Source organism: Patiria miniata, unplaced genomic scaffold, assembly GCF_015706575.1.
Source record: "Patiria miniata isolate m_02_andy unplaced genomic scaffold, ASM1570657v1 HiC_scaffold_3, whole genome shotgun sequence".
NCBI lineage: Eukaryota > Metazoa > Echinodermata > Asteroidea > Valvatida > Asterinidae > Patiria > Patiria miniata.
Window position 1 is genome coordinate 42,457,870 of NW_024037069.1, and position 61,544 is coordinate 42,519,413.

The 61,544-nt window shown below is 38.5% G+C and overlaps 2 protein-coding genes across 2 annotated transcripts; one reads left to right on the forward strand and one right to left on the reverse strand.

Moving 5' to 3' along the window:
• Window positions 1–2,374: 2,374 nt before the first annotated feature.
• LOC119736366 lies at window positions 2,375–5,614 on the reverse strand. Its single transcript, XM_038210379.1, has 4 exons — window positions 5,001–5,614; window positions 4,609–4,701; window positions 4,275–4,412; window positions 2,375–3,494 (listed from the first exon to the last, which is right to left on the reverse strand). The coding sequence occupies exons 1-4, from the start codon at window positions 5,212–5,214 to the stop codon at window positions 3,283–3,285; spliced, it is 657 nt and encodes a 218-aa protein (XP_038066307.1). The 5' UTR covers window positions 5,215–5,614; the 3' UTR covers window positions 2,375–3,282.
• A 34-nt stretch (window positions 5,615–5,648) lies between these two features.
• On the forward strand, window positions 5,649–53,111 carry LOC119736365 (E3 ubiquitin-protein ligase SMURF2-like). The gene is made up of 17 exons (XM_038210377.1): window positions 5,649–5,823; window positions 6,574–6,678; window positions 19,057–19,095; window positions 22,095–22,203; window positions 23,304–23,437; window positions 29,635–29,812; window positions 32,790–32,873; window positions 36,276–36,499; window positions 38,119–38,365; window positions 38,935–39,085; window positions 41,465–41,683; window positions 42,830–43,008; window positions 44,672–44,809; window positions 46,305–46,425; window positions 48,554–48,755; window positions 49,789–49,873; window positions 52,411–53,111. The coding sequence occupies exons 2-17, from the start codon at window positions 6,627–6,629 to the stop codon at window positions 52,508–52,510; spliced, it is 2,262 nt and encodes a 753-aa protein (XP_038066305.1). The 5' UTR covers window positions 5,649–5,823; window positions 6,574–6,626; the 3' UTR covers window positions 52,511–53,111.
• The last annotated feature ends 8,433 nt before the right edge of the window (window positions 53,112–61,544 follow it).

The window sequence follows — 61,544 nt, forward strand, 5'->3', positions numbered from 1 at the left end:
CCCATGCCTCAAAATTGGAAAATGAATACAGATGTATAAACATAAAATTGTCATTATTGAAGGAAATGTAAGTTTTCTCCTTTCGAGTACATGACATTAATCAACTTCCTTTCCAGCTGGTTTAATTTGGGCAAGACAACTGGTGTTCATGCATGTAACTGAAGAAATAGACATCCACAGATTTTCATTTTCAGATATTTGGTAAATAAACAATCGAGCTTTAAAGAAATTGTCTTTGCACATGTTATGTTGTTGGCAATTTTCAGTTGGAATGTTAGCCCAACATCTGAGAGATGTTTTTGCCCCAATCTCTCAGCCACCATCAATCCCATTCGGTGGTAGCTCCTCACAAAGTATGTTAATAGTGCATTTTGTTTACAATTTTCTGATAATGCATTTAATCATTTAATGTTTTGAAGATCAATTAAACCATATTTCATCAGATCAAATTCTGTTTCACATTTTGTGTTGTACAAACCCCCCCCCCAAAAAAAAAACCCACACACACAAAAACACACACAGTTGTGAATTTCTATACGCCCAAGGACAACACTTTGTGTTTCCCTTTGTCCCTGTAATATATCACACTCTCCCATAGACTAAGCACATAGCTGTAAGATCGAGGACCGTTTTTAACAAAAGACCCCACGCTTGAGGACAGGAAGGATATTTTTTGTCTCCCTTTGTGTGTCTGTCCTCTATCGTAAAGCCATTCATGTACACCATTACTTGTTCCGTAGTTGTGGGGACTACACGCGGGTTGTCCAATGGTACTACGGAAGCCGAAGACGCTGTGGGGACAGCGGAAAGTTCTCTTAACTCGGTCCTAACAAAAAACTTCCCCATAACGCGGTGACAGCCCGCCCAAACAGTCATGTTATGTTGTGGGGACTACACGCGGGTGTCCAATGGTACTATGGGGACCGAAGATGCTGTGGGGACAGCTGAAAGTCCTCTTAACTCGGTCTTAACAAAAATCTTCCCCATTATGCGGTGACGGCCCGCCCACACAGTCGTGTTATCCTATACAGGGCGAGTCAAAAAAGCGAAACCCAAATGTCGGGACTATTGTTTTAGTGAAGTTCTGCATGTAGCACTTTCAAAATCCAGGATATGAAAGCCCAATTCATAAACTTTATGAAAGCCCTATTCATAAGCTCTCTTATAGTACAAGAATCATTCAAATCACTCATGTACTTTTCAAGTTATGGAATTTTTAAACACAACCACCGTTTCAAAGTTCTGTCCACAGATCACACAAAAAAAATTTGCGTTGTTTTAGCAGAATGAAAACCACTCACACACATCCCTTAGTATGTGATTTGTTTTCGTTTTGCTTAAAGAACACTTACCTTCTTGTGATCTGTGGACAGAGCTTTAAAACAGTAGTGTTTAAAATTCCGCAACTTCAAAAGCACATGAGTGATTTGAATGATTCTTGTACTTAAAAGAAAGCTTATGAATTGGGCTTTTACATCCGAGACTTTGAAAGTGCTACATGCAGAACTTCACTAAAACAATAGTCCTGACATTTTGGTTTCGTGTGTTTTTTTTAACTCACCCAGTACTATGTGTTAATCTAGGACCTCATATTGTTCCCTTCTTTTGTTCATATTGTTTGTACTCTTTAACTTTTTTCTCAACATGTCCATAAGGTTTGCACACAAAAACATCCCGAGGACTTGGTTCAGGTCCTCAGGGTTATTGTTATCGCACACGCCCTATTGTCCCCAGTCGTAAAGGATAACAAGATCACCAGTGTTATCCTATACTTATGAGGAGTGAGGACCTATTGTTCCCTTCTTTTGTTCCTATTGTTTGTACTTTTTCACATGTCCCATAAGGTTTGTATACGAAAACCTCCCGAGGATTTGGCCTAGGTCCTCGGGGTTATTGTTATCGCACAGGACCTATTGTCCCCAGTCCTCGGTCGTAAAGCAAAACAAATCACAAATGTAAATCCTTGTCACTGATTAAATTACACTAACTCAAATTTTACTTTTCAAGAATGAATTAACCCTAACCCCCAGTACTTCCTCAGGACTACCCTGCTAAATCCAACAGAGTCCAACCGGACTTTCCTGTTCAATCCACTGTGCCTCATTTTCAGTTGTCTGCTGAATCCAACGGAGTCCAACTTGGCGTTATAATGCAGTTCAGTTGCCTGCTGAATCCAACATTTTGCATGAGAAATGTACACAAAAACAAGGGGTTTACTGCTCAATCCAACAGGCTCCATCGGGTATGTTACATAGTTGGATCCTGTTGGATTCAGCAGGGTAAGGTTAACATTGTGAGCAAAATGAATATTTCGTTTGTCCAAACTTCAGTTTACCCCGACAGTCACATAATTATTATAAAACACAGAGAAACATTTTTTAAAAATATGATGGAAATGTATTATTTCTAAAACACGTTCGGATGTTTTGTATACATGCATATGCAACTAACTTTGTGTCGTACAAGCGTAGTCCATTTCACCTAGAGCAATATATAAATCTAAATTCAATCTCGGGATTTATTTACATATTTCAATGATAAGGGCAGATGTTTTGGTAATTAGCGAGCTTGATTTTGTATTTGATGTCCAACAGAACGGAACAAAACAGATGGTATGAATGGTAATTATGCAATTGTAAAATAAGATGAGTTTATGCTGAATATTGCTGGAAATATTTATGATACATGCCAAATTTGCATATGTACCAGTTTCCAGTCTTCAAGAGTAATACCACCCTTGATTTTGTTAGGTTATAGTAAAAAAAAATTAAAAATTAAAAAAAGACTTTTCAGTCTTAAAATAAGTACAGAAATAAAAACATGTCTTTAAAATTAAAAACTTTACAAATTAAAAATTTGGAGTGTACGAACACCACATTTTCATAAATCAAATCTAATGTTATTTGGCACTTTTAATTTTAAATATCAAAAAATATGTGTTTTTTTATGATAATTACTTCAATTATGCATTGGCAGGTGATTTTTCTTTCTGCATACATTTGCTGGAAATACATGCACTTTGTGAGTCCATATTTACAGCAGTGGTAGTAGTAGAAAAATGACTAATGAAAATAGGAAAATACAGACTGGCTGAATTTCCAACAAAATTTGGATATTCAGCATAGCTTGATGTTTGAAGGGAAGGGTCAAAGTTCAAGCAAAGCATGCTGGGATACCTACTCAGTAGGGCATGTGAAATCCAGGGAAACACGGAGGGAACCAGATTTTGCATAATTTAAAATGTAGCTTAGTCCAAAAAAAAGTATAAAAGCACTCTCGTGATCACATCATAGCATCCAAATGCCTCCGTGCCAACCACACGTACCCACAGCTGTTAAAAAGAGCCAGGGCCGAACCCAGCCATGTGATCGCAAAGGACCAACCGAACGAGACGTATTCATAGGGGGATTCCCCTTGTTGCTGACTCGGCCAATCGGAGAGGAGCTGAGCCCCGCGCAGCGAGAAGATGATCAGGCCGGCTGCCCCTGCAAGCCCTGAAAGACAGAAACGTGAAATGTGTGTTAAAGTCGCGCTTAAAAAGTGAGGAATGAATTTCTGCCAAATAATTAACTGATATGCCTGATAACTTAATGAACGTTAATGATAACTTAATGATATTCAAGATTTTAACCAGTCACATGACTTAGACATTCAGTGAAATCATTCAATGCATCGGCAATTAAATGCCCCAGTATGAACAATTTAATGCCTATACTTAATTTAAAGGGAAAATACAACATTTGCAAACATCAAAAAAAAACTACCAAATCACTTTGAAATACCTTGCTGGACTGTTAGTGAATGACAGTGTAAAGCATCCTGTAAAATCATGGCACCTGGTATACTGTCATTGTCAAGAAAAGTGGTATTTTTGTATCAATTTCCAACGCTGATCGGCCGATCAGCGTTGGAAACAACTGGCTCTTTTTTCAAATACTGGCCCCAATTGACCATCGCACTTGTTTGCAATCGATTACAAACCTATGAACGGGTACAAGCCAGCTAGACTGGTTCCCTGACCTTACAATTCCCCAATGTATGTAAACTGCTCTGTTTCTTCTTATATGGAGTCAGGGAACCAGACTACAGGAAAGTGATCGTTTTTCTTGGTTTTTATAGCATTTTCGAAACCAAAACCTCAAAAAAGTCAGTGTAACTATATTTGCTATATATTTCCAACCCCCCAATTCCATCCATTTCTGAAAATTACAGCAAAAGCAAATGATGTATATTCCCTTTAAGGAATTTAAGAGGTTACATTGTGATGAAATTACCTGCAACTATGAATACAAACGCTGTACTGATGTACATCATTTTGGATCTTTTCCTGAGGCAAACCATCGCTAACGCTTCCGCCAAGAAGACCAGAGCCACACCCACACAGACCAGGATCAAAAATGGCAGCAACAAATCTGAAAATAAAAGTTGAAAGGGTGGAAAAAGCTTTAACATCCAACGGCTTCTTATTTATTAAATTAAAAAAAACACACACATTTTTCCTAAAACTAAAATGGAATAAAATATGCATATTGTCTGGCCAACTTTTTTCTGAAGTTATTATGTTTATTGAATATATTTTATGCCGAAAATTGTGTTTTACTATATTACCGTTTCCATGGACTGGGTAGGCGTACTGGGACAAAGGGTCGTCACTCTCTACTTGTACTCTGGAAAGGTAATTTATGTTGTGGCATCGTTTTCCTGGAGGAGGAAAAATGTTAGTTTATTAGAATTTGGAAAAATATGCTGATATTTTGTGACTTGTCTTATAATCAGTTTGCACTTCAAAATGTATCAAAAAAAGATCACATGGCTTATTAAAAATTGTCACATACATGACATATATGGATCAATGAAATATTAACTAAATTTATTTCACAACAAAATCCAAACAACAAACTATTATCAAGTATTATCAAACTAATTGAGATCATAACACAAGGAAATATTGCAGTAAACTTCAACATCCATTTTTGTATTCCTCCGTGATCGCATCTCACCATCATCAGGCAGCGCGTCCGGCCGGTAGCACACCCGCCACACCCCCGCGCTAGCCAGTCTGACGTTGGTGGAGTTCCCACCGTCCGTGGTGCCACTGCCGAGACGATAGATGAGCCAGTAATCGGAGACTAGACCCATGGCAGTGGCCAGGAAGGCCACCAGCCCGACGAAACACAAGACCAGCAGGATTTTGGTGTGAGGATGCCACGGCATGATGATTCTCGCAAGCCTGGTGTTTATTTCCTGATTCTTTTTCCCACTGGCACACCAAGATTCGCATGAAAGTTTTAAATGCTGTCAATGATATCGCAAGTCGATGTTTTCACAGCAAGGTCACCGATTCTTACGTGTTTAAAATATCAATGTGTCGTGTGCCATTTCGCCGAAATGACCAATTAATTAATCTCGTCAGTCTGCAGGTGTCCAACAGGTATGCGCGCGCCACAAATACTTGTACCACATTTAGCTATTACTTTCACTATGCGGACATGGTACTGTAGGGCTTTGTGACTTGTCTGGTGCGTCACTGTGCGTGTAAGGTGGGCGGCCGTCATTGTCATGTGAAAATTTCTGCTGTTGAATCGTCGGTTGAAGCTTTTGTTGGAAGGTAGTCATGCGTGTCTTTGGATTTTTGGGGTTAGGTTAATTGAGCTATAGGTGAATCGTGGTAGACATGTTCTAAGCAGTTGAGGAAGGCGGGCCCTTAGATTTCGAAATCAAGATCTCATTCAACCTGCAAATTTTCTATCGCTTTTTCTTCAGCACGGCAGCATAACTACATGTACGAGTACAGTAACCAATGTGTTAATCACTAAAATATAGGTAAGGGCCTAAAATGTCATGAACATTTGCCGAATCTCATCAGTCTAGTACGAAATGTGTCTCGCGCCCTCTTGCGTCTTACTTTCTGCTATGCTGGCGGTTTATTTTGTTCGTTTAAAGATAGTTTTTATTGAATATCATTCCTAAAGTGGGAAAGGTAGGTCGTGGTGGGAGACAGGGATCAAAAGTTGAGAAAAAGATAATAGTTCATTTTCAGCACTGAAGGAGAAAAATTGTCCCCCCCCCCGGGCCCACGATTGACCTGACAAGGGAACTTCCCAAATTCACTGGTATCCGTCTGTTACTTGCACATTTTTACGAAGAATTCCGATTATCAGCGGATTTCCAAAAAAGACAATGACGTAAAACCAGCCAGGAACTTTCATCCAACAGTTGATGTGACAGTCACTTCACGCTGTGCAGAAATACGAACGGATATTTTTAAACAAAAGAAAAATTGTGACATTGAATAATAATATTCATGTTCTTATCAATGTGTAATTTGGCGGCGATCAGTGCAAATTTAATCTTAACGAGTGGGAAGAGAATTTGACACGAACTACACGATCGAAATAAAATACTCAACCAGCTATGTGAACCCGAGGACGATCACGTCCCGTATATTTTACGTACGTTCGAACGTACGCATTGGACCGTACGTATTATGTGTGCACAGTTCAGGACCACACAAACGAATTGTATGTGAAGTATAGGACCAACAAGATGTTGAATACCAAGATTTTACTGTAGAGTACGTGGCAGAAAATAACTCCAGTGGTCCAAGAAAATCGCAAATTTCTACAATGCCACATCCATCAACTCGTCGGGAAGGTCCCACAAAGATACGACTTACGGGTAAGTGAAACTGATGGTGATTTCTTGCGTTGTTTCTCTACGAAAATTATCCGATGATGAGCATGCACACGAACCGTACACTTGCTGTGTAGCTCAGCTGTGCATGTGCATCCCATGGCATGCTGTACACATGTACAACTAGCCAAAAACATTCCTCCATGCTGTACATAAGTTCATTTTACATTAATTTAATTTAATTTATGATTTTTTTTTATCAAAGTCAGAATTTTAACATTTAACAACAAAAAAGCGTATATGTAGATTTGTTTGAACATGATGAAATGGAAATTGGAATATGGATTGTCGTGATTGTCTGACAGTTTTATTACATTCTGAAAAAGGTAATTTGAATAAGTTCATTAACGGACCTGCCGATGTAGCCTAACACTTCTAATCCCTCTGTCATTAACATTGCCAATATGGGTTTGTGAAATTTTGGGACTGTGATGTTGTCGAGTTTGTTGAATATCGTGAGTTACAATTAGGTTGTGTTGCTTAAGCTATATATTCTTAATGTATACCTTTTTGTGTGCAGTCGACACATGTAAGTCATTACATTCTTTCCACTGTCAATGACGTATTTGGCTGTGCAAAAAGTACAAGTACATGAATAAGTGATTCTTGGCTTAATCATATTTCTGGAGTCATGATTAAAAATTAAAAGCCTGCCTGGGAAAAGTGGATTTATATTTAATAATAATAATATGCAGACTTTTGCAGTTAAATTTGTATGATTCCTTCTTTGCATACTTAATAGAAAGCGATATTTGTTTGATAAAAATAACAATTAATATAAAACTGGGAAAGAATTAGTATCCAGACGCCACTTCAGCGGTTATGTACAAAGTCTATGGAGAGTCAAGAAATTTTTCTAAGTATTTCCTAACAAAATTGTAAATGTTTCTCAGTCTCAGATTCATGTCTTTTCAACTTTTTTGCAATGACTGACCTTTATTGAGATGATATATGAAGGAAAAAAGTGGCGTCAGGACAGGTTGCAACATTCTTTCCTAGAACTGATTCAATTGATAAGAACAAAAATAAAGGTGATGTAGTGGTTCTCCCCTTTTGCTTCTCGCAGACTAATACTACAATAACAATACTACCTGACTACAAAGACTGAACTTTGTACTCTAAAGTCTAAATAACAAAATCAAAGTTGTTTACCTAAGTTATGATTATTATCAGAATTTGTTTATAAGAGGTCCAATTTCTCAAATATTGATTGATAGATCAGGCCAAAAATATAATAGTTCTGCTTCCGGTTTCCCTACCTACCCTATTCTGACAGCCCCTACCCTAATTGTTTTTTATGGAAAAAATGAGGAAAAATCACCCAAAACCATCAATTAAGTACCTTTTACCCTTGACTACCCTTGAGTTTTTGTACACTACGGTAAGTTTTATTGTCTCAGATTTTGCGCGTTCCGCGTCCATATCATGTAATTGGACAATATTTCATAAGCTGCGTCGACTTGATTCTAACGCGATTCTACCGCGATAGGTCAATTCAACAGGAACCATTAGAAACTTACATGTAATTCATTATTGGAAACAAAGGAAACAATAAAACATCATTTGATTTAGAACACTATGATAGAAATAATGGGATTTATACTTTTTAGTTCTGTGTTCGGACAAATTTCATTTCGATCAAAATTTAAAACAGGTATTAATTTGGATGTTGGAATTGCTGCATGACTTTTATTAACTTACAATAAAACAGCCGTGATCCTGTATTTGTTGCATAAAGTTGAAAAACGTCGAGATTCAAGAAAAAGTACTTCAAAATTGCTTTTAAGTTTTCAACTGGTTTTAGATTTCCACCTTAGTGCCACTTATTTTTGTGATTTGGAAAATGTCTGTAGAAATCGGTGCACAGCATTCTTAGCGTTGCCCCATATGTTTTGATTTTGTAAAAAAAACAAATTTTCATATAATTTCACATTTTGATTAGAAACTGAGCACCAATTTTCATGAAAAGCGAGACTAAAGAACACTACAGCTTTCGTTGTCTACCCAGGAAATGAAATCCAGTATCACCTCAAAAAGACTACAAGCACACACCAAAAAAAAAAAAGTATGATGCAAGAAAAGTACTTCAAAATTGCTTTTAAGTTTTCAACTAGTTTTAGATTTCCACCTTAGTGCTACTTATTTTTGTAATTTGAAGTATGTCTGTAGAAATCGGTGCACAGCGTTCTTAGCGTTGTCCCATATGTTTTGATTTTGTAAAAAAACAACCACATTCTCATACAATTTCACTTTTTGAGTAGAAACTGAGCACCAATGTGCATGAAAAGCGAGACTAAACGACACTACAGCTTTCGTAGTCTACCCAGGAAATGAAATCCGCAGTTTCAACTCAAAAAGACCACAAGCACACACCAAAAACAAGCTGTGATCTTGTATTTATTACAAAAGTTGAAAAAAAAGTCAAAACATCGTAATGCAAGAAAAAGTACTTCAAAATTGCTTTTAAGTTTTCAACGGGTCTTAGATTTCCACCCTACCAGTAGTGCTACTTATTTTTGTAATTTGGAAAATGTCTGTAGAAATCGGTGCACAGCATTGTTAGTGTTGCCCCATATGTTTTGATTTTGTAAAAAAACCAAATTCTCATACAATTTTACATTTTGAGTAGAAACTGAGCACCAATGTGCATGAAAAGTGAGACTAAACGACACTACAGCTTTCGTAGTCTACCCAGGAAATGAAATCCAGTATCAACTCAGAAAGACCACAAGCACACACCAAAAAAAAGCTGCGATCCTGTATTTTTTACATGAAGTTGACAAAAGTCAAAACATTGTGATGCAAGAAAAAGTACTTAAAAATTGCTTTTAATTTCTCAACCGGTTTTAGATTTCCACCCTTGTGCTACTTATTTTTGTAATTTGAAGTATGTCTGTAGACATCCGTGCACAGCTTTGTTAGCGTTGCCCCATATGTTTTGATTTTGTTAAAACAAATTCTCATAGAATTTCACATTTTGATTAGAAACTGAGCACCAGTGTTCATGAAAAGTGAGACAAACGACACTACAGCTTTCGTAGTCCACCCAGGAAATGAAATCCAGTATCAACTCTAAAAGACCACAAGCGCACCAAAAAAAAAGAAAAAAAGAAGGGGAAAAAAAGGTCATTAAAAAATAGTGAGGTATCACATTCCTAATGAGATCCTTATTGGCAGCGCTGGGCTTCCGCATTCACTCGGCTGCAGCCCACAGACAAAGGGGAAACGGGAGCGCCAAAAAATTAAGACAGCTGGCCAATTAGTGTCTGGTGGGTAATCTCTGGTGACTGCGCTGTAGAATATCAGGCCCATGGGGTCAAGGATCCAGACCAGACAGTTGGAAGTGTGAGTGTGATGGGTGGTGGCACTTAGGTCTCTGTTTAAAGGGAATGTACATCATCGGCGTTTGCTGTAATATTTAGAAATTTGAACTATTTGAAGGGTTAGTATAATATATCAAGTATTGTTACACTGACATATGTTTGAGGTTTTGTGTTCGAAAATGCTGGAGAAACCAAGAAAAACAAAAATGTTCAAGTAGTCTGGTTCTCTGACTCCAATAAAGATGAAATTGTTCATTTTATAGATGCCGGAAAATTGTAAGGTAAGGGAACCAGTCTAGCTGGCCTGCACCCGTTCATGAACATGTAACCAATAGCAAACAAATTTTTGACTGAAAAAAAAATGGTAAATTTGGAGCAGTAGCTGAAAAATAGTTAAGTTTTTTCCAACGGTGGTCGGCCGACAATTTATATACAAAAATACCTCTTTTCTTGAAAATAACTTCACACCAGGTGCCATAAATAATTTTACAAGATGCTTTAGACTGTCATTTACCGGTACCAACATCCTAGTAAGGTATTTTGTAAAAATGTGGTAGTTTTGTTTTCTGATGTTTGCAAATGTTGTATTCCCTTTAAAGTGACTAGTAGCAGGGTGTGTGCATATATATGTGTGTAAAAATTGACAGTGAGGCTAGCAAAAATTGGAGATACAGTGGTTTATGTGTGCACCAAGGCTGTGTCCTTCCCGTGTAGTAAGCTTTATTGATTTATTGCCTACACTATTACATGTATAGTCTTGAGAGGAAAACAATTGCAGATAAATGTAGCAAAAGCTTGGAATTGTAGATCTACACATGTATGCAAGTTAAGCTACAGTACATGTTCTCTGCACACTAAATTAAATGTTTGTAACATACCGGTACTTGTATACATGTGGCCAGTACATGTACGATGTACGGTACATCAACTCTACACCCATACAGTGTATGCATACAATACGTGTACATAATTTTGTAATTAATGCACCGGTACTACATGTATGTAATATGTATGCATACATACTTCTGTATTAAATCCTCTAGGACACAGTACTCATTCAGGGCTATACATGTGCATTAGCATGAAATCCCAAAGGGCTCATTAAGAGGATTGTTACTGCTATGTGTCATTAGTTTTAAGATCATGTTCTTTGGGCCATATGTGCGCACTGGCTCAGTGTACAAAATCATGTGAATCACAATGTACATGATCTGATACACCGTGCCCTCTGGAGACATGCACACAATAGGGGACAAAAGATTGTATACGTCTCCACAGGGCAATTTATAGATGATACGTCTCCACAAGGTTTTCACAAATAGATATATATGGATTTTACTCAAAAACTAGGAATTTCCAAGGTGGGTTGATCTGTCGCAAGTGAAAGAGTTTTAGAAAAGGGAAGTCCGAATTTCAGCCAAGGAAATTAATTCTGGAGAAAATAAGAGCATGTTCATGTACTGGTGGGTCTAGAACTAGATGCTGAAGTATTGAAACAGGAAACGTTGTTTGGAGTAGAAATAACAATTATGAAAAAGTTGAATTGGTTTGGTAGAACTTAAAAGAAAAAATGATGTGCGCATACTTTGATAAAATTTCCTGTGTTTTGTTTTAATATGCAGGACCTACCGGTACATGTACATGCACATGTCCATGTGTATGTTGATACATGTAGGTAATATTTACTCAATGAACAACATTTGCTTTTGCTGTAATTTTCAGAAATGGACGGATTTGGGGGTTAGTATTTTATAACAAATATTGTTGCACTGACCTGTTTGAAGTTTTGTGTTCATGGATGCTGGCAAAACTAAGAAAAAGAATGCTGTTGTTGTAGTCTGGTTCCCTGACCCTATTTCGGACGAAGTGAGCAATTTATAGACGTCAAGGACTCAGGGTATTGTCAGGTCAGGGAACCAGACTAGCTGCCAGCTAGCACCCATTCACAGATGTGTAACCAATTGCAAACAAAATGTGGACTGTTCTGTACATTTGGTGAATTTTTGAATTGGGGGCAGTATTTAAAAACAGTCAGTTTTTTTTCCAACGATAGTCGGCCGACCATCATTGGAAGTTGACGCAAAAAGTCCACTTTTCTTGAGAATGAAAGCATACCAGGTGCCATGATCTCACAGGATGCCTGAGACTGTTATTCACTTACAGTTAAAAAGTGAGGTAGGCCCTACTTTTAAAAAAAAATGGTAGTTTTGTTTTTTAAATGTTTGAAAATGTTGTACATTAATTACCTTTAACACATGTACACACACTCGTACTGGAATTTTATCCTTGTGGAGACATTCCTTTGTTCTCTTTAGTCTTGTACTAAAGTTTTCGAGTTTTAAAGTTCACTTTCAAAATGCTCTTATTTTTAACCAGAATTAATTTCCTTGGCTGAAATTCGGACTTAATATCCCTTTTCTAAAACTCTACGGTACCATTTGTGACAGATCAACATACCTTGGAAATTCCTAGTAAGTAGTATGTGAGTAAAATCAATATATCTATTTCATGAAAACCTTGTGGAGACGTATTCATCTATAGAAATTGCCCTGTGGAGACGTAATCTTTTATTCCCTATTGTGTGCACGTCTCCAGAGGGCACAGTGTACCGTTATCAGATCACACTTTTTGGTTAATAAACTCAATCATGAATACACACACACCCACTCCAGAACAAAGCAAATTATGTGACCAATAAACCTACATTTTTCTCCCCATCAAATGTACCACATCACTTCACCCCAGTCAAAAAAAAACCACCCAACAAATACCGAGTAGAGTAGTCATTAGACATGATGAATGAATTGAATGGATAGATTTCTTTTCCTCGTTATCTGTGAGTGTGACTGAGCCCAGACATTCTTTCGGCCTCGCTGGGCAGGGTTTCTTTGGAAATGGCTGGTGATTCACCCCCACCAGTCCTTGATCATGGAGACAGATGGTATCCTACCCTAGCGCCAGACACCAGACACGGGCGATAGTGTTTAGCTCACTGACCACCAAGCCATCACCCGACCGACCGACTGAATCTGCTGGAGCAGACACTACCAAGCAGCTAAAGTGATCAATTAATGTTGCTAGCCTGTATTTCTTGATACTTGTCACACAGAGGGACGGTACATTGCGAAATGGATTGGAAGCGGTCCGAAATGGGCAGATATAAATTGATGCGACGTTCTGATTTTTTTTTTTTTTGGAGAGTTTATTATACTGATGCTGCGTTTGGGATGGAATTGTTACAAAGTCAGCACTGAAGTGATTGATGGACGAAAGTATTTGCCGAGATGAATCACGGAGACGATCTCATTTTGTGTTCCATTTTCTACATTTTTTTGTGGTGGGGAGAAAACATATCACTAAGTTTTAACCGCATGCAATGTCATATTTTCCAAGACTTATGACCAGCTACCAATTATTCTTATTCAAATATAATTTACTAATCATAATATTATTAATGGAGATTTTTAAAGGATTCAGTCCATAAATTAGGGGTCCATATTGTGACATTTTTGTGTCTCTGTTACACCTGACCAGTGTAATGTGCCAAACAGGTTTTGTTAAATTTGACTTCAAACTAGTTTTTATTTGTTGGCAGTACTTTGGCAGGTACTTTGCTTTACATAATCACCCTTGGAAATAGAAGGCAATAAGGAATGTGTCCTGAATTTACAAAATCCTTTATGATGTACATGTAACAGGCACACACACAAAAATTGGAACTCACATGACCCAAAAGCGCAACTTACTGTACATACCGTATTGTTGCTGTTGCTTCAAGGCATTTTTCTGTATTAATCTCTGGAAGTGAAAACTGAACATTTAAGTAAAATTCATACATACCTAAGACCATTCACGCATTCCTATTGGTCGAGAGCCCGTCACGTGGCCGGTCTTAAACAGATGTTAAAGACATGGCTAGCTGGTCTTAAACACTTTTCCAGTGTCACATGAAATTTTGGACTTTCATGAAATCCGGTGCCTTTTACATGTACGTTTCATTGGTTGAACGTTCAAATTCCCCAAGTATGCATTATGTGCAATACTACCAGTGAATCATTATTTCATAGTCCGATATTCACACTACACCAGCCAAGCTGCTTTTTGCGGGACATCGCGCAGTACGCGCGACCATGGAGGTGGAATGCGTGACGCGCACGCAATTGTGGAGGGGCATTCCATATTATAGTCAGAGGGGTGTTTCGAAAACCATGAAGTAAAATTGCTGAACAAAATGGTTAACAACGTCTACTTTTTGATTTTTGGACCGAAAAGATTGTTTGTTTTTTTACCAAAAAGGTATTTATGAATGGGAATAAATATGTGTTCCGTCGGTATTAAACACTCTGTATAAAACCGGTGGGAGTCTGGATGGGTGATAATTACCCTCGGCTTCGCCTCGGGTAATTATCACCCATCCAGACTCACACGGGTTTTAAACAGAGAGTTATAATACCTCCGCAACACACATTTATTCCCTTAAGAAAAATGTTAAATTTTAGTAATTCGTGAAATCTTAACTTTCAACACAGATTATGTTAGTCCCATTATGTATAATCTGTCCACATCAAGACATGTACAAAATGTATCACAAGTCTTAACCTGATGTGCATGCATACACGTACATAAAATATGGAGCTAAAACATGTCATGTACATGTACATGTAGCAATCATACAGTGTGTGTATACAAAAATGTACATACATGTATATGCAATCACATACTGTACATGAAAAAGGTTGAGTGCATTAATGTTTGTATTGTGTGCAATGAGTGTTTACATTTGTATTAAATGGGTGAGGAACATGTACTCGTGCACAGTCTTATGTTAAGTTACATACATCTTCCATGTCCATGTCCATATGGCTGTGTGCCTGGTACATAAGCATACATGTATATGTACATTGTACATGTACACGTACATGTACATGTACATGACTGAATTTCCAAATGCAGGGTCACTGGCCAATTTCCAAGGCCTGCCTTTGTTGCACAGCATGATGGCATGTGTTGTACTGCAAGTTTGCAACCCCCTCTGTGCATGGGATCTGCGCTAGTACAAGTTCATACATGTATACATGTACATTGTATAGTATACAGTACAAACCTCCATTGTCCTCACTTCTGCTTTTGTCATACATTTGTTGATTCATACAATCCTTTGTGAGTTTTAACATCTAAGAAAATAGAATACTGTTTATATTTTTCTACACTGTAGGTACATTCATACAAACTTTCTGACCACAACACAGTTTGCGTATTGTCTTTGGTTTGCAGCCCCACATGCTTGTTTCCTTTCGTAGTGAAACTGTAACTTGACAAACGAGACACAATTATATCGCAATACCAAGCGATTGTTCTACCGTGGGAAAATTTCGATGCTCATAATGTCGACTTCCATGTGGTGCAAATTTCCGGAGAGCACGTTCCTTTATTATTATTTTTCTCCAGTCCAGGAGTGAGTTTATGCTATTGTATTATGATACAGCTCAATGGGCTTACCATGGGTTTACCACTCCATTGCCATGTGGTTTGACTATTACCGTGAACTTCCGCAAGAAAAAAAAAAGGTCGCCTCATCGGGATAAATAGTGGGACTGTTGGTAACCCTCAGGCGATTATTAAAGCAATTTTTGTTTCCTGTCCACAAAGATCTGAATTGTTGGGATGTTGTGAACGGAAACACATTAGAAATTACAAAGGAGTTTTTCCTGGGGCAAAATTGGCATGCATTGTTTATGAACATGCATACATACGGTTCGTCAACAACTGCAAATTTACATGAATGATATGTAGTTACCGGTACATGTAGCACATTAGCCCCATAAATGTGGCCAATTTACTGGACTACCTCCGTAAATACAAGGCCACACTTCCACCATGTGCAAAAACATGTTGAACTTTGTCAAATTTTGATTTTCACATTTAGGCTTAGTTTGTAGTTTATTTTTGCATTAGAAGCATACTCGCCCTCATTTTAGGCTAATCAGAAAGTGCTGCCTTTTTTCAGATGTCTAATTTTCGTGAAATTTTCAGATTCGTTTGCACACGATTGCGTATCAAAATTTCAACATGAAATTTCACGAAAATTAGACATCTGAAAAAGGCAGCACTTTCTGATTTAAAGCCAATACAGAGGGTGAGTATGCTTCTAAAGCAAAAATAAACTACAAACTAAGCCTAAATGTGAAAATCAAAATTTGACAAAGTTTGACATGTTTTTGTACATGGTGGAAGTGTGGCCTTTATTTACGGAGGTAGTCCAGTAAATTGGCCACATTTATGGGGCTAGTAGCATGTGCATTGTATGTGGTAGAGTTCCTAAAATTTAGTTTGGAAATAAAACAAGCAAATATATGCACTCTATTTATCCATTTTCTTACATGCTGGAAAGTGGGAAATGTACAAGTGGGCATTTCAAGCATTATGGAAGAACGAGCTCACCCTTTTAAACCTGAAAATGTATTTTGCAAATCTTATACACGTCATCTAGTAATGGTCAAGGAGATTACAGACTAGGAGGTTTGGATCATTTCTCTGAATCATTCATTAGACATGTACTGGTATCATGGTTGATTGCCTAGCTGTCAGCGTCACTGACATTACATTTTCTTCCATAACAATGGAATTGCCCAAATGATTCTTGAACATAATGGAGTAGTTTGTATTTACATGTAAAGGGTTTTTTTTGGGGGGGGGGGGATCCCTCATATATATACAATGTACATGCAATACATGTAATACAAAAACCATTACTTGTTATTTCAATCCATGGTGCCAATACTATGCATGCTTTGTGTACGTAGTAATAGTGAGCTACAAACATGTCACTATGTACACAAATGTACATTGTATACACAAATGTACACAAATGTACGTGCCTTTACACATGTAGACATGGTCCATTATCACTTGCGTTGCGCTTTTACATATAATACCTCGTGTTTACTGTCTTACCCACCCGACAGACATGCATTTTAGGTAAAAACATATTTACCAGATCAAGCTGGGGGAAGGGGGGGGGGGTGGGTGGGAGAGAGAGAAAATTATGAAAAAAGTCAACAGTTGGTAGGGGGTTCGTTTACACGAAGGTGTAAATGACCTCTGTAGAATTTGCCACTTCCTGGGCTTGTAATTGTAGTCTGTGTGTGCTGTCTGGTCTGAAGTATTGTGGCACTGAGAGAGGTTGACAAGTAGAGTGTGTCTGGACGGAAAATTGCATTCCTGGGTTGATGAGTAAACTAAAGGTGAACGTGACTAGGCAGTACATAGGTTCGATGTTTACATGGGCATGTGCATGCATAATACATATTTTACATCATAGAGTAAAGAAATTAACATGCACTTGTACAACGCATGGAGACCCATAAGTGCAAATTTACGTGTATCACCGTACATCTTTGTGTATACATTTTGTAATTGTACAGTTTTTCGCTTTCCATTTTTATTTTGTTGAACAAAAATTTGCTGTACACGCAGGACATAAAATGCAATACATGTTTTATTTTTATGTAGATTTTTAACTCTCGAAATACTCGATACAGATGAGACACTCATTTTGTAATTTACATAGAAAATTTCTCTGTACGTAGGATAATCACGATTTTTTTTATTGTATTGGAAAGAGAAAGGAAAAGTTGTTATTTACACTAGTGAGAAATCGAAACTAATCGAAAAGATGTGCGTGTCAAAAATTGCAGATACATTTCCTGTATTGTCTGCAAATTAGAATCATAGTTTAGATACCAGACACAAAAGAGGATTGGTTTTACTTTCAGGCTTGGAGATGTCTGGCTGTGGTCCAAGCACCCCCTTTTTTCCACAATTTTTTTTCTCCACGCCCCCCTCCCCCTTCCCAATTTTGAGATTTTGGATGAGAAGTGACTAACATGTATTTCATCTATCATTTACAATAATTATATTCAGTGTACAAAAATATTTTCTGAGTGAATATGTGTCTTGTTGTTTTAGACACGCAATAACCCAGCGTTGCGATAACCTGCCGCCTTGAGAGGGCGTTATCACGACGAACCGCTATCACCCACGAACCGCTATCCCCCACGAACCACCAGCAACAACGTCTTGGGAATGTTGTAGCGGTTGTGCAATGCGTGCACACCTGTTTTGCCTAATCTAGATGCAGCTCGCGTTCAAAACCTTTCATATTACAAATGTAGTTCCGAACCAAACTCAAGTCGCATACAACACAGCAAGACTTGTGTAGACCAGTAAATCGGTCCAAAATTGCCTACGCCGGCCAAATCACAATTTGCATGCCCTCAAAATCTTCAGTATTTGAGCATGCTGTGGGCCATGAACTTGAGGGTTTGTAAAAAATATGGGTGGAAGCTGTGCACAGGACTGGGAGCTTGCAGTTCTGTGTAATTTGGATGTAATTTGGACCCTAAAAGCGCTCTATTTTGCAATGGAGTGTAGGCATCGTTTTTCAAAATGGCGATGGGCTTCAGGACTATTTTCAGGGGTGATCATCTTCAGATGGAAATTTCTCCTAAAAGTCATCAGTTGACCCCCCAAAAATTGAAAAGAAAATGAAAGATGATGAAATAAGCTTTAATTTGATGTGAGTCTCAAACACCTTGGAGAGTTGTGAGTATTTTTCCCGAATTTCTGAAGTGGGAGCATTTACCATTCGGGTCTATGGAAGTTTATTTACTGGTCTGCTACCGTATGTACATGTAGTACGTGTGGGACTGAAAATGGACCGTGATTACCTGCAGAAGTAGCGCATGCGCACTAGTTTCCCCCATGTTAAGGGGGGGGGGGGAGATTTTGCAAGATTGTCAAGATGTTGTTGCTGTCGGTTCGTGGGTTATAGCGGTTCGTCATGGTGATGCCCTCTCGCGGCAGCGGGTTATCGCGTATCTACAACAACAACAAAATACTGCCCCAAGAATAAGTGAGTACATGTACATGTACTTGCCCTACATCCAGATTTGTCTCTTTTTTTGGTTTAATATTTTGTGTTGTTAATTAATGAGACTTATTTCTAAACGATTTCCTATCTTTGTCTTTCTCTCTACAGTGTTATGTGCAAAGAACATTTCCAAGAAAGACTTTTTCCGTAAGTATTCCAATTTGACCCTCGCTTCCCATCTGAGAGTTTTGATCCTTTCTTATTTCAGCCTAGTCCAGCGCAAACAATTCCTCCTCCTGAACAATCAGTCAATAATTCCCCTCAGTGAGTCAACCCCCCCCTGGGCTCTAGACTGACCATGAGGGTAAACAATTACTTTGGCCGTGATGTTGATGACCATTTTTATCTTTTTTTTGGGCAGACACACTGACCACAGACCAGTCATAGTCACGGTTCATTTCACTCTTAATCACAGGCAGGGCTATCAATGCCTTCTGGTCCTGCTGTTGTTAATAGTCAAGGAGAAAAAAGCAATTATGTGAAGCTAACCATACAGTTTTGTTTATCATAAATACATGTACGCAGGACAGTAGATAATATTAAAGGCATAATATCATTTGCATTTATCCAAAATGTCTGAAATTGTGAAACAGAAACTGACTTGGACAAAACATTTTACATATCATGTCTGGATCTTTGCAAGGCTGTATTGAGAATAGAATGATTGCTCAGACAGTGCTTTGTGTTTTTGTGCTTTTAATTAAAAACCCGAAATGAATGGAGAGTGGATAAGTTTGGAACTCACTGGCATGCTGGCATTCAATTTTCCTTTTTGTGATGTTGTAGATTTTTTTTTCAACCAAAACAAAAATTCAACAATTCTGGGAAATGAACAGTGCCACGGTGTCTGATATACATTTTAAACAATTCAACAGTGTACATAATAAAAAGTTATAATCATAAAGTGGATTTGAATTCTGCTTAAACATTCAAGTTAGTAACAACAATGATTTAAAAAAGAAAACATTCATCCAACTTTTTTGCTGTAGTAGAAATTGGCTCAAAACACCATGGTGTTGGACATAATCAGACAAATTGATATTGATTAAGTTTTCAGTGAAAATCTGAACTGTTGTAATATGTTTTTCAATAAACCACAGATAATAAGCTTCCAAATGATACACATACCGGTATGTTTCATTTGTGATGTTCAGATTTTTGTTATTAAAAAGTTTTGACAGTATTGAAGTTTATAATTCCATGGAATTGCCCACTTACATGTACCCAGTATGAACAAGGAAAAATACCTGCATTCCAAAAAAAAGGCCCGAACATTTTTAACATTAACAGAAAAACCAGCCACTCGGCCATTCGGGCAGACCATAATGCCCACCGTGGACAGAATATATTGACCGTACTCTGACAGCTTAATTCCCACAGAAATCCCCAGATATACGGAGTGTCCGATCAGTGTGAAATTGACCGGAGTCTGACCTTTATTCAGGTCATCTCTGGTGGTAGAAAGAGAGAGAGAACAGATCCGAGTGCCCATGACCATGGCATGCATGTAGGCCAGTACCGGTATGTCCTTGCTGTATGATGGCTGGGTGGGAGAAGGAAGGCCTGTTACATGTACAGTGCATGCAGATTTAATTTCATGGAGATTTGAGCAATGCAGTGCTTTCATGGGTACTCGGTCTATGATGAGCAAAGAAAACCATATATATGATATTGGATTCATATGTAATCATGATAGTTTTGATTGTGCCAGATCAATATGATGTGGAATTCATGTGTATTGTAGAAATGTTATGCATGTACATGTATAGCAGAAATTTGATTATATAAAAAAAAAGCATGGGCCTTATTCACGAGTCGGCCATATTGGATTGAGAGTGAGGTAAAATCTTGATTTCTGAAAATTTTGTAGAGAAATGAAAGCAATTTAATTACTAATTAATTCCAGTCTGCTTCAATGATTAATTTCAAATTTGTAATTAAACGTTCCCTAATGTTTAAAGCCAGATTTGAAAAAAAAATGACAGTAAAATAAGGCTGCATTGTGCCTGCATAAATAGTCTGGCGCCATCCCATTCAACAGTTAACAATTAATGAAATACATTCAGGGAACTCAACAAAAATGGCCAATTCGTGAATAAGGCCCATAGTCTAGATGATCAGACACGTTTGATAATGATGTTATTCATAATTCTCTGCTTACATGTTGACTGTACAATTTTTCAAGTTCATGTAAAGTTCAACCGGTTCCCCTTAATGCTTTCCAAGAACATTGAGTAGAAATGAATTGTGTGTAATGCACAATCAGCTGTTCGGTTCTTAGTGTACTGTACATGGTACCGGTGTCACATAAAAATCGGACTCGTATGAAAATCGGACTCTTTTTCCCTTTAATTGGTAAAACCCTCTCACGTGACCGGTCCCTCTCCTAATTATCTATGCATGAGCATGCGCAATACCACCAATGAGTCCGTATTTCATAAAACCTAAATTCATGCTACACTGGTATGATAGTACAGTTTGAGTCTCATCACTCTGATAGGATTAAATTATCTATCGCTACTTTGATGGTGATTTGCAATAAGCCAGTTAAAAAATTACCATTCACTTATAAATTTCATCCCGGTTTAGAAATCGTTCAAGTTGGCAACCCCAATATACTGCCAATGTTGCTACCGGTAATTTATGTCATTTTGGTATGCACACAGAATCATGGTAACAGAAGCATTGATGTACAAATTTTCAGATTTAAAAAAAAAAATTATATGATAAAAAATGCTATACACATATCAAAAACAGACAATTCACAAGACCAAAAATGTCAATATATGTACAGGTATAATTTGAAAAAGTTCTTTGGATCAACAGTATCAATTTTGTAAATATCCTATAATATAAACACTCAAAATCTAATGCTGATGACTATTTACTTAACTACATGTACCGGTAACTTAAACAGATTTTGCCATAAAAAGGATGGCAATCACTAAATCAACAAATAGACAAAATTCTTGATTGAAAATCAATGAAACTGCAGCAAACTGCTTGCTGACTGGATTGACGTGAAATATACAACTAAAAAAGGTTTTTTTTGGGGGGAGGGGGGGTTTTGACAAAGATTCTGCTGGAATCGAAACGTTACCCTGTCTACTTTTGTTTGATTTGTCTATTTTATTTGTCTCATTCAGGATTACCGGACCCTTTTGCCAAGATCGTTGTGGATGGCTCAGGGCAGTGCCACTCGACCGATTACTACAAGGGGACCTTAGACCCAAAGTGGAACCAACATTATGACTTGTAAGTGCCAGGATTGTGGCTTTAAAAACATGGCTCTTATAAAACAAAACAAAACCAATGGTGCTGCAGGAAATTTTGCAGGAACCTGATTGCATTTACCCCAAAATGATACCTGTAGATGTATTTGCGTCATCTTCTGGAGACGGCCCACAAAAATGCAAATTCAAACATAATTGGTCAATACCTAGCGTAACGTTGTTGCGCAGTTTCAAACAAGTTAGGCCTTGAGCTCTGCAATTCATCCTTAAAATGTTGGGCGTGGGCCGCACATATACTAGTCAAGTTACAAAGTTTGTAATCAAACCATAACCGGAGGAGGTAACACCACACTGAAAGGTGTCTCATGACCTTTGCTTCTTCCCAGAATCTCACATTTAAAGTGAATCAGTTGACACCTTTCTAAGATGTGTATTTGACACCGCAACAGTGCCTTGAACTTCATGGAACTCGTTGTGTACATCAAGCAATTACATTTGCTTGGAAAATGCACTTTATATATTAGCAAGGATGTACATGTACATACAAACGCTGCAAAATGTTCAATTTCTGCAAATGCCCGATCTTTTATTTTTTTCAAAAAAGAATACCCGTATACCTCAAATTTTAGGCCTTCACACAGTGATTTTTGTTAAAAAATTTTTTTTATATATTACTAAAGCTCAGACTAATCCTTGTCTACAGCATATTTGACTGATCTTAAGCAACTTCTGCATCAAAAATTACGGGCTGAACTTAAACTAAATATTAAGATCTTGAAATTGCTCAAAATATCTGAACATGTGAATTAAAGACCATTTTCTTTAATGAATACAATAGACCAATATCATGTTGCAATCATCTTGAATTTTTTCCCATTCAAATCAACATTACCAAAGCGAGGCTGGAAGGAAAAATAGTCTGGTTCATTTTAGCGCAAAAAAACTTTATCATTCAGTACTGTTATTGGATACAGGGAACATGACTGAAATGGTGGCAGCATGATAAAGGTCTATTGTCACAGTGTGGAGTGATTTTCCACAGGAAACAATTACTATTTTAATGTGAGGCGACTTTAGTATCTGTTCCCACAATCCTGTTTTTTTTCTTCTTTTGCCTACCAGATTTATAGGTAAAAATGACAGCATAACCATCAGCGTGTGGAACCATCGGAAGATCCACAAGAAGCAAGGGGCTGGGTTTCTCGGCTGCATCAAGATTCTATCCCACGCCATCCAGAGACTTAAAGATACCGGATGTAAGTTCCTCATTTGCTGTTAAAATCTTTTGATGTGAAATCGCTGATGTGCTTTCCTATGGGAGCTCGGTGGAAAAAAAATGCCCCCCTGACCTCGCCTACAGAAGGTCCCATAAGAAGGCACGTTTACAAACGGGCAGTTCCATGCACTCTTGTTTTACTATACTCCCGAGGACAATGCTTTGTGTTTCCCTTTAAACCTGTAATGTAATACTCTCCCATAGACTAAGCACACAAACTTACTTCAGAGGATCATTTTCAACAAAAGACCCAACTCCCGAGGACTGAAAGGATCTGTTGTTCTCCCTTTGTGTGACGGTCCTGGGGGGTTATGTAGAACATGTACAGTGTGTCAGACGTACATTTTGGACAATTTGGGTGATTCACAATGCAGTGCGCCACCAAGAGTTTGCCGCGGAGAGTCCATTTCTCAAGTTTACGGTCGACAATACAGGACCCATTTGAACGAGTATCAGTAGACAACTTGAGCTTATTTGTTAAGGATCGGGGCAAAGCATTCTGCCGCCTTACCAAAAAAAAAAAATATATATCGATAACAAGAAAAGAAAAGGGCAACCAGATACTCGAATCATACGCTTACGAAAATGCTGACCGGACAAACTATCAATTTCAAATGCCCCGCGCTGTGAGTTTGTCGACCATCTCCCACAAAGCACTGGGAAAAATGAACTCTCTGTGGCAAACTCTTGGTGGCGCACTGCATTGTGAATCGCCCGAATTCAACAGCGTACATGATTATAGTTATTAACATAAAATGGATTTTAATTCTGATCAAACTTATCAGTTGAGTTAGTTACTACAATGATATATAAAAATTACTAATCGGTTTGAAACACCATGGCGTCAAACATACTGAGACAAATCAATTTTTGGGCGTTCCCATTAATTAATTTTTCATTTGCAAGTAACAGCTGAACTATTGAGCATTGTTAAACAATAAAGTGCATTTAATAACAGATAATAAGCTTCCAAATGATATGTCATTTGTGGTATTTGGATTTTGTGAAGTTCTTTCATTGATGGATAGAATTCGTAGAATTGCCCATGAGTGAAATGGCTTATTGATTTTGTTAATTATTTGAAGAATAATTGTGTTATCTTCTAGTATAATCTACCGGTAGGTTCAACCAAAACATTTCCGATGTACCACAATGAATGACAATATTATTTTTCTGTTAGTAAATCCGGCCCTTGTACCACAGCACAGACGTCAAAAAGTACATTGCCACTGCAATAAACAAGAAAATGATTGTTCTACGCCTGATGGTTTTAATGTCCAAATACATACAAATGCGGGATGGAGCTGAACTTTTTTCCAGACACTGGTGTCATTTGTCATCGTGGTACTTGTAATTTCCAAATTTGGTGCTCAATTAATAACACTCAGGTTGCCAGTATTTGAAGAACTTGGACATGCTGGCATGCAATGAGCATATGTTCGTGTCGGAGAGAACCACTTGAATATTTTCAATTTTAATCTTTTTTATTTGGTCTGTATTTACGATTTGATTCACGATTTGATTCCTGTAGTCCCAGTTGTGCATACTTTCTTTTGTGTGTTTAAGTGGCTCACTCCAAAGGAAATGTACATCATTGGCTTGTGCCGTAATTTTAAGAAATGAACTATTTGAGGGGTTAGTATATAAGATCAAATATTGTTACACTGACATGTTTGAAGTTTTGTGTTCGAAAATTCTGGAAAAACCAAGAAAAACAAAAATGTTCAAGTAGTCTGGTTCCCTGACTCCACTAAAGATGAAATGGATCAATTTATAGATGCCGGAAAATTGTAAGGTAAGGGAACCAGTCTAGCTGGCCTGCACCCGTTCATGAACATGTAACCAATAGCAAACACAATTTGGACTGGAAAAAAAATGGTAAATTTGGAGCAGTAGTTGAAAAATAGTTAGGTTTTTCAAACGGTGGTCGGCCGACCACCGTTGGAAATTTTATACAAAATACCACTTTTCTTGAAAATGACTTCACACCAGGTGCCATAGTTTTACAGAATGCTTTAGACTGTCATTTACCAACATCCTAGTAAGGTACCGGTATTTCGTAAAAATTTGTTAGTTTTGTTTTTCGATGTTTGCAAATGTTGTATATTCTCTTTAACCCTCCTATGCAAACATACCGATTCATTCTGTGCCAAGTTGTCCTTTCAGTCAAAATCAATCAAGTGACTGTTTTCAACTGTTAAGAATTTCCAGCCTACATAAAGCAGGACTGACTGGCCGTGACTGGTTATATTATGTCACTTGATACAGCTTTGCTTTGGCTGTGGGTAATTGATAAGCCAGCTGTGACCAGAACTTGCTTGAATTGTCTGTTAGTCTGTTGACTGAGTTTGACTAGTCACAGTGCTTGCCTGACATATGATCTGACTGCTGGTGACCAGCCTGTGTTAAAGCAGGGGGAGTGTCCATGCAAATTTTGACTGTCTGTGATTGTTTAAATAGCAGGAGGGTTGAAAAAGTCAACCTTGTTTTAGTGGAAAAGTTCAATAGTGAGTTGATGTACATTTTATTTCCAATGGGAAAATTGTATGTATGCCATGTACCGGTATGTGAGTTAAAAGCCTGCAGGACAAATTCCTTATCAAAAAGTGGCAATGAAACACTCAATTACTGTAGTACATTTACAAATTTCTGGAAGAAAATGGAAAATGCTCATTACAAAAAATTGAAGTAGGGCTTTATGGTGATGGATATATGCGCTTTGTATAGATGTGCATTTTTGACACTACTGGAAATCTAGGTTTTTCATATTTGTAATACAGACAATTGCTTTTTGCTAGAAGAATTATTGTGATCAACTGCAAGTTGTGGTTTTCAATTGTTTGTTCCGCAAAAATATTTTTCGGCTGACTTGGCCCACTAAGCATCTTGCCGAACCTGAACCTGTCTTGCACTGTGCCATTTCCTCGGCCCATTGGCATAGTTTCCCTGAAAAGTGCATCCACTTGACTGAAGGGGAGAGACCCTTCCAAACATTCACGGCATTCTCCCCCGCATTAATGGCCGCCACTTAGAACACACACGTAAACAGTGTTGCACCGTGATCAGTGTAAATGCTCATTGATTATGACTTCTCTCGCCCGTTGTTGTTGAGACTGAGACTGATTATTATTGGCTCCTGGTGATTCATTCGTTAATAACAACAGAAAAAGTGCATGTCTCGGCACCCGACCGACCCCGCTGGTGGGATGGTGTTCCTGCCACGTGACTAGAAGCGTTGACAAGAAGGAAACAATTTTGAAGTTGACAGTTTGAAAGATGAAAAACACAAGCTGATAAGGAGACGTTTCTGCTCAGTCTGCTACCAGAGCAGTACGTTGTGTGTGAAGTTTGAGATGATGAAATTGTGTGAAAAAATTAGACTCTTTTGTTTGTGTGTTTAACCAGAGTTTTACAAGTACACCTTGTAAGTGTAGTAAGGATTTGGACTGTGAAACATACAAGATTTAATTATATCCTCATGGCAGTTTTGGAGGATTTTGGAGGATGGAGGATGAGTGTTGTTTGAAGAAGAGGAGGATTATGGAGGATTGAGGATGAATGCATTTTTTTGAGGCAGGACTGTCTGATGAGTTTGAAGGATTGAGGCAGTGGGTATCCTTCATTTGAACATGTGCAAAATTTTGGCGGAATTGAGGTTGTTCCTGCAAAAAGACCCAAGGAGGTTTGGGTTTTAAATGATATGTTTACAGGTATTTGTGTGTGTATCGTACAGTGTGCATTGGGACAGGCAGTGGAATGTCTCTGAAAGTGTGGGGGGGGGGGGGAGATTGTTACAAAATGTCTGTGTGTATCAATTTCTATATTAGGAAATCCAAAAGTGAGGCAAAAATTCATAAATGAAAAAGTGGGGTGGGGGAAAAGCCAATGTGAAATATCTTCCCAGAATTAATACAATGTATTACAATATTTACGATGGAGTATTACATGTACAGTTACCTTTAATATGCAATCTTAAGTGAGACAAAGATTTTTAACTGATGTTTTCAGCAAACTTGCCCTAAAGATTGGAAAGACTGTAGTATCCAGACGCCACTTCTTTGGTTGTGTACAAAGTCAGTGGCGAGTTGAGTGCCTTTTCAAAGTGTCTTCTTACAAAGTTAGAAATGTTTCGTAGTCCCAGATTCATGTCTTTTCAAAAATTTTGCAATGACTGACCTTCATTTAGATAATATACGTGTTGGATAAAAAAAGAAGAAGTGGCATCAGGATGTAACATTCTTCCCTAGAGGTATCCTGTAGTTCTTTGATTTACCAAAACTGGTACAAAATCTTTCTTGTTATTCCCTCCACTTCTGAAACTGGAAAAAAGTTTTTCAAATTTTATTTGAACTCAATAAAAAAAAATGTGTTCATATCCACAGACCTGCTTGACCCGCCACAAATACATCACAAATCAATAAATATTTATCAAATCCTGCCCTGGCCAGCCAGTGGTCACGGATGGCGATCACGTCGGCTTGTCCAAATATGCACGCCGACACCCAGATTTCCATCAGTGTTTGATGTTAGAATAACTAATAATACATGTACCTAATATAAGGCTACACACACTGCACTTTTGTATGGCATACCTAACTCGGGTACACAGCTATATAATGTGTGACCCTTTCAATTCCTTGAGTGGAAAATTGAAAACAAAATTGGAAGATATCCTTTAAAAAAAAAAAGATGTGCGGTTTTCCAGCTTGAAATTTCAGCCGGGGCAGATTTTTTTTTGTTAGTACTCGAGGGGCTCTCATAATATTAGTCCAATTTCCTGAAGGGGTTATGGGGTAATCGCGATGTCTAGACCGAGTGCCGTGCCCGGTTTGTCAAGATGCGTAATAAGACATTACGGAGCCTCATTAAGTGAAGGAGTTATGCAGTCATACTCCAGGAAAGCCTGTTTGTCTCGCGGGGTGTAGAATTCAGAAAAAAAAAATATTAGCGGGGACTGGGGTAATATTTTTTATGCACTTGATGTTGCTTGGTTTTTAATTGTGTTCTCTTTAAAATTATTAACATAGATACATGTACTACGTGTCCTAAAAAAAGGTCCCAATTCTGATCCTAAATAGCTCTGTTGTTTACCAAGGGAATTAAACCAAAATTTCAGATCATGTGAACAAGGCATGACATATTTTATGGAGCGCGTTTCATCAGCTTTGTGGGAGAGGGTGAGATTTAAACGCCACACGAACAAAATAATAAATAATACTCACTTTCAGAATGTCGATACAGAAGACGGTGGCGGAAGGCGCGTGCTGCAGCCGAAAGCTTCTGAAGAAATGCAGGGTCACCCCTTATGTCATTGCACACCTCCTCGATCGATCGTGTGTTCAAACGATCGAGGAGGTATGCAATGACATCAGGGGTGATCCTGCATTCCTTCAGAAGCTTTCGGCAGCAGCACGCGCCTTCCGCCACCATCTCCAGTGCTGTATCGACATTGGAGGACGACAAGTCGAAAGTGGCAGATTCTGAAAGTGATTATTTTTTTTTCATATGGCGTTTAAATCTGACCCTCTTGCACAAAGCTGATGAAACTCGCTCCATAAAATTTGTCATGCCTTGTTTGTAAACATGACCTGAAATTTTGGTTGAATTCCATTTGTAAACAACAGAGTTATTTAGGATCAAAAGTACGACTTGTTTTTGTTTTTGGACATGTAGTACAAAAGCACCAAGGTACAAAATCTTTTTCTTCAAAAATGAGAGTTGTTCAAATAAATAGCAAGTGTAGTGTACACGTACATGTATCTACCATAACTTTTGTTATTCCAAGTTTGAAGGTGTACAGGGTGAGTCAAAAAAAACGAAACCCAAATGTCGGGACCATTGTTTTAGTGAAGTTCTGCATGTAGCACTTTCAAAATCTAGGATATGAAAGCCCAATTCATAAGCTTTCTTTTAGTACAAGAATAATTCAAATCACTCATGTACTTTTCAAGTTACGGAGTTTTAAACACAAAAATCACCGTTTTAGAGTTCTGTCCACGGATCACAAGAAGGTAAGTATTCTTTCAGCAAAACGAAAACAAATCACATAGTGAACTGTTTTCGTTTTGCTGAAAGAACGCACACTTTTTTGTGATCCGTGGACAGAACTTCAGCAAGGCCAATCCTGTACACCAACCTCGATTTCATTCCAATAATTTTGTTTTCCCATATTTGCAGACCAAAGATTGGATCTCTGCAAACAGACCCCTGATGACAATGATAACATACGGGGCCAAATCGTCATCAGCATCACGTCTAGAGACAGGGGTCTGGGTACGGGAAGCAGCGCCGTGGTGGACTCGAGGAGTATCGCACCACCTCTACCACCGGCAGACCCCAATGAACTCCCAGATGGGTGAGATTTTTTTTCCTTCCTTTTTTTGGGGGGGGGTGGAATTTTTGATTTTTGATTTTTTTTTTTTTTTTTTTTTTTTTTTTTATAGATTTTTAGATTTTTGATAATTTTTTTTTAAAAATGGATTAGCCAAAGGGCAATTCCACACCAAAGTGGACATGACACCAAAAAATTCAAATACATGTGACTTAAACAAATTTGGCATCAAATGAAAGCTAAAAGTCTATATTTTCAAGATTTGAAGTCGGAATTTTATTTTTTATACATTTCGGTACCAAAAAATAGGATTATGTAATAATCCTGTTTTAATCCTAAAAATGTGATTAATAGTGATATGAAAGTATTCTACCAAAACACACACAAAAATATGTACTAATGCCATCAGTTTCTGTCATGAGAAAGTATTGGTCTTGAAAAACCGACTAAAACTTGTTTTTAACATTTTGCGTAATTTGCTTCGCTTCAGTGACTTCTAATATTTCAGCCTTCGAAAATGTCCTTCCGTTACCGAAAAAATACATATTTTTAATTTATTTTTAAAACTTGCAGTATGAATGCATTGAAAGTTATTGTGCAAAGCAAGTTTAGGTAGGCCTTCAATATGACATTATAACTGACACTGCTGTACTTCTCGTTTTTTAATTACAATTAATTAAATCACGTCCTTCCGTTACCAAATTGGTAACGGAAGGACGGTAACGGAAGGACAAATCGTATTTTTATCAAATGTTACGACATTTGCGCTCATGTTTGAAAAATGAAAATCACTGCAAATACATGCATGTATAATGAGCATTGAAAGGACATTCATGTGACCCACCTTCACAAAAGCTGGATAAGCAGGGCAAGGTGTTTATTACAAAGGAAGGCACAGGCATGTACAACATGTACAATGTACATGTACATGTACATACATTTATATGCTGACGTACCAGTACTTGTATGTATGGAGTTGTTGCAGAAAATCAAATCATAAAGTTGCTGCCATCAGCATTCATGGACAATAGAGAAAGTATACAAATTCTGTGAAGTCATTGCAGAAGCAAATTAAGTCAAAAATGAGATGGCAGAAAGTACCGGTACTTTGGGGCACTTTCATTCAATTTACATGTGTAAGACATGTGAGGTGCAATCGTTGACAAATTATGCCCAGGTTAACAATTTCAGTTTGAATGTTTATAAATTAATTGTTACTACTCTAAATCATTGTAATTTGATTTCAAATAATGATTTTAGAGTTCAATTAAAAGCAACACCTAACTGAAGCAATCAGTTCTACCGGTAGATGTTTTTACCTTAAATGTACATTTAGGCTGGTCGCCCCCCCCCCCCCCAACCCTTTAGGTAAACCACTGAACCTACCGGTATTATTATTAAAAGTTGTTGGTGAACATGTCACCAATATACTCAAGTGCTCAAAAACTGTGTATTTAAACTTTTCAGGATCGAGGTGATGGGTTTGAAGTCCATTTCTGTAGTTGTCTTGTGTTCGTGAATTATGTGTTTTGGGTTGTTTTCGTTTTTCTTTTGTTATCATTAATTAGCAGGCTTCTATCTTTATCTCAATAGTTTCTTGGGTATAATTATTTATGCCAGGTCTGCATATTGTTGATTTCTCATTCAGTTACACATTTCAGCAATTTGTTTCACTTGTATAATTAGTGTAAATTCACATTTTGTTCATGCTATAATTGAGTAAACCTTTTGTCCTTCCGTTACCGTCCTTCCGTTACCAAATCATAATCTGCTTAAAACGTTGTAATTATATTACCGAAACACTTAAAGTCAAATGAAAGGCGGTATAGTATAGATAAAGCTTCAGGGATTCCATTTCTTAGCTTTAAAATATAATTGCCCCATAAAATTCACAGAGTTTACGCAAAATGCGAGTAAGTTGGAAAACCCTTGTCCGTTTTACCGTCCTTCCGTTACCGACCTCATTAATATTCATAATTCACAAACGGGAGGCATTCATGCCCCCCAAAAGTGTGGAAAATGAAAGTAGCATTATAGCAATACAATTGTGACATTTGTTTGCTGTAACTATGAACAGTGTCTGTGATACACACATTTGAAATTTTGTTTAATGAGTGAAAACGTCCTTCCGTTACCGTGGAATTGCCCCAAAGTAGTTATTGTACAAAATTTTGCATCATTGTTGATATTTTTCTTGGATCAATGTCAGGGAGATGCTGCCAATTTGCAGGAAATATATTGCTTAGTCAGAAGCGGAATCTTAATTTGAAATTAACCCTAACCGCCCAGAATCCTTCAAAATCCTCTTTGCCAAAGTGGAGGAATTTGGAGGATTGAGGTTACATGGCAAGAGTGCGTTACTGATTTCTTAGGATGCACTTTGTCAAGGTCTTGAGCCGGACCTTGTTTTGTTTTTGCTCAACCATGCATACATTTAGGCCTGGATTATGCTTGAAATCCTCCGTACTGCTCCAGGATGTCACTGGCCAAGCCTCAACATATTGACAGTCACTGCCGCAGGATTTTGCAGGATTCAGGCAGTGGTCACCCCTCCATAGACCATATTCAAGAAATAATGGAGGAATTTGCAGGAATTGAAGCTATATGCTATTTTCCCATGAGGCCAGTTGGAGGAGTTTGCAGGATTGAGGCTACACCCTAGCAAACAGGCCTAGGGAGTTAGGGTTAAATATTTTTCATCTTGAGCAGCTCAATGCAATTTGCCCCTCAACTTGGTGTTCATCCAAGTAAATTCAAGTAATCCCTCAGCCTGCTGGAAAAGAGAGTTAAAAGAAGGCCACTGTACTTTATTTTGCTTAGAGTGTGCCAACACAAGCATTGAATATGAGTCCACAGATGGTTTTATAAAATTGCATTATTTTGCCCTGCTGTGTAGTGTTGTGCAGTCTTGACTGACATGATTTTTAATGATTCGGTTTACTGAACGCATAAATGTTATTAATAGAAACAAATAAAAATTTTATGTTATTTTTTGGTCCAGATGGGAGGAGAGAACGTCAACGTCGGGTAGAGTGTACTTTGTAAATCACATCACTAGAGCAACACAATGGGAACGACCAACAAGGTGAGCGAGCATTTGAAAATTCATTCCGCAATGAATGTATTTTTACATAGCTATAACTATCCCATTTCAAGCATTGTTTTTCCCATTGTTAAATTAGCTTGATAAAAATAGCTTCACAGAAGTTAAAAAAACAACCAAGCAACGTTGTTGGAGCTCACTATCTACCATGCAAAAAACTGAAGCTTTCGTGTTTTCTTTTGTCTGGTGAAACGCATCGCTGCATCATTTCCAAATGGTGTTTTACGTATATAAATGTGAAAATACATATAGTGTGTGTATCTGTTTCTACTTTCCTCCCCAAGTAAAAAATGAAAAGAGTTACATAGGGGTCACTCTATACATTTGGGGTCCGCTTTTTTTCCTGTCCCTGTAACATCTGACATACATCTATGATTTTTTATAATTCAGATGTCCCATTAACCCTCCTATGCAAACATACATTCTGTGCAAAGTCGTCCTTTCAGTCAAAATCAATCAAGTGACTATTTCTAACAGTTAAAAGCTTCCAGCCTACATGAAGTAGGATTGACTGGCTGTGACTGTTTATGTCACTTGATGCAGCTATGCTTTGACTGTAGGTGATTGATAAGCCAGCTGTGCCTACCACCTGCCTGCTTTTTGTCTGTTGACTGAATTGGACTAGTCGCAGTGCTTGATTGAAATCAATAATTTTATGTTGGTGACTGGCCTGTGTAAAAGGCATGGCAGGGGAAGAGGATTGATTTTTTTTGACTGTCTGTGACTGTTCAGACAGCAGGAGGGTTGATACTTGAATGAAAAATTGCAAAGTATTAAGTTAACAGGGACAGGAAATATGTCACTCTTTTGGCCCTAGATTTATAGAATGATACATATGTTGCCACAGGGAAAAATAACAGGTTACCGGTACATGTACCCTTTGACACCATGGATAATAAGCCATTTGCGAGTGACCTATACCCTTTGGGATTTACATTTGAAAAACATCTGGTACACTGACTTGCTCAGAATGCTTGGCACATTTTAACTTTGAATCATCCAGACCAAAGACGCTGTTGCTAAACACATGATTCGGGGCAAGCTCTTGCATACATGTAGTTACGTAAGAGACGCTCAGCACCAATACATTGTTCACAATGGGCGAGAAAGGCACAAAGACACCAGACCGTGCCGGAGCTGGGGGTTGCTAGCATAAGGCTTGCCCCGAATCACGTGATATAGTAACAGTCTCTTTGGTCGGGAGAATGCAAAGTTAAAACATGCAAAGCATTGGTTAAGTTAGCATTCCAGATTTAATTCAAATTTAACTCGCAAATGGCTTATTGTTTTGATATTACAACTGGTGCTTCTTGGTTTTTTGTTCTTCCTGGTCTCCACCACAATTAAACGTATAAGCAGACGTTTGTTGTCAATACTTCTACACAATTTTTTTATGAGGTCAACAGAACAGCCAAATGATATACATGAAATCCTTCTGGTAATGGATTGCAAAAGGAGAAACACATTTCGAAAGATGCAGAGACTTGCTTTGTATGACAGTCTTCATGTGTCCTTTGCACCCAAACATTACGTAAATTCTTTACGAGAATAATTGGACGGGAAAAAGACTGCACATCTGCAAAACTCTTCTCGTTACTTGAAAAATAATCCCCTACAAAAAAAAAGAGCATCATTAACCCCAGACGAAGATCATTTTTCACGACCTCGTCTTGCCCTAATTGCTAGTGTGCGTAAGGTCATCATTAGACATGTACACCCGTACAGTCTACGTACGCCTTATTGTGAGAGGCAGACATGTTCTAATTTTATGCAAGTTCCAATGTGCATTATAAAGTGAGTGCACAACATCATTTCAGTTACTTTTTCCCCATCCATACCCAACAACACATGAATTCCCCCCGTGAATTCTGCGCCGGCTCGAATTTCACATTTTTATTTATTTTCGTAGCCGCTCGTACAAACCCACCGGGTTACTGTAGCACACGTAAGGTCTGTATGATATCCCGAGCAATATGTACATGTATGCACGAATGTCGTGCCGTGTATTAAATGACATGCATTATGATCTTTCTTCTCTGTTGCACATCGGCGCTCGAGTCTCCGCGCTCTTTATGGAAATACCCCCGATGCCCCAGGGACAGGCAACTGTCTGATGTAAATTTCTATAAAAAAAAAAAAAAAAGCTTATGAATTTGCATTTTCCAAACATGACTTGTATATTAATAAACACGCCCACGGGCAGTCATATTTCAGTTGACCAGACAGTCCATGAGGCACATGAGGTAGCCAGACATAAACAGCCATGAGGCATAAACAATGTTAGAGGGACAACCCGCGAGTGCAAGATGGTTGTACTTTTCCACTCTCAGCTGCCTCTTTTGATTAAAAAAAAAAAACCCAAAAAACAACAGAAAGCACGTACATGCTATAGTAGTTCACAATCAAGCAGCTTAAACTGTATTGATGGATTTGTTTTTACACACCAAAACCTTTACCAATTTTTTTTTAAATTATTGTTTTACTGAGACCTTACAGACATACATGTATTGCACTTTAAAATTCATCAGGGGAGATTTTTGAGGATTTTGCAGAATTGAGGAAGCTAGAGCTTATTTACTAGTACTTTAGGTAGGGCTTGATGCATGGTGTTGGGTTTCCGACTGTGATCATGGTGATGGAATTTTGCAAGGATCCATCCTCAATCCTTCAAATTCCTCCAACTGACCATGTAAAAACAAGTGGATGCAGCCTCAGTCCTCCACAGCAATCCGTTATTTGTTGAATTTGTTCAGTGGAGTGGTGACCACTGCCTCTACCCTTCAAAATCCTATGACTGTAAAACATTGAGGCAGACAATATCCAGGAGCAGTGCGGATGATGGCCAGTATAATTTAGGCCTCTATTATGCATGGCTGAACATAAACAATGCAGGGTACAGCTTAAGACCTTGACACAACCCATCCTTCAAAATAAACCAACGCTTTTTTGCATACAGCCTCAATCCTCCAAAATCTTCCGTTATTTCTTGAATCTGTTCAGTGGAGGGGTCACCACTGCCTCCTTGAAAATCCTCCAAAGATTGCTGTAAAACATTGAGGGGTGACCACTGCCTCTACCCTCCAAAATCCTACAACGACTGTAAACATTGCAGTGCGGATGATGTCCAGTATAATTTACAAAATGTAGGCCCCAATTATGCATGGCTGAACATAAACAATGCTGGGTACAGCTGAAGACCCTGACACAGCACATCCTTCAAAATCAACCGACGCGTTTTGTCATTCAGCCTTATTCTTTCCAAATCCTCCAAACTGCCTGGTCGATTTTGGAGGATTTAGGAGGGTAAGGGTTTCCAGCAACAAAGTGCACAGGGATTAAGGGTTGAGGTTAAAAATTGTTACTTTTTTTCCCTCACTCGAAAAGACCTGCCTCGGAATGTGCCGGCTCCAGCAGACCGAATCGCAACAGTCCTCCGCTCTCAGGGTCAGAGGTCAACGGGCGTGGCCGGCCCGTCTCGTTATCCAGACGGCAGGAGAGCAGCAGCATCCCAAGTAACAACCTGCTGTGTAGACGGCAGTCCTCCAGGTTACGGAACTACATGAACAGGTCCACGTTGCACCAGTGCAGGGAACTTCCCGAGGGCTATGGTAGGTTTGCCTGTTTGATATTTGTTTGTGTGGGGGCAGGAGGGGGGCGCGGGGGGGGGGGGGGGAGTGGGGGAGGGGGGAGATCGCACTTTCAACTACATGAACAGGTCCACGCTGCACCAGTGGGGGAAAGAGGGGGGGGGGGGGGAGTGGGGGGATTGCACTTTCTTCAATCATTCATTCTTGATATAGAGAAGCAATGAGGCATTTAATCAGGTATTGTTTAAAGGGAATTTACTACATTTGCTTTTGCTGTAATTTTCAGAAATGGATGGATTTGGGTGGTAAGTATTTTATAGCACATATTGTTACACTGCCTTGTTTGAAGTTTTGGGTTCGTAGATGCTGTAAAACTAAGAAACATGTTCTTGTAGTCTGGTTCCCTTATCCCACTTAAGATGAAACGGAGCAATTTATAGACGTCGAGGGATTGGAAGGTCAGGGAATCAGTCTAGCTGGCTTGTACCCGTTCATAGGTGTGTAATCAATTGCAAACAGAATCCGGACTAGCTACATATGATAAATTGGGAGCAGTATTTGAAAAAAAAGCCACTATTCTTGAAAACATCAGCACACCAGGTGTCATGATTTTACAGGATGCTTGAGACTGTCATTTTTAACAGTCCAGTAAGGTACATGTATTTCGCGATAATTTGTTAGTTTTTTTTTTTTTTGATGTTCGCAAATGTTGTAAATTCCCTTTAACCCATCAGCACCTGTACTACATTATATCACAGTGTATTTATTCCATGAAGAATCTATATTAAAGCCAGTAGTGTGATCGGGCAGTCTTGGGCAGTGCAGGCCTTTTACATACCGCATTCTATATTGTTCATGTTGTCAATGATGTGGACATTACTGATTGAAAGGGTAATATGCACTGAACTTGTCTCGTGTCAGGTCATATTTGAAGTGATTTGTTTCGGAGTTAAAATCCATTTGTTGCTCGTTCGAGAACTGTTATTCCAGGTTTCTGTTTTGAAGGTACAAGAGAGACTTTTATGAATGATACATACATTCAATGTGTTTTAAACCACAAGAATTAAAACCATCCCATTGGGCAACCTTTTACAAAAATCAATCCATTTAGAATATTTTTTTTTTTTTCAATTTCAATAACATTATTTCCATCCAAGCAAAGTAAAAGCATCATGACAACAAAAGCTAGTTATATTAAGATGGTGGCGTGATTTGAAAAAGCCGAAGCTTGTAGGGGCATGTCTATACTTAAATGCAAAACCGTAAAAAAAACGATTTCAAAGAATTTAAAGAAAAACAGACAAACCAAGAGACAAGACCAAATGAAGCACAAACAATAGCCAAGGATGGACTGACAAACATACAGACAACAGGGGTCAACGTTTACATAATAATGAGACTAAATACTAGGAGGAAATAGGAAGAAAAATAGCTGGTCGGGACTGAGAAAGAGAAAGATACTTTGCTTAAAATAATGGGTAAGATGGTTCCTGAAACTGATGTTGATATGTAGCTCATCCAGCATAGGTTGTGTATTGAAAGCAAGAGATATTTTTTCGTCAGGATTGATCCGGCAAAATTAATCATCACTCAATCCCAATTTTCACCTGTTTTCGTCATTCACTCTGTTAATTTTCCAGAGCAAAGGACGACGGCGCAAGGCCAGGTGTACTTCCTGCACTCGCAGACCGGAATCAGCACGTGGCACGATCCGCGATTACCCCGAGACTTCACGGTTAACGAGGCGGATCTTGGGACCATGCCGCCGGGCTGGGAGGTCCGGCACACCCCGACAGCAAGGGTCTACTATGTAGACCACAACAGCAGAACCACGCAATTCACAGACCCCAGACTAGACGCCAATATAATTAACCGGGCGCTCAACAAGTGAGTAAAAGGAAGAAGATCTGATAAACTGGGGCCACTTCTATTGAGCTGCACAGAAATTTGCCAAGTAAAGTCTGTCACGAGCCAATAATGTGGCGCACCAGGCTGGCGTAAATCTCCGGTTTCCTTGGCTTGAAACGAATGAGAAAATCTATTCCCCCTGGATGGGGTGCCAGTCCATCGCAGATTACTCCCCAGCTAATGCTGGTACCCATTTATACTCCTGGGTGGAGAGAGGCAAGTGGGGGTGAAGTGGCTTGCCCAAGGACACAATATATAACCAGCAGCTGGATTACAGTTTCAACCCCAAACCACTATCCCACACTGCCAAAAAGTGCTAAGCACTGGCAAAGTATGCTTAGCAGGATAAGGTTACTAGCCATAATACATGTACTTGTGACAGGCTGTCACTCTAACTTTGCATCTACAACAATCTGTCGGCTTTTTTATACTGCATATGTTATGGAATAAAATTTAATTTTTTGATCTGGATCAGAGTCAGTTTTGAAAGTAATATAATAAATCAGCTCATCCACTCAAATTATCATTTTGTGTTTTTTTTTTGACAGGCCCAATAACGGAAATCCTGAGACGACGCAAGCGCCAAAGTACACCAGAGACGTTGTGCAGAAACTGAAGGTACTACATGCAGAACTCTCCTCACTACAACCCCAGACAGGACACTGTAGATTAGAAGTGTCTAGAGAAAACATCTTTGAGGTAAGGAGCTGAAAGGTTCGGCAGCAAAATGTGAAAGGAGAAATGATGACAGACTAAAGACACTATGGTAGATAGTTAGTGTGTCTGTGGTAATGTGTAACAATAAGATGTTCACGTACACGCATACTGAAATTTGTATCCTTGTGGAGACATTTCTTTGTTCTCCTGCACTTAAGTTTTCAAGTTTGAAAGTACAGTTTCAAAATGCTCTTATTTTTTAACCAGAATTAATTTCCTTGGCTGAAACTCGGACTTAATATCCCTTTTCTAAAACTCTTCCATTAGGTATGTCGACAGATCAACATACCTTTGAAATCCCCAGTTTTTGAGTAAAATCCATTTATCTATTTCGTGAAAACTTTGTGGAGACGTGTTCATCTATAGAAATTGCCCTGTGGAATTGATACAATCTTTTGTTCCCTATTGTGTGCATGTCTCCAGAGGGCAAGGTGTATCAGATCACAGTTTCTTATGGGGTAGAAAACACAGTAGAACAATAGACCCCGCAAGGAAGTCTTTAGAAATCAATCTGCCCCATAAGGGAAACACTATGGAGTTTGAGTTTCAATGGGAACAAAGGAGACCAGAAGAAGGGAAACAAAGGTCTTCCCCACATTATGTGTATGTAAGGCTGAGTTTGTTTCTGCAGTCAGTAGGGGACGTTGAACAATAGCAGACAATAGGGTCCCCAATTCCCGAAGGTCCCCAATTTGGATTTGTGTACAAAACATATGGGAGGTCTTCCTAAAAAGTTAGTAGTACAAACAAAAGAGGGACAATAGGGGGTCCCCGATTTGAGGCAAATACACACTTCTGTTTTAGTGTGTGAATAATAAGAGTGCTGCTTGTTTGATTTTTTTTTTTAGCAACTGACATAATTTACCCCTTCCTAAAATATTGAAATAGGTTTTTTAATTAAGTTGATTTTCAGTGCTTTTTTTGCAAAATCAGTTTTCCTTAAAATATACATTAGCATGTAAAACGTTGGAAAGAGTTCTATACCTTGGACATCACTTGACACCCTGTGCACAAGCCCTATGAGACTGGTCTGAAAAATTCTATGTGTTTTCTCAGTAAATGCTTCAATATTTTCCCTGCTAAAATTTGACTTTTTAGGACATGTTATCGCTTTCTGATGGCTGATAGGTCACTGCAGGGAAAATTTAGTGATGTCCACATATGGATTTCTTCCCAAAACGTTAATCCTGATTTTGAATGCAATTGAATTTGAGTAATTATACAGAAACATTGATTAATTTTAACATCTCCAAATCATAAACAAAATTAAATAAAGGAAAACTTTCCTAGTAAAGATAATGCACAATTACATATTACCCACTCATTTCCAGATGTGACTCAAAATAAACCTTTTTGCAAGAAAGATAAATAACTACGATGAAATAAAAAAATCCCTATTTGCAAGGGTTAGTATGGCCGCTAAAAAAGAGCGAACAGATCCTGTGAAAAATGTCATAAAGCCTCAATACCACACAGACAAAATACACAAACGGCGTGCCACGTTCGACATGTGATACCCATCATCATATAAAACCGTCTAGATCCATAGAGGAATGCTTCCAACTCAGATGGAGAACGAAAACATTTCATCAGATGATATTTCCTGCTGGTGTGTTTTCAGGTTGTTTGTCTTAAAGAGGACAATATGTCTCTGATCATTCAATACCTCACACCTTCTGCTTCGACCATTTGTCAGATCTTTTCTAATCATTTTGTGAGACTCCATCCGTACATTTTGAACTAAAATTAGTCGACATGTGAACCTCGCCTGTCGGCATGAACCAAAATAAATTAAATGAAAGTCACTTCTTTGGGTTACGTCCATATTTCTTTTATGTCATCATGCACTTCTTTCAACGAAAAATATCTCAAACCTCTGTCAAGTTAAATTGCCTCTACTTGTGTTTAACCAAATTGTTAGGAATCAAAATTGGGAAGTACTAAAGATGAAACTAAAGCCTCAAAAACTTGTATTGCCATATTTGGCCAGAAATTTGAAATATACTTTATTTTGAAAATAAAAACAGTGTTCCCTATGCTAGTTTTTGTGTGTGTTTATTAGTTTTAATTAAACAAATTAACTAATTTAACAACAGAATAGTGTTAATGGTATCCTAAAGTAAACAACATATAAAAGTGTAAAAGACTGAGACAAATACACAAAAAGTTACAAAATAAAATTATTTTCCTACCTACCTACCTGGATAGTTTTTAAGGCTTCTCCGTAAACACACAATGTTTTATAGAAGGAAACATCAGGACAATAAAGCAATCAATTTGACTCGGTTAAGGCCAAAACTTCGAAAAATAGTACAGAATGCCTTGAAATGTCTACTTATATTGTTGGACGTGTTTGTTTAGGAATCGTACCGGCAAGTCATGAAGATGAAACCCAGGGACCTCCGGAAGCGACTGATGATCAAATTCAAGTCGGAGGAAGGTCTGGACTACGGTGGTATCGCCAGGGAGTGGCTGTACCTCCTATCCCACGAGATGCTCAACCCGTACTATGGTCTCTTCCAGTACTCCAGGGATGATATCTACACGCTACAAATCAACCCAGACTCAGGAATTAACCCGGTAGGTGCATGGAATTTCAATTATATGAAGGTTTTCATTTTATTTCTTTCTGGTAATGAAACCAAGGATTCCTCAAAAGTGCCCTAGGCACTGTAGCTGGAAAGCCTGAAGAAACCTGTAGAGAGAAGACAGTGAGAAGAATTTACAGGGTTTTTTTTAGAGGTGGGAGGAAAAGCATAGAGGAATATTCTGAGGAAAACCAACGGAATCAGGTAGGGACTGAAAACCCAATCCACATATTGGCCCGGGCAGGATTCGAACCTGGGTCACAGCGGTGGAAGGCGAGGAAAGTACCGCTACGCCAACCTGACTCCCCAAGTAAGGTTTGCATTGCATGGAACCGAGCTGCTCGACGTGGGCACAGGAGATCAGCACGATGGGCCAACGCTTTGTCTTTGCGGCTGAGTGAGTGAGTGAGTGATTGCATGGTGAAGTCAGCAATAAGTGAGACGGTCTGGTAAAATGAGACAGAACAGGGCCCAATTACATGGCTCTGCTAACCACAGAATTCCGTGCTTACAATCACCATTCTGTGCTAACCACGCTAGCTGAAAAATTCTGTGCTAACGCTGTAAGCACAGAATCCCTAGTAACGGGATGTACACATGCGCAGAAGCCAAAATTGCTCGCTAACATTTGAAATACGGTTACCGTAAGCACAGAATTTCTGCTACAGTAAGCAGGGATTTTTTGCTTACGGTAAACAGAGCTTTGCCCTGGGCAGAAGTCAAAATGAAGGTTTGTGGGTATTAGGAAAGAGAATAAAATTCTCCTCACAATACTGTTCGTTGCACTTCAATCAGACTTTCCTGTGTGCCAAGATATGGCTGTTTAAAGTTTACATGTATGTAAAAAAAAGAAAATTGTACAGTTTTGAATGTTTCTTAGTTGCGAAAATGAAAGCTATCAATGAGCTGATACTTCAACAGGTTAGGTTTTGAACATTCTTGGGATTTTGAGGGGTGTTATTAGAAACAAGCAAAATCCATGAAAAGCAGATGATCCTATATGCGTTTAAGGGTCAGGGTAAAAATAGCATTCAAGTTCCCAAGCAAGATTACCATTGACCTATGACGAATTACGTCTCAAGAGTTCTGTTGGATCAGTGACTTTACAATCTTCCATTTTTTGTTTCCCTCCTTGCAGGAACATTTGTCCTATTTCCACTTTGTGGGGCGTATTATCGGCATGGCCATCTTCCATGGCCACTACATCGATGGAGGCTTCACGATGCCCTTCTACAAGCAACTCCTAGGCAAGCCCGTCAGCTTGGAAGACATGGAATGCGTGGACCCTGAGGTATACAGGAGTCTAGTCTGGATGCTGTAAGTTTGATACTCGGATTTAAAGGTTGACGATAATAGATAGGCAATCTCAGCGTTATGTTATGTCTGTGACAGAGCTTTTATGAGCTCAGTGAATAACCTTAAAATGTATTTTTCAAATCTTATACATCCATCATCTAGTAATGGTCAAGGAGATTACCGACTAGGAGTTTTGGACCATTTCTCTGCATCATTCATTACATATGGTTAATTGTGATGCGATCAAGCTAAATGAGTCGTTTGTTGGGAATTTTCATTTGGAGATTTAGGCCAAAATAGGGCCACTTCATCACATCACTTCATCACATCTCTTGGTGTTTCGACTTCCATAATTTGTGAACTACAGATGGTATCAGCATGCAGTTTTCACAGCAGTAATACTGAGATTGTGCTCTTTTCAAATCTGTAAAAAGAGAAAAATTGACCAGGGTCGACAGACGACTCATTTAGCTTGATCGCATCACAATTGTTTCTGTCATTGACATTAAACTTTCTTTCTTAATGTTGGAATTGGCCACTTTAAGGATAAACTCTAAAAATGGTTCCAAAACATCACTGTAAACATGAGAAACAGATTTTGGAGTAATTTTGTATTTCAGGAATTGTTCATGACTAGACGAAAAAAGAAAAAAAAACACATAGCTTTTCCTCCCTCGGAAACAAGCACAATGATTTTTGTACGCTGCTCTTGCGTCTTAGGGCAGGCAAGCTTTGAATAAAACAGTATTTAGTGTCCCCCTAAAGATCTTCTGAGATTAAAAAAAAAGTGGGGTTTTTTTTGTGCATTTGTTAGCGTTACTACAAGTTGTAATAGGACTGACACTGTTGAGTTTTGAGAATTTGGTCTTGCCTTGATTATATGGGTTCTCAAGGAAATATTTTCTGGACCTTACTTCCTACTTCCGAAACTGAAATTCCTTGTCGTATTTTCTTACAAGTGTTCACCACAAGTGATACGTACCGATGACTTCCCAGACTCTCGCTAGAAAAACAAGAACAGGATGGCATAATACACTCAACCAAAAAAGAAAGTCCCTCTTTAGTACTTTTTTGTCTAACTCAAAGACTACTTGACACATCTTACTCAAATTACGACTGATCAGTACAGAAATTCCTTAGCAATCCAGCCATACTCTTTGTCTGGCGGAAAACAGTGATAATGTGCACAAAATTATGCAATTTATGACAAAGTTGCACTTTTGTATGCGTGCAAGGTGAGTGTGAACCACAACTTGCACGTATACAAATGTGCAACTGTTTTCAGTACCATTTGTCATAAATTGCATAGATTTGCACACATTATCACTGTTTGGGGCCAAATAAAGAGTATGGCTGGATTGCTAAGGAATTTCTGCACTGATTAGTCGTTATTTGAGCGAGAGGTGCTCAGTAGTTTTTTGAGTTAGACGAAAAGTATTGGAAGTGGGGGACTTTCATTTTTGGTTGAGTGTACTTTCAATTCCATAACTAAACATTAAATTCAGTTGAAAGCCAGTTTGGACCAAAAAAAATCTATCACCTTAAAATCAAAACTGCATTTATTCGGCTCCCCTTGCAAAATTGATACAGATATCACCTTAAAATCAAAACTGCATTTATTCAGCTCCCCTTGCAAATTGGTACCGATTTTTAACAAGGTGGGTCTTTGTTTTTTTCACTTTAGGGAAAACGACATCACGGACGTGATTGAGAATACATTCGCCGTGGAGCATTATAGCTTCGGCCAGATGCAGACTCACGACCTGAAACCCAACGGCAAGAACATCCCGGTCACAGAGGAGAACAAGAAGGAGTATGTCAAGTAAGTCAAGACAGTGATGACACAAAAACATACTCCAAGCTAGTCGCAAAGGAAGCAAAAAGCATGTAGATGATATCCTGAAAGTTGAAAAGAAAGATGGGGTAGTTAATTAACTTAAAGGCATATGGAATCATTTGCTTTTCGTTTCCAGTAATAACAGCACTCAAAATCCAAAGGAGAATGTTCAAAGCCTAACATGTTGAAGTTTCAGCTTGTTGGATATTACACTTTTCACTGTAAAACAGTGAAAAGCATGCATGATCTTTTGATCACGAAACATAAATTTGTCAGTAGCACTCGTTATTTCCAAAAATCAGTCAGTTGACTGATCGTTGGAAATCATCTACATTTCTTGATTTCTTCTAAATGACAGCAAGCGAGACAACAATTTCATGTGGTGTTTAGTACCAGTACAATCTGTAATCAAAGTAGGCTTTTAAACAATAATTCGGTAGGTTACTTTTTGGATAAATGCAAACGATCCTGTGTTCCTTTGCATTGTAACTAGATTGAATTGAAACAATGCTTTTTGACATTTGAGTCCATATAATATGTCATCGTCTCTAGTAGGAACCATTTAGAAACGATATTTCGGCTTGCAGTATGTACACTTTGTAATAGCTAATTTAAATATAGTGTGCATAATTGTAGGATTTTATCAGCGCTCCCCATTGAAAATATGGCACGCCCCCTTTTTTTCCTGTCCCTGTTACATCTGACATCTATGATTTTATGATTCTGATGTACTCCTTAGTGCAATCGTCCTCCAAGAGTGATTATGAATAACAAACTACCTACCAAAACAAATATACAACTTTCAAAGTGATTCTTAAAGGGAATATACAACATTTGCTTTTGCTGTAATTTTCAGAAATGGATGGATTTTGGGGGTAAGTATTTTAGAGCAGATATTGTTACACTGACTTGTTTGAAGTTTTGTGGACGTTAATGCTGAAAAAAGAAAGAAAAACAATCATGTTCCTGTAGTCTGGTTCCCTAACCCCATTTAAGTTGAAACGGAGCAATTTATAGGTGTTGGAGAATTGTAAGGTCTTGGAACTAGTCCAGTTGGCTTGTACCTGTTCATACTAGTAGGTGTGTAATCCATTGCATTATTTAAATGTGGACTAACTAAATAATGGTAAATTGGGGGCAGTATTTGAAAAAAAAGCCAGTTTTTTTTCCAAACGCTGGTCGGCCGGCCATGGAAATTGATACAAAAATACCACTTCTCTTGCCAATCAACACACCAGGTGCCATGATTTTACAGGATGCTTAAGACTGTCATTCACATGTTTGCAAATGTTGTATTTTCCCTTTAATGATATTTGAATGGAAAATTACAAAGTACCAAGTTAACAGAGACAGGAAAAATGTCACACTTTGGACCCTGAATTTCTAGAAAAACCCAGATATCGCAACACACACACACATACAACACCTTAACCTTCAAGGTTGCTTATTCATCATTTTTTTCTCCTGATTTGACCTTTAGATTGTTTGTCCAGTGGCGATTCCTGCGTGGCATCGAGCCACAGTTCCTAGCCTTACAGAAAGGCGCCAATGAGCTCATCCCGCAACACCTGCTCAAGCCGTTTGATGAGAGGGAACTAGAGGTAATGGTCCTGTCAAACAAACCACCTGTGTGGAGCCCACTTATTCACCCATCCTAGGGAGGGGTGATTAGTGTTCTGCTTTTTTGACTGGTTTAGTAAAGACCTTTCAGTTTGTTAAGATCAAGCACCATTTTGTATGGGCTGCCACAAGGGCATAAATTTAAGTCCCAATAGGCAAAAGATTTGGACAAAAAATTGCATATTAGGCCAAAAAAAAAAGTCTCCGGTTTCTGGTATGCGCGCGCGTCGCCGTAGCCATGCGCGTCGGCAAAATGAAAAAGTTATTTTTTCAATGAAAGATGATGTCTCAAAACCGCCAAACTTACTGGTTTGACTGGAATTCTGCTGCTGCGCAATTTCAACGTGTTTTTAGATGGGGTTATGATCGAGAATAAGCTTTATGTGGCCTCTCTGGACTCCCATATATTTGCACTAAGTTTAGTCGGGCACCATTTGCAGTCATCAGCCGACATTTGAAGCAAATTTGAAGCAAAAAAGTCGGGTAAAAAAAAAAAAAAAGCCGCGTCGCCGCACCACTTTTTGGACAAGCTCCATACCAGAAACCGGAGACTTTTTTTTCGGCCTTAGCACCCTTTTTATTATTTAAGAAATAGGTGTTTTTATTAAGTCTTTGGCAGCGTTTGGTGTTTATTTTGTATTTTCAGCAATTCAATGATATGTTCATAACCGTTAGCAACTATTGGTTTTTTTTGCAACATTGGCCTTTTATAGTTTTGCCGCCCTATGGTGGGCAAAAAATGCCAACCGTGGATTGGCAAAAAAAGGCATATTACCTGTACTCTAAATATGTTTTTTTTCTTCTTTTTTTGGTGGTAGTTTAATTTTTGGGTGTTCCATTTATTTGGACTGTATTTCATTTTCACATTTTTGCAGTTGCAAATCTGATTTGTATGATCCCAGGTTTTTGTATAGTTCTATGTACTTAAAACAACAAACTCAAAAGACAGATTTTGTCAAGTTGCTGGTTTAAACTATTATCTGTACACAGTCATAAAATCAAGACAGCAATGTCAAGTCTGATTGTGTTTTTTGAATGAAGATACTTTCCGTTATCACAAAGGGTTAAATTGATTGATTGCTTATTGTTCCTTATAGTGGGGCAGATAGAGGAAATATTTGGGGGATTGTGCCTTTGATGATACAAGCATGGCATGTGACACACAGTCAGAGTATGTCTTAAGAAAGTTATTTGGCTATAGGGCCATCGCAGATTTGTCATTTCAAAAATATAGGTATAATAAGCAATTTTCAAAATTTTTCAAAATGGCTGCCATTGCTTGTTATTCTACCTATATTTTTTCAAAGGACAAATCTGCGATGGCCCTATAGCCAAATATCTTTCTCATGACATACTCTGACTGTGTGCCAAATGCCATGCTTGTATCATCAAAGGCACAATCCCATCACCTATCTGCCCTACTATTCGCCATGTTCGCAAGACCAGAGTCCTTTTAATATTTGTGCAGTTTTACTTGTCACTTTTTGTTTTGCAAATTATGCAGTAAATCATAGTTCATAAAACAGGACATTTGTTGTTGTTTTTTCAGTTTTGCTGTAAGACAACTACATAATAATAATAGTAATAATAATGGCATTTATATTGCGCAAAATGCATAAACATATGTTCTAATGCGCATTACAATACAAATTACATGAAGAATAAAACTGTATTATTAGAATCAAAACTACAATACTATACCATTATTGAGGAAAACCATTACACAATCAAAATTTACAGGCTAAACATCTAAATTTCAAATGAACCATTAAAAATCACCGCGTGCACAATTACAATTACACATAAAAAGCCTTCTGAAATAAAAGTTTCTCACCTCGCATTCAAAACTCCCTAGTGTTTCTTGGCATCTAATGTGACCAGGTAACTGGTTCCAAAACTGAGGACCAGCTACCATAAATGCTGTCTCCCCAAGTTTATTAGAAGTACAATTTCTCTTCTCCTCGTCAAACGTCAACTTTTGTCAATACAGCATTATTTTTGAGAACATTTACTTTGTCCTTTTAGGTGTTGCATTTTCTTCTTACAATTTTTTTCCTGACAATTACTCTCTTCTTCCCTGTCCCTTTTTCTCATCAATTTTCCAACCAGTTATTAATCAACGGCCTGGGCAAGATAGACCTAGAGGACTGGAAGAGCAACACGAGGCTGAAGCAGTGCAACCAAGAGAGCGACATAGTGGTCTGGTTCTGGAAAGCCATCAAGACGTTTGACGAGGAGAAGAGAGCGAGATTACTGCAGTTTGTGACGGGGACCTCCAAGGTGCCTCTACAGGGCTTCAAGGCCTTGCAAGGTTAGTCATCCAGGGGTTTTATAGTCATCCATGGGTGTTATAGTCCCATTTCAGTGCCAAGTCAATAGTAGTGTGCAGATTTAAAGATGGATTCTCTGTGCCGTAAATTTTCGAAATTGCTATTTTTGTAACTATGCAGAAGCTATTCACTTTTTAGCTGCGGGATAGCAGCTCAGCGAATCATCACGTCTCTTTATCAGTCAATACATGTAAGTTAGTTAGTAACAAACGCTGACATTGTCTATTGCTCCTACATATTTTGAGCGATTTCAACCAGACTTTGTCAAAAGTATCAGTAGCCCAGCCCCAACATGTCACATGACCAACTTTCCTCTCTCTTTGAGCTTTTTATTTTCCTTTCTTTAAATTTACTTTCAAGTACATTTGTTAATAATAGGGTTCGCTCAATGACGGCCATCTCTGTAGGAGAACTGCAACTGCTTATTTTACGCAATCAAGCATGCATTACACGGTGTTGAAAATGTTCCAAACACGCATGCTTGTTGCTTGAAATGTGTTCGAAATACGACGCAGCCGATGCGCGTTATGCCAAGTTGAGGCTCAAAATGTTGATGTATGTGGATGGTCTGTAGGAAATGACGTCGTTCGAAGTTTGAACGACACCGACAGTTCTTGTGCTGTTTTAGTATTTCTGTCTGGGTTACCTGATTGACTTGGAAAAAAATAAAGACAAGATGACTTGTGATTCTCAATTGAAACTGTCATTTCTTACACTTGAAAAAAATCTGAGCTTCGAAATCTTTAAAAAAAAATAAAAAAAAAATTGCCTTATTCTGCTTGATCCTTGTGATCCATCTTTCTTTTTTTTTTACTGGATGGAAGTTTTTCATGAATTAAATTGTACGACTCTTGAGGATTGTTGCCAGTACGTGTATCCTCACCAAAGTCCAGATGGAAATTCTGAAAAATGTTGTGTTAAACTGGACAGGTCAAAATTGCTGTTCTTTACCTTATGTTTCCTGAATACAAATACCTTGGGACTAACATTTCCCAATTATTTCTTCCCTTCTAGGTTCCACCGGTGCCCCGGGTCCCCGACTCTTCACCATCCATCAGATAGACGCCAGCACAAATAACCTACCCAAGGCTCACACATGGTAAGAGAGTCACCCATCTGGAACACGGTCATCCATCAGTCTAGTTTAGCCTACAATTTAAAGGGAATATACAACATTTGCAAACATTGAAAAACAAAACAACCAAATTTTTACGAAAAACCTTACTAGGATGTTGTTAAATGACAGTCTAAAGCATCCTGTCAAATTATGGCACCTGGCGTGAATTCAGTTTCAAGAAAAGTGGTATTTTTGTATAAATTTCCAACGGTGGTCGGCCGACCACCGTTGGAAAAACCTAACTGTTTTTCAACTACTGCTCCAAATTTACCTTTCTCCAGTCAAAATTTTGTTTGCTATTGGTTACATATTCATGAACGGGTGCAGGCCAGCTAAACTGGTTCCCTTACATTACCTTACAATTTTCCGGCATCTATAAATTGATCCATTTCATATTTAGTGGAGTCAGGGAACCAGACTACTTGAACATTTTTGGTTTTCTTAGTTTTTCCAGCATTTTTGAACAAAAAACTTCAAACATGTCAGTGTAACAATATTTGATCTATTGTACTAACCCCTCAGATAGTTCATTTCTGAAAATTACAGCAAAAGCCAATGATGCACATTCCCTTTAAGTCACATGGGGAGTTCTGAAACATGTCGGAGACGCTTGCCAACATGTCGTGAATATTTCAGTTCATGAAGCCAGCCGATGGCGTATTATTTATACTCCCCCCGGTGGGAAATACCTTGTGAGACTAAATCTTGTCACTTTGCGTGATGCTTTAGGGGAATCTTTATGTGCTACTGTAAATTTTAGTGCCCACTGAAGACTGTTAAAAATTCTGAGACATCTGGAGCAGCCAGCAATTGTGGAATGATTCATGAATCAATCTCTTTTGGAAGTATCCCAGGCAATACATAAAAGTGAACAATGATAAGAAACTTTCCAGACCAAAAAAAAGTCATTGCTGTCATTCTATGTCCTACGCTAACAAAATTTTGTTTTTGTCAAACTACGGGGTGAGTAAAAAAAAAACGAAACCCAAATGTTCAGACCATTGTTTTAGGGAAGATCTGCATGTAGCATTTTCAAAATCTAGGATATGAAAGCCCAATTTATAAGCTTTCTTTTAGTACAAGAATCATTCAAATCACTCATGTACTTTTCAAGTTACGGAATTTTAAACACAACCACCGTTTTAAGGTTCTGTCCACGGATCGCGAAAAAGTTCAGTGTTCTTTCAGCAAAACGAAAGCAAATCACATAGGGATGTGTGTGAATTGTTTTCGTTTTGCTGAAAGAGCGCACACCTTTTTGGTGATCCGTGGACAGAACCTTAAAACGGTGGTTGTGTTAAAAATTCCGTAACTTGAAAAGTACATGAGTGATTCAAATGATTCTTGTATTAAAAGAAAGCTCATGAATTGGGCTTTCATATACTAGATTTTGAAGGTGCTACATGCAGAACTTCAATAAAAACAATAGTCCCGACATTTCGGTTTTGTTTTTTTGACTCACCCTGTATATTAAGGGAATAAAGTGTGCTTTGGAGGTTTTAAACACTGTGTTTAAGACCGGTTGGAGTCTGAATGCTGAAAATTACCAGCATCCAGACTCCAACCGGTCTTAAACACTTGGCTCGGGTAATTATCAGCATCCAGACTCCAATGGGTCTTAAGTAGAGTGTTTAATACCGACCAAGCACATATTTATTCCCATTCATAAATACCTTTTGGGTCAAAAATCCAAAGTTTATGGTCTAAAACTCAGAACAAGTCAAGAATTATAAATTTTCAATGATTTCAATCAACAAAACACCCCTCTAGCTATACAGTGGTAAGGCCCTCTGGTAAACAACTCCTTATATGGAGACTGACGCGCGCTCGCGCGTACTGCGTGATGTGGTGCACAACGCATATGTACCATAGTAGTGTGAATTAAGGACTATGAAATACTGACTCACCGGTAGTATTGCGCATATTGGTATCTACGCGAGGATTGTGAACGCTCAACCAATAAAACGGTGCTGGCGCCAGATTCCATAGGAGTCAACATTTCATGTGACACTGGAAAAGTGTTTAAGACCAGCCAGCCATGTCTTTATCAACCGTTTTAAAACCGGCCACGTGACGGACTCTCGACCAATAGGAATGTGTAAAGCCAAAAAAAAAAGTCTCCGGTTTCTGGTATGCGCGCGCGTCGCCGTAGCCATGCGCGTCGGCAAAATGAAAACGTTTTTTTTTTCAATGAAAGATGATGTCTCAAAACCGCCAAACTCACTGGTTTGACTGGAATCCTGCTGCTGCACAATTTTAACGTGTTTTTAGATGGGGTTATGATCGAGAATAAGCTTTATGTGGCCTCTCTGGTCTCCCATAATGTTTAGTCGGGCACCATTTGCAGTCATCAGCCGACATTTGAAGCAAAAAAAACAGGTAAAAAAAAAAAAAATCGCGTCGCCGTACCACTTTTTGGGCAAGCTCCATACCAGAAACCGGAGACTTTTTGGGGGGGCCTAAACTGTCTTAAGTATTTATTGAATGAAAATTCAAGTGTCGTTTCATTTCTTCCACAGTTTCAATCGGCTAGATATACCGCCCTACGAATCCTACGAGAAGTTTCTGGACAAACTCACGTGTGCCATTGAGGAGACGTGTGGATTCACAGTAGAGTAGAGGGTTCCCCCCCGAGTCACCAATTTAGGGCGAGAAGTACCTGCCACTCCCAGTGACTTGAGTCGAGGCCGACCAGTGTTGGATCATGTGCTGGTTTAGGGGGGTTTACAAGAAGGAATCCAGGTTATATTGCTGACGATTCTTCTCCGCATTTTCGGCAGAAAGTTTGAGTCGCTCATATAAAGGTTTTGCGGTATTCGCAGCGAGCGAGGCTGGAAATATGAGTGTGCTGCCCGAGGGCAACGGTTTCAGCCCGCCTGGCTTGAGGTCGAGTGAAAAGTAATCCCTCGCCTCGTTCCCTTCTTTTCAAAATGAGATCCTAGAAAATTGGTTTCTCCGAATATACAACATTCACTGAGCTGAAACTGCATCAGGTTAGTTGTTCAGCACCCTCCTTTAGATTTTGAGCAGTTGTGTTGCTTCAAACGAACATAATGCACAAATGACAAATGATGGACGCTACCTTAAAGAGCAGGGGTTACAAAATTGGAGATAGGGTCCAGAATGTCGGAGAGATTTAAATTGAACACCAGCCAGTAACATGGTAGTTAGACCGGACTAAAAACTGGTTAAGCCGGGACTGAATCACTTGGCTACGGCTTAAATTAACACACAAGTCTATGGGAAGAGGCTGCAGCCGCTAGCCAGTGGCTACCAGAAGTGCACATGTTATTTCCGGCCGTGGTGATTCGGATACAGCCTCACTTTAATAGCAGTTCCACTTTCCAGCTAAATTTGGTCTGGGATCTGCCTCCCTGGGATATTACCACACTGTTGGATTGACAGTTGGCGGTGAAAGAAAAACTTGTATTTATTTATTGGACTTTTGTATTTATTTGTAAGATAGTATAAACACATTGAAAGTTTACACAGTGGGTTGAACACTTCACAGCTTTGGTCTCTGAGGTAGCATGGGTTGGTTTTTGAATCGAAACTTAGTGTGTATATATACATGTACAGATGTAAACACTTAGTGTCAAGTTATATCTCATGACATTTTGAGAACAAACAAAACATCACATTAACAAAAATCACAATTAACTGCATGATTGTAACTTGTGCAGTTGTCCATTTGCATTTTCCACATAACGGTTTTTGCCTTTGCTTCTTCATTTCACTTCAAAACCGGTTCCTTTCTGGTTGTACTTCTGATATTTTGTGTGCAGAGTTTTGCTTTCGTTTACACCGTTTTCACCACCAAATTTCATTGAGTGAAGTATGTTAAACACATTTGATGCAGTGTAAGGATGTATCGTTTCGGTTTGCGGTAACACCATGTGGTGATAACTACTGTCTCTCAGTCGATATTTAGTTCTAATAAGAACTTGTCCTGCTTATTATCAACTTTCGCTAAGTAGTTTAAGTTCTGGTAAGAACAGTCCTGCTTTAAGTTCTAAAAGAACTTGTCTTTGGTCTCAACATTTCGACTAGCCTGCTCTAGTCATCATCGGTAGACTGAGTGTAAGGATGGTCAATATTGTTTGCATCTCCCTGGAGGCCAGGGAATAAGTGGGTATTAACCCTAACAATCCCCAACCAGCCAAACTCCAACACCAGGGTTTGTTGGAATCTGTTAGGATGAGTACTGCACTAGTAAACTGATTCTGCTTTAGTGGGGTTAGGCATACCACAAATAAACAGAGTCCAACTGTTTACGTGTGGAGTTTACCATATGGTGTTTGAATTTTGCAAGGGTGAGGAAGATTCCTAGTCAATCACCGTAGGGGTTAGGGTTCTGTAAAGGGGGGTGAGCGCCACGAGGCCTAATTTGTAAGGTCCAAGTAAGGTCTCGAATGGGAGGCCTATACAAGTGTGGCACCCTCCAAACTTTTGATTGGGGTGAGTGTCAGACTTCAAGCACAAACAGAAGATGACGCTGTCTTCCCACTTTTGAGAGCTCTAGTGCATGCGTGCTTTGAAAACATGATGTGAAGTGTGCATGACTAATTGTCATCTTAGTGTGTCCAAACCATGTTTGCTTGGGCGCTGGGTCTTTGCGAGCATTGTTGGTTACACATCTCTCTCTCTTTGTCACCGTTGAGCAGGTATTCGTATCTGATCTGTTTGGTGCCGTGCATAGTATTGTCCATTACTACACCTCATAAATATTCATGATCAAATTGGAGCGCGTCATTGGCCGATTACACTGCGCATTTGGGAAGTAAATATGATACGCGCCCAGGTGAATGTCTTCCTGGTGTGTATCCAGCTCGCTGTCGTGCGGTAGTTATTTTTTTCTGGTAGCACCAAAAGCTCCCTCTGGAACCCGCCTCGTAGACATATGTAGTCCGTGGCATGTAATCTTTACTGAACCAGTCTGTTGTTTTAGTCCTTGCTACTACTGCAGTAAAGACACAGTGTTGGCACCAGACTATTCCATGCACTGTGACGAAGAACTTGAATTGTGCTAAATAAAGATGCAAAATCTACGAAGGCTGTTATCGACAGGGCAGTGAGGCTACTAAAAAGGCAGTGAGGCTACCAAATATTTATGAGGTGTAGTAAAACAAATTTAGCAGGAGGTACCGTAGTCAAGCTGACCTACATGTACACCTCGGGGCCAGTAATTCCCACTACTTCCCCCTCGAACCATGTTGTATTTGCATACTGCTACACACACATCCTATTCTAAACAACACAAAATTACTACTAAACCCACATGACAGAAATTGAACTTTTTTTGTGTGTCCAGCACAGAAATTTGTGTTAAACCTGTGCTGCAGTTAGTTTTTTCCCTATTCATTTGTTTTAAATGCAAAATTTTCTTATGGTAGAGTCGTATAAAATATGTTTAGAGTTAGAATTAGTTCAAAGTTTGTAGTACGTTGGGGAAATAAGTGAAAAAATATACAGGGTGGAATAAAGATATTTAAAGTTAGATGAATATATCTAAAACAAAATATCCAGTACTGGAATTTGAAAAGAACGCGGACCATTTTAAATATATGAAGGCTGAATATTTCTTTGTTTGTTTTGTTTTGTCAACTTAACCTGCCCCAAGATAAAAAAGTTTAAAACTTCAACATGTTGAATCGGTTGCGGTGATAAACTGGGCTGATTTTGAAAATTGACATTTGTACTTTTGTTTTATATTCAACATTTGAGAGCAGGTTTTTTGAAAGGCCAGTAAGGGTGTAGTATAAATGTGGATTTGTAGCTAAGTCAAATGTTGTAAATTATTATTCATTTAAAAATCTCCTCGAACTGTTATTATTTATTTTATTTTGGAGTTTTCACTAACCTATAGACATGAATGACAAGAAGATTGTGAAAAAAATAGTGTATTTGCCAAAAGGGAAGTTTTTGAGATTGTGTTGTACCTGGGAAAAAATCCCATTCATCGTCTTGTAAATTAAGAAAGCAAAATAAAAAAAAAGGTGTTTGATAAAAATCAGGGAAGTTTACGTTTGATTTTGCCAAATTGCACGGATGTAATGTTTTAGTCAGAAAGGGTCATTAAATTGTTTCATTGAACTGGTATGTATTTCTGTATGTTTCAAATTTTGTGACAGGAATGGTTATGGACAGATTAATGGTTTGAGCCAAAAAGTTTGGACAAATTAATTACGTTTATTTTTGTTGCCTTTGGCTACAGTCTTACATCTTGATGATGCAGAAGTTAAGTTCAAAACAATACCACACCATTTTGTTTGAATGAACCTTTTTAGTTTAATGTATGCTTATGACTCGCACACACAAGGATCAACAGCACAGCATGTAATCTGTCTTAGGTTTTATGTGATGAACAGAATGCGCTTACATGGCCCTGTGATGCCCCCCACCAAAAAAAAAATTGGAAAAAAAAAATTACAGAAATTTCTATCACACCCCAACAAACAGTTGGCAACAAAACGGACTGGAAAATGTTTTATTTGAGAGTCCATGTTTGTTATTGAACAAATATAAGTATCTGTTCATGGCGGTACTCTGTCTAAACAGAAGCCCGCAACAATTACTCCAGTGATATCCACATATTGTGTAAACACCTGGACATTCTCATGAATAGACAGAATTTATTGAACAGAATAGACAGAATTAAGATCTGCACGACTTTAAAAAAAAAAAACTTCTTCAATATCTAAAGTGAGCCAGTTAAGCAAAATGTGAATTTAATTGTGACCAAATATAACTCATTTTTGTAAACATTTGCTTAAACTTAATAGTAAGCATTTTCTTTAAGGCATATATAAACAGGTGCAGCTCGACAAATTGGCATCTTAATTAAAAAAAAAAAAAAGGAGGATCCATTCTTATTGTCCGATGTTTATGTTGCAACTTTAGAGAAAATTATATGCCTTTCCTCTTTACCCGAGGTCGTATGTATGCCAATATCTTGGGGTGTTTTTTTTTTTTTTTCAGACAAAGTTAACCTCAAAATGTCCAACAGTTCATTTTGGCAGCCACTTGACAACACAACTCTTAAAATGTCTTCTATTCGACCTCAAGTTTTGCCTTACGAGTCTCTTAAAGTGTACCGTACCTCAGTTTGCTAATTTCGTAACGAATAATCATAATTCTATCAGTATGTTAAATGTTGTTTTCCCCCTGTTTTTGTTTGTACATGACAATAATGTTTAATAGGCAATGCAATGTGTATAGATTGTCAGTTACATTAGATAAACATTTTCCTCTTGTAAAAATAATTACCGCAATCTCATACACATTTTGTAAAAATGTTCGAAAAAAAATTAACAGGAGGAAGGTCCTGGGTATTATGAGACATTTAAGACAGTTGTACTTTTAAGTTGGTATGAACATTATGTGTGTGATAAATAAACTTTCATATATAACACTTCATTTGTGTCCGTGCGTTTTCACGGTTATGTGCTTGAGTTATGGTGTGAATCATATTCTGCATTGATGCCCTTTGTGTACCCGTACCCTCGGTGGTACTTTTGATACCCAGTTGTACCTATTTCACTCGTTCCCATCGCCCATTCAATCGCGCTGGTTACTTCTGTTTTGATACCCAGTTGTACCCATTTTACTCGTTTCCATCGCCCATTCAATCGCGCTGGTTACCTCTGATTTGATACCCATTTGTACCCATTTCCTTCATCCATGTCGCCCATTCAGGTGGGCTGATTGCCTCTGACTTTATTGAATACTCATTGGACACATTTTCTCTAACCAGTGACCTCAAGATTAAATACTTCCGCGTACAGCTCTCAGCTAGTTGGACGCAATGATCCCTATACTGACTGTACGGATGCAGACTGAGTTGTCAAAAGTCACAAAATTACCGACGCCGCGGACAAATCCATTATTCTCTTAATGGAGAGATTTGTGGTCACTGCATTGTTAAAATGAAGGGTCCCAGATGTGAACCGGTCTTTGAGTTTGTGTTTCTTAGATATTTTAATCAGGCAAACAACTTTCTGTATAAACATCGAAAGTCGCCATTGTCGCTGCCTCAGTAATGTATGCGACGCCTGTTGCGCGTACTGATGCTATTGTGCGAACAGATGTGATGGTGCAATTTGATTGGTCGAATGTTAACCCGCACTTTGCATGCAGGAATTTGGATGTCTTCTTTGCGCGCATGGTATTCGGGGCTTTGTTGTTTACAATAAAGCAGGACAAGTTCTTTTCTTTTCAGAACTAAATATCTTCTAATCAGTAGTTATTACCACATGGTGTTACCGTAAACCGAAACGATACAATAAACTCGCTTAAAGGGGAATTTGACCACATTCAACGCTGTCTTCATTATGGCTGGAATGGTTTTGTATGCACCTATCCGCATACTGTTTACATGTATAGGACTGGCTCCTTGTTCTGTGGTGGTGTGGTGAAAACTAGTACCCGAGTCTATCTTTAGTAACAGGCCAGTATGTGAGAAGCCTTCAACCATTCAACATGTCCTCGTTCGTAACGAGAATGTTTTGCAAAGGGTAACATTTTACCGTCGGTTTTAGTTGTCGCATTTAAGGTCGGAAGACCTTATTAGGCTGGCCCCCGTGTGAGGTGTGAGTATGTTAATCGGGATTGTAACGTCTCCGGAGTGCAGAGTAACGTTGTGGCCGGCTATTCACAAGCTGTCATCACTGCAAAAGTCTAGACTGTTGAGTTCTTCTAATACCAACATCACGAACATGGAGCCTAACACTGATCCGTCGGACTCGCTCAAACACGCCCACGGTCCGGTATGACGCTATTTGTAATTTGCCACGTGCCTGCACTCAAATTGGATATACCAGGAAGGATGGAGTTTTGCCCACATCCAAGACTTACTTTTATGAGGCAAGTCATCGGCGGAAGGTAAGCGATAGTGTCATAAACTACAAAGTTATCTTTTATTAAAGTGAATCATCCTAGGGATTCAGATAAATGACTGATTTTGTCGGTTCCTTAGAATTTCTGGTTTCAATCAGTACATTCTGACTGAAAACTCGGAGTGAAACATTTTCGGCGATGCTTCCTGGATCAGAATAGTGAGGAAAACGATGACAGACTTCATTTTGTCCATGCATGTCATGGCGCTGGTTTCTCTGTGACATTTGACGTTGTTCATTGGTCGCAAGTTTATCGTGATAGCGATGGCCACAACGGCTGTACACCGTCGACATTCAAGTTCGGAGGAAAAGTCAACTGGATTTCTCAGAAAAAAAGTTTTGCTTACACTGGGCACAAGTGGTAAAATGAGATCAAACTATAGACATTTGGATTTGGAAAGAACCCAATATCTACAATGACTCGCACCCGACTAGAGGCGTCAAACTAGACTGGTTTCCGTCCCAGTTTTTTTCCATACCGCACATTCTATATGGGCGTATATCGAAGCACGTAGAGTACGTTGCAAGTAAGGTTCTCGGACTTTATTTTCCCTTGAAAAGAAATCCTCCAAACCCCAAAAATAGCACGAAAAAAAGTTCCAAATGACTAATTCCTTTGAAAAAAGGTAAATCACAACCTGTGTGATTGAACTGATGACCTACGGATTTTAAGTTATAGCTACGAAAGTGTAATACAGCTGAGACTCGCTCAATATTATACTGAGTTGTTTTGACTTTATTATTGCATGTAAAGCGCCCTCCACGTAATTCTTTATAGATGTATAACAGCGATGTGTGGTAAGCCTATCGTTAAAAATAAATCTCAGCCGGGTCGTGAGGACGGGTGGCAGAAAAGATTAAACCAAACTACAAAATTGTCTGAAAAAAAGCAACCATGCACGTATCACAAGCTAAACTACACGTTCGAAATAAAATCATGAACTACATTTTCGAAATAAAAAGCATCAACTACACGTTCGAAATAAAAACATGAACTACACGTTCGAAATAAAAAACACCAACTACACGTTAAAAATACAAACACCAACTACACGTTTAAAATAAAAACACCAACTACACGTTAACAATTAAAAATGTTTTTATTTCGAACGTGTAGTTGATGTTTTTATTTCGAACGTGTAGTTCATGTTCTTATTTCGAACGAGTAGTTGATGCTTTTGGTTTGGAACGTGTAGTTGGTGATTTTCATTTTGAACGTGTAGTTGATGTTTTTATTCCGACGTCTTAATTTCGATCATGTAGTTGGTGTTATTTAAAATGTGTACCAATTTGTTTTGGTCATCCCGCCCCACGATTTGGTATGACGTTTAATAATCGAAATTATCAAGAACATTCTGTACAAGAATAATCACAGCAGCCTTATATTGCTACTGTTCCTGTTGTGATTTACCACCTTTAAGAAATAAGAAAGCCAAGCTCTTTAAAACTATCTTTGGGCGTACTTTAGAGCCAATCATTGTTTTTTCATTACATATTTCAGTTTCAGAAAACACTCATCTTTTACAGTTTTTTGGGTACCATTCTTCTAAATGGGGGCGCTCTTCAAATCTGATTATCACGGCGCATTGGAATGGTTGTTGAGCGGGTTTTCTTTGGTGGAATTGATGCCAGAAGAACTCTATATAAACTTTTATTAAAATCATTGCTGACAAAAAAAAAATTGTCAAAAAAACCCGCCAGCGGGGGGATTGCAAGTCAATTGTGCATGCCAATGCACTCCAGCTGAAGTGCATTGGAGGTTCTTTGACTAACCAGCCAAGTTATTTTACCACAGACATGACAGGCTTGTTTACTTTGGTCTCATTGTTTGTTGACCAAATTTAAGTTTCCTCACAGAATGGCCAAGCTTTCTGTCAATACCTTTGGCAGTTCTTGCAGTGTACTACCCAGATATTGGAGAGCTGCGCACTTAATCTTTTTACAAATACTGAAGTGATTTGGAGGATCGGGTAGAGCAAGGGCATTTCCAGTATTCTTCATACAGTAAATACCCCCACCCCCGTAAATATAGTTGATTTTGGATCGCCCCTTACAATGTTTGGACACAGATGGGAATCAGTATTGGCCAAATTACATTTTTTCCCCCATTTTCTTTATGCAATCGGTGACATCTGTTCACATGAGTAACAAACGGTAGCTCTGAATGAAATCAATAAATAAAACTAATGGAATTTTATAAAACAAAACAAATGAACCTTTATTTCACCAATAAACAGATCTACTAAAAGTTCACAAAAGAAAAACAGTTTAAGACATTTACACGAAAAAAAAGTACGGAATTGCTTATTTTCACACAATTTTTTACATGCTCCCTACCAATTAAGTACAGAGCGACACTCTAAATTTTTCAAATACATCATTTAAAAGATGAAAATTAAACAAACTGTGACGTCTACTTAAAATTACATAACATGTGACATTTTTTTAATGCACACAATCCTATTCATGCAAAAAGAACTCACAACTTATGGTGTCAACTGTGTAAATATGTCAATATAATAAGGGAAGTTGAGAAAAACAAAGCAAAAATCAAAGGGGGAATCATTAAGGCCAATTTCACAGAGTCCCTTGCTAAATCTGCTTAGATAAGTACTGTTTTCGGCCAGGTATATTCCATGCTGTCAATTGCTATACAGTGCATAACACTGGTTTTGTTCAGCCTCTATAACCCTAACCCCCTCGGCCCTCTGGCTAGGATGCAACCTCAATCCTGCAAAATCCTCCAATTGCCACCAAGA

What these genes read in the sequence shown, in the direction of transcription:
- LOC119736365 (XM_038210377.1), top strand. Translation starts at nt 6,627, where the DNA reads ATGCCACATCCATCAACTCGTCGGGAAGGTCCCACAAAGATACGACTT. An exon ending in GAGACTTAAAGATACCGGAT is followed by an intron (nt 23,438 to 29,634) that starts GTAAGTTCCTCA and finishes CCATATTTGCAG; the next exon opens with ACCAAAGATTGGATCTCTGC. An exon ending in AACAAGAAGGAGTATGTCAA is followed by an intron (nt 44,810 to 46,304) that starts GTAAGTCAAGAC and finishes TTTGACCTTTAG; the next exon opens with ATTGTTTGTCCAGTGGCGAT.
- LOC119736366 (XM_038210379.1), bottom strand. Translation starts at nt 5,214, where the DNA reads ATGCCGTGGCATCCTCACACCAAAATCCTGCTGGTCTTGTGTTTCGTC. An exon ending in CTACCCAGTCCATGGAAACG is followed by an intron (nt 4,413 to 4,608) that starts GTAATATAGTAA and finishes TTTTATTTTCAG; the next exon opens with ATTTGTTGCTGCCATTTTTG. An exon ending in GTTTGTATTCATAGTTGCAG is followed by an intron (nt 3,495 to 4,274) that starts GTAATTTCATCA and finishes TCTGTCTTTCAG; the next exon opens with GGCTTGCAGGGGCAGCCGGC.